At 47.3% G+C, this 72,089-nt stretch overlaps 1 long non-coding RNA gene across 1 annotated transcript; it reads right to left on the bottom strand.

The window, feature by feature from the left end:
* Positions 1–45,252: 45,252 nt before the first annotated feature.
* LOC137773974 (uncharacterized) lies at positions 45,253–67,894 on the bottom strand. The gene is made up of 4 exons (XR_011075765.1): positions 67,806–67,894; positions 61,836–61,890; positions 49,307–49,359; positions 45,253–45,485 (listed from the first exon to the last, which is right to left on the bottom strand). It is a non-coding gene; the product is annotated as an uncharacterized lncRNA (long non-coding RNA).
* Positions 67,895–72,089: the final 4,195 nt, after the last annotated feature.

The raw sequence follows: 72,089 nt of genomic DNA, 5'->3' as shown, positions 1-72,089 counted from the left end.
AGATCCCATCCTGCTAAAACGTGCAACTAAGCCATCCATCATCTGCTATGTTCCTGTGAATTGTCTTAACAAGTGCGAGTGTTCCAACAAAAGCTTTTCCTCAGGTTCTGCTGTGCTACATAAAGTCAGAGTGTGTGTGTATGTGTGTATGTGTGGGGGTCACGTGTGCATGTGTGTATTCTATAGTAAACTCTTTACTTAAAGGTGTCAGGAAAAGAGTGATAAATAAAGCACAGAGATGAGGCAGCAGAGACCGTAATTCAAAGAGCTTGGGAGCAATGAGATGGTTTTAGCTCCTTCATTCAACCAACCCATTTTACTGTGCTCCTCCCGTGTACCAGGGGTTGTGCTGGGTCCCAGGGGAGACACAGAGGTGGGGTAGGCACGATGCCACCCTCAGGAAATTCTCAGTCTAATTCACACACAAACGGTGGTGGTGCCGAGCAGCAGAGCCGTAACGCAGGGCGGGTGAAGCACTTTGGCGTCTCTCTGGATGACAGTTATTGACACGTGCCGTCTTCCAGGGGTCCCAGAACCCCCTGAGAAGGGACTTGTTGAACGAGTCTTTCTTTCCAGGGCAAAGGCTGTTAAGTCTCTGGTAGCAAAGGAATATGAAGCACGTAGAGGAAAAAAAAGGATGCATTTATGAAATGTAAGGAGAGGGGAAATATTACATCTACATAAGAAATACACAAAGATTTCTAATTTTTAGCTGTGAGATTTATAATGCAAACGTAAACACTGTCCTTGTGAACAAGAATAACTCATAAGGCACGCATGGGCCCCGATGCTTCCTTTCTCCACCGACGCACATTCTGCCATCCTAAGTGGGGACTCTCTTGGAAATACCATTTCACCTGAGTCCCTCCTTCTTGGCAATCTCCATCACAACCGCATCATGATGTCTGGAGGTGAACTGGGCAATCGAAGTGTCCACAGACCAGGTACTGGACTCTCGGTTAAGAAAATGAACCTGAATCAGATTCATCCCTGTGGTTCCGGAGTCCCTCTGTGCAGAGCGTGGCTGGTGGTCAGGGTGAACCGAGGCCCCCTCTGGGCTCACACTGAGCTACCTGCCCTCTTGGCCCCGGACTCCCATGCAGCTGCATGTTCAGAGCTCCCCCAGCCTCTTCTCTGATGGTTGAGTTTCTTGTCCGAGTCCCCCGCTAATCTGTGAAGTCCTTGGGCAGGGGCAATGGCTTTTATCTTTGTATTCCCAAAGCTTGGCACCTTCTAACTAGGAAGAGAAGCAGCTCACCTTACAGATATTTCTTCTTTTTTAGTCTAGCGTTTTATTTTACATGCTTGCACGCATACACACATCAAGATTGGCTCATTGCACAATGTTTTCTTAATGCATTCCTTTATTTTTTACTTCTATTTGAGTTAATATTATTTTTAACGCATGAATGTGTTTAAACCTCCCCATTCACCTTAATATTTGTGAAGACAATTTTAAATGCAAATATAAGGGCATTCAACTTCTATCAGAATCGCTGAAATTATACAATTCGTATTTTGTAGCTCATAGATGCATACGTATTCTTATCTAAATAGTGGAAACTCTAAATAAAACTAAGCAACCTGTGTTTTACCTCTTGACTTGTGCACATTTGACCAACGCTTTCTATCTTCGGCTTACTGATAGGTAAGGAAGAACCCAAGGAAAAGGACCTGTGGGTTACCCTATCTTCTCCTTTTCTTCTACGTCATCATTTTCAGCATAAGTGGTTGGCTAATTCAGGGAAAGGAGTGAGAAAGGATATGACAGGGCCCCTTGGCAATTGGTGTCTATTACAACACCACTGCCTTTCTGCATTTGAAGCCTGTTCTGATTCTACTGGGAAGCATGGTCCCCTCCCCACTTCCCTTACTTACCCTCTCCTTCCCTGGTTCGCTCAGTCGTGAATGTAACACACCTGCCTGTGCTCACTTTGAGTCTCCCTGGGCTCCCACGCGTTGTGGGTCCACTGGGATTCTGTGCTCACGAGCATCGTGAGTGCTACGTGTGAATGGAGCAGCAGGGAAGGGGGGGCACCATCCAACGCCTCTGTTCACGTGCACGCTCCACTGTCCCTTTGACTTCGCTCCCAAAACCCAACTTCAAAGATAAATAGTAAGAATTTCAAATAAATAAATAAATAAATAAATAAATAAAATAAAATAAGTTAAAAAAAAAAAAAGAATTTCAGGATGGCAACAGCTAAGCATTAAACCAAGCTGTAATGCTTTATTAACCTTCTGAACACAAGAGCCCTGGGCAACTTCAAGGTTGCATGCCCATGAAGCTGGCCCTGGTCACAATACTGAACGGTCACAACCAATTGCACTTCATTTCGAGCAACAACTGGATTGAAAGTAGCTAAAGGAGAAAGCCTCAACACTTCAAGACCATAGCAGTAAAGAACACCACTATTCTAAGTCAGATGCACTGAGAATATTACAGTGTGACTTTAAAAGCCATCAGACAGGACTCTGACGTTCTATGAGATTCAACAGACACTTAACTGTGCTCAGCACTACCCCAAAACCCTCCAGGATCGGGTGGAGGGGGTGTGGGGCGTGCTCCTTAAATGAACAGACACTGTCCCCGACCCCGAGAACACTAGTCCAGCTGGGGAGACAGAGAGCTGCAGAACCACATTGCCAGACACAGGTGGCCGCTGCTGTGATGGTAAAACTGAGCACTGTGGAAGCAAAAGTGAGAGAGTAATTGAATCTAACTGGGAGACAAAGGTTTATGAGCTATAGGTGACATTCGAACTGGTCCTTAGAGGTGAGTAAAATATTGATAAAGGATGGGAGAATGACACTGACTGAGCTCGGATTCCTCCAAGAAGTAGAGCCTAAGACAAGGGTCTGTGTGCAGGGAGTTTATTTTGGAAAGTGATCCCAGGAAACAAAAATGAAGAGACTGGGAAGAGGAAAAGCCAACCCAAAGGTGTATTACCGAGCTGACAAGTGCTTTGGACAGATGGGGCTCAGTCCCACCCGAACCCACCGAGGAGACACGTAGAATGCACCTCCACCCCAAGACCGTGGGAGAGGGATTGATCCCCACTTCCACTGGTCCAGGGCTGCCCCAGGACTATTCGTGAACTCTTCAGCATCTCCAGGTTTGCACATGCCCAAGGAGAGCCGGGCAGCCTCCCCCCAGTCATCCCACACTGAGGTGCAAGAGAAGCCCAGAGGCAGGGAAGATACACGTGGTACAGCTGACATGGGGTGCGGTCAGGCTACACCTGTGCCCTGCTGGTTGCCACAGCAACGCCTGGAACAAAAAGGTGTGGCAAGAGAAGAGTATCAGGGATGTTCTGCACATCATCCAGCCCCGTGTTTCTCAGACCTGAGCCTGCGTCAGACTCCCTAGAGGGCTTGTTAACGCAGATCGATGGGCTCCACCCCAGAGTTTCTGGTTCAGTAGATGGAGAGGAGGGGCTGGGAGTTAACATTTCTAGCATGGCCTCTGTATGGGCATTAAGGCTTCTAAAGACAGTTGTCCGTTCTGTACAGGGACACAAGACTGATCAAGCAGGAGAAAGAGCAGTTGCTAAAGCGAAAAAATAAATATATATATGTGTGTGTGTGTGTGTATATATACACACACACACACCCATATCTCCAGGAAGAGCAGAAACTGATTTCATCATAAGAATAAAATTGGCATATGCATTCTCTGTCAATCTACAGAGAATTGCTCATCTATTGATAATCTAAGGAGAATTTCAATAGCCAAATGTGAAGAAGAGGTTGGTGTCAGTCTGTTTGTGCCTTACCCCCACCTCAATCCAGATCTATTCTCTGCCCTTCGCTGTGCCTGGGAAGCTAATCTCTCTTGACTGGATCACCCAGATTGAGTCAGGCTGGGACCTGGGACCCTTTGCTGCAATGCCGCAGTGCTTGCACGTGGACACACATCTCCTCCAGCTACAAAACACAAAGAAACTATATGGGACTAAAAATAACCGTGGGCACGTGCAGCTGGGGCAAATTCTGGACCCAAAAGATACAAAAAGACAAAAAAACAAAAAAACAAAAAAACCAACTGCCATTTCTGAAGAGCCGGGAGCAAAAGCAGGTTACTGTGCATGCCCCGCTGCACGTAACACCGCCAAGGGGTGGGCAAAATAATTAAGCCACCCCTCCGGCCCCAGCCCTGGCCACACCCCTACCCTCACCCCATATAAGGAAGGAGCTCCTCCCCCCTTGGGGAGCGAGCGAGGGAACCTGTTACTTGTGGTCGCTCCCCCCTGCAGCCGGCACAGGAGCACCAACAAAGCCTTGCCTGAGTTTCTTGTGTGGCCTCTAGTCAGTTTCTGTTGATTGGGGAAGGCCAAGAACGCTGGTGGGTATCAAGATTGGCCCATCAAAGGCACCGTTAAGAAACCAAAAAGATGAGAGAAGAGAGGATGTTTAGCTCCGTGCTTCTCCAGGGCTGCTGTGTCCCCATGCGGCCACCCTCCTCTTGTACGTTTCTCACCAGGCTCATTGCCCCTCGGGCCTCAGGGTGGTCATGGTTCCTCACTGTTCCTGGTCCTGAAGCCTCACCACCCCCGGCTGCTCCCTTAACTCTGCCCAAAGTGCTTCATTAATATTCTTTTCAGCTCAGCCATCTTCTTGCTACCAGCATCCTAACAACGGTGTTTGGGGAAAAAATAAAAATTAAAGCCAGGTAAAGCTTCATAACTAGACCAGGATTTCTGAGCCTTCTGCCACGAAGAATAACCCTAATAACACTCAGGGGATACTGACAGTTTAAGACTTAAATGCAGGATACAATGAAATACAAAATGAAAAAAAATTAGACAAGCAACACATAAAGATAAACCAAGGCCTTGAAACGACTGCAACGATTAAAGATACACCAGAAAAGCAAGGAGAACTTGATAGAGACAGATTTTTCTTTCAAACCCTAAGGAATTTGCTAAAGGCAAGGGAGAGGCCCAAAAGTGCTCTGTAAAACTTGTCCCCATCTACATGCGCGCTAGGAACATGGACCCCTGGCAGGAGAAAAGAAAAGTGTGATTTAGTCTGTGGACATGAAAGCCTTCCAAAGCATCTTGGGAAACATGAGATAAGATCAGACCAGAAATTAAATAATCTGAGAACACACTGATAACGCAACGTGTTGCAATCAATTTAAAGTTCACGTCTTGCTTGATTTACGCACCCATAATAAAATCAATCAAAAGTTGGTGCTTCTTCAGTGTATTTTAACTCTGTCCCTTGGCATCCCCAGCCCCAGGCTCTGACTAGAGCTCTTGGTTCAGCATCTCAGAGGCCACGGGGTATTTCTGCTTCTGTCTTCAGCCACCCACCCTGTGCGTGTTGGGGGCGCCTGGAGGAGTCGCCATGCTCCCCAGCAAGGATGGCCAACTACTTCAGATCTCAAAGGGACATTCTAAGTGAGGTGCTTAAGCGAGACGGGGGGGTGTTGCACAGCGAGGGGGGATTTGGTTTGAGCCCTACAGCTCTTCTAAATGGCCCTCTGTTCTTTTTTTACTCTGTTTACACTGTGCCCTGTTGTTTTCCAGATTTCCAAGGTTAAATCCGGCACCCCTATTAAGGCTATTTGAGCCCTTCAGAATTTCTAGAGCTTCTCTGCTAATCCAATGTGTGTAGCGCTTTTCTTTTGGCTGGGCGTGGATATAGGGCGAAGCATGGCTTTTGTTCACTACTGCAGAATTTTTCCCCATGTGACCATCTAAGATGAGGTCTGTGCCTTTAAACTTCTTATCAGTGAGTTGTTCCCGTTTATTGGTTACAGCATTTTATCTCAGGTGAGAGGTTGTCATTATCATCACAAAGGTAGTTAATATTTATTGAACACTTACTATGTGCTGGATGACGTATACTTAAGCACTTAATCTTACAGTAATCTTGTGAGGTATCCGCATTTTTACAGATGAAGAAATTGAGCTCAAGGGAGATGAGGAGACTTAACTCCAAGATCATGGGGCTAGCAGGTGGCAGATCTGGGCTGTGAATCCGGCTAGCCCATTCTTTAGTCTAACCCAGTTGTTCTTGGCCCAGAGTGACGTTACCCTCTGCCCCCGAGGGACGTGTGGCAATATCTGGAGACACTTTCGTTTGTCACAGCCAAGGGAGTGCTACTGGCATCTAGTAAGTAGCGCCCAAGGATGCTTCTAAACACCCCACAATGCACAGGAGAGCTCCCGACAAAAAATTATCCAGCCCCAAATGTCAGTAGTGCCGACCTTGAGAGACCGTGCTCTAACCTCTGCACCATACTATATTCTAATCCTTTTCTGTTTTTATGTCTTTGTATTTGGCAGGATGTCTTTGTTGGAATAGGTCTTAATAGTGTCTCTTTCAGATGTATTCTTGATAAATTAGGGTAAGAAAGCTCTGCTTTTCCCCACCCATTTTCCTTCGTCTGTCTTCTCTCCCCTGAGTTGGGACGAAGGTCCGGTTAACTGCTTAGCAGAGCGTTCATTCTGCGGGAACAGTGTGTTGAAGTCGGATGTTCTGAGACAGGCTACCTGGTTCCGGGGTTGACTTGGTATGATGCACCCAGGCAGCTTTGCAGGTAATTTTTTTTTTGTCATAGGAAGTTGCAAGGAGATAAGAATTCTCTTACCATCTCCCTGCCTTTTCCTATACTTTGAAATATCATACCAATTCTACAGTAGCTTGAAAAAGTGCGGGGCAGAGCTAAAAAGTTATGCTTTCAACTTTTTTTTTTTTTTTTTTTAAGTCTCTGATGCCCAGAGGATCATTTATTTGGGGCAATGCAATGTTTCGCTCATATGCATTTGCCTTTGGGTACGAGCCAGTGAAAAGCGGCACCCAGGTCTCAGGATGTGGCTTTTCCTTCTCCCCAGAGCCACGGTCTTGTTTCTTCAAGGTTAATACATCCTGGAAAAGGAGAAAGGCTTCCTTCTCGTGCTGTTTATGAACTGAAGGGATGCTGGTAGATTAAGTAATTGTTTGAAAAGACACCCCCCCAAAAAATGAGACCCAGAAACAAGTTCGGAAACTTCTAGAAGGGCAGAGCAGAGGAAGGTCTGGAGAATAAAGGTCACAGCAGGGCTGCTGACGTGACGCAGGAGAAAGCCTGGTAGGACAGAGAACTGTGGGAACAGCTTATAGCTTCCCACGTGGCCTTAGGCTGGACGCGAACATCTGATAGTGACCATTTTTAAGCACTTGATGGGCAGAAACATCTTGAAACATGTCTGCGTCCCCCCGGCTGCTAAGTACAAATCCCGACTGGGAGAAGCCCTTGGAGACAGACACTGACGAGCAGTCCCGACATTCCAGGGACAACAGCCCCTGAGCGAGCGTTTCACCAGCACAACCTTCCAAAGCCCTGAAGCCCTTCCTGTTGAACTCAACTTTCCAGCAACAGAATGAGGGAGGGGACAGCATTTGAAGGGCCAACACTCTGAGCCCAAAGATGCAGCGCGGTCCAGACCTTGACGGTCTCCAGCTTTACTGTGCAAACCAGTCACCTGGGGACCTTGTCCAAAGGCTCATCTCGGTGGGTCTGGGGTGGAGCCTGAGACTCTGCATTTCTGATAGGCTCCCAGGCCAGGCCAGCCCCGCTGCTCCTCAGACGTCACCTTGAGAACCAAAGAGGTCACGGGAAGCGAAAAGGACCCCGAAGCGCTGTGAAGCCAGACAAGCCTTCTGAGACACAGAATCTGACCCCATCTCACTCCTGCCCCTTGCTGTCAGAGTGAGGTTCAAACACCCAGCCTGGCAATTCAAGACTGCGGGCAGCCTGGCGCCGGCTCGCCCGCACAGCTCTGGCTACACTCAGCTTCCCCCAGAACAGAGCCGTGTGCCGTCCACACCTCCACCTGCCACGTCCTCCCCACGCCACCCCACCCCCCCCCCCCCCCCGGCCTGCTGAATTCCTCCCTCTCTGAGGCCTTCCCCTGCGGGCAGTCGCTTCCCCTGGCCGCCTTTAAATACCCCTAATGTAGTACGTGGGGCCTGGTATTTTGATAGTTTACTGAAGTTTGTAAGTCCCCCACTAAGCTGTGAGTTCTCGGGAGCAGAAACTATATCTTCTTTATTTAGGTAACGCTGCTTCTAAACATAGCTACCTGGCACCTGGTGTATGTTTTTGCTTTGTTTTGTTTGTTTTAATTTTTATTCGTACAGTTGCTTTACAATGTTGTGTTCGTTTCTGCTGTACAGCAAAGTGAATCAGCTATACATATACATATATCCCCTCTTTTTTGGATTTCCTTCCCATTTAGGTCACCACAGAGCACTGAGTAGAGTTCCCTGTGCTATACAGTAGGTTCTCATCAGTTATCTGTTTTATACACAGTAGTGTATATATGTCAATCCCAATCTCCCAATTCATCCCATTCCTCTTTTCCCCCCTTGGTATTCTCTACATCTGTCTCTATTTCTGCTTTGCAAATAAGTTCATCTGTATCGTTTTTCTAGACGCCACATATAAGCGATATTATACGATATTTGTTTTTCTCTTTCTGACTTACTTCACTCTGTAATGACAGTCTCTAGGTCCATCCATGTCTCTGCAAATAGCACGATTTGTGAATTTGTTAAAAAATGTTAGTTAAACAAGTGAAGGAGTTAAGTGTCACACCCATGCCCGTCATTCTCCTCTTTTCTTCCCCTTCTTCAAAGGTCTCGAGGGCCTTAAATGTGTGAGGTTATACCTTTTAGGTGGTTTTAGAATAATGAGAATGAGAGCTAACTTTTATAGAGCACTCGCTATGTGTCAGACATTGTTCTCAGCACTTCTGTCTCGCTTAGTCTTCCTAACAGTCTCCGCGACCCTTTGAAGTTATCACTGCCGTCACTGTTCCCATTTTAAACATGAGCAAACTGCAGCACAGAGAAGTTAAGGAACTTGACCAAAGTCACACAGCTAGGAAGTGCTCGCACCAGGATTTAAACCCAGGCAGTGTGGTGTTAAAATCAAGGAGTCGTCTTTGGAGGACCCCAACATAAGACAGACAAACCACAACTCTGCCTGCCCTCCCTGCCGCTCTTCGGCCGTATCCAACTTACAAAACACACACCCTCAGCCGTGCTTGTCTCTACAGTGGACTCACACCGGAGCTGAGATACATCCGGCGTCTCTGTGCGGGGCCCACAGGCCTCCAGAGGGGTCGTGGCCAAAGCCAAGTACAAAGCCTGTCACACGGTCAACAGAGGGAGGGAAACACGAAGTTCAGTGACGTGCTGTCCCTGAGCGGAGGGGGCGTCCACCCTGGGGGTGCAGTCAACAGTTACAGCACATCTAGCCGTGAACTGGCGTGTGGATTTCACAAGGTGGATCTCTTGGCCACAGTTGGGTCTTGGTCTAGGTGTGGCACCGTGTTCGCCCATCACCAGGGGGTCAGTAAGAGCCAGCCCTTCACTGGACGCCACCCGCCCCCTCACCAGCGCCCTCTGGGAACTCTGAGCAGATGGGAGAGCTGAGGGCCGGAGGGGCCGACTTCCCAGCGTGCTAGCCCACGGTCCACTCTTCCAGCGACGCTCAGAGCTGCAAGGTGGATGAGGCTTCCCCCCGGGGTGGCGGAAGTTCTGTGGGCTTCGTGCTGTGATTCAGCTGCTCACTCTGCCCAGTCCTTCCTCCTCCCCCTTCCCTGGCCCTGATCGCTGATAAACATCTTGTTTCCAAAGTCCACCTCAGCATCTGGAGAACCCAGCCTGCCACACACTGGCCTCGGAATAGGACGGGTCCTTCCATTTTCTCCTCTCTAGTGATCCCTACACCTTAGGATCCTTCAACCTCCAACAACTACTGTTTGTGCCTAGAAAAGACCCCGCATTTCTACATGTCCCTGCTCTGGCTCATCGCCATCCTCTCTGCATAACACGGTCTCTCCCTCCTCTCCCCCCACGTCATCCACCTGGCCACCTTCTAACCAGCCTTTCCGGCTCAGCTCAAATGGCATGCCTCCCTCGGGCTCTCCTACACAGTCACTCTCCCAGGCAAAAATGTATTGTCCCCTCCATCTTTCACCCCACGTGCCTTCTGCACACACTATTATGATGCTAATTATACACTTATCATCTCACTGAGCTGTGAGACACTTGAGAGGAGATTCTGTTTTGTGTTCATTTTTTTAGCTCTAGCACTTGGGACACAGTAGGAGCACAATAAATGTTTACTCAGTTGAATACACTTGAATTTGTGATGCTCGTCTGATGGAATTTCTTACATGAATGACTGGTTCATTTAAAGCCCTCCTGACCCCCACTCCCACGACAAGGGGTCCACAACGGCACAGGTGTGACCCACACACGCAGACAGTGAGCTCAGCCTCTAGAGAGAGCTCCAGTCTTCACACACACACACACACACATACACTCACAAGGTACAAGAGGGTGTCCCCACACCCCAAGACCAAGCTGTGTCAGGGATCAGAGGGTCAGCCTCTGTGTGCCTGTGGCACCCCCTCTTCCTCGTCCACTCGTGATGGTGACCAGAGGCCACCCTCTCTCCCCTGTCTCAGATCACTTTCTTTTCCACATCATGGCTTGGCCAGGGGCTACTGCCACATAGCTATCTTCCTCTGGAACTTTCTGGAGGGGTACACTGGCTGGGCCACGGAGAATGTACATATGCCTTGATCCCTGACCTAATATCATCATGAGCACTCCACGTTCATGGCCACCCCTGTCAAGTCATGAGGAAACAAGGTCAGAAAGCATCAGGACAGACTTGGGAAACCCTAGGAGAGATGACTTCTAAAGACAGGTGGAGCTGCTTCTGGAATGTGGACGTAGGGGTGGGTGTAGGGGAGGGGGAAGGGCAGGGAAAGGTCAAAAGGAAGTTATAATAACTGGCTCATTCCCTGAAAAGGAGATTTAGAGGACATCTGCAATTAAATGTATCCATCTGGAGATTCATGAGGTACATTCCTGCAACCAGGATGGTGGTGATTCACTCAACAGATACTTCTTAAGTGCCTTACACTCAATAATACAAGTGCCTTATCATGCCAGGCACTGTTCTAGGCAGAGCTGACAAACCAGGAGCTGGAGGCCCCATCTTGGTCCAGTGTAGCATGCAATTAAACACTAGTTCAACAGCCAAAAATATATTTCGTTCTTTACTGTTGATTCTCATAGAAACACCAAAGAGGGAGTGTCCATTCATCACACACAACACAATTAAATCCCCCTTCCCACCTCCCCACTCAGCACTCTCACACAAAGCAGCCACCCCAGAGTCCTTCCTCCCCACTCCAAGCTCCCAATTCCCTCACAACCAGCTCACCCCTCCTTTACTGCAGAAGAAAGAGGCTGAGATGAGAGTTTAAGGAAAAAAATAAATAAATCATTACCCAAAGTTGTGCCCAAATCAGGAAGGGAGCCACTAGAATAAAGCCAGGGTCCAAAAACAGGGAGCCCCATCAGTTACCGTGTTTTTTTTAATTTAAAAAAAAAAAAAGGAAAAGATAAATGTGCAGGAAGCCACCGACTTCGCCCTGCATCACGGCAGTGAGCTGCCCGCCGGGCATCAGCCGACTCCAGATGGTGCTCGTCAAGGAGGATGGTGAGAGGAGCAGCAGTGTTTATTGTGAGAATGTAAGAGATCCTTTGTCACTGTTTATTGACCATTCCTGACACATCAAATGACCGGTGTGCACTTCATCATTTTGTTGGATGGATATTAGTGTAAAAAAATCACTCATCAAGTGCCAAAGAACTGCCTCTGCCTAAGGCATTCTGCAAAGACTTAAAGTTGATAATAAATTCAACCAGACACTTTTATCCCTTACAAACCCATGAGCTGGACTGTCTACACTTGCCAACTGACCCAAGTCTGGCAGGAAATGGAAGGACCTTTGCTCGAACCCTCACCACCAAGAAATATTTGCTTTGTAGCCACCTCCCCACCCATGATAATAAGGATGAATAATGTTTACTAAAAGACAACTACACACGAGGCACCATGTGTTAGCTCTTTTCCATGGATTTTCTCGGTCAGTAGTCACAGATCCATGAAGTAAGGTCTACAATCTTCGCCCTTTGGAGATGAGGAAGTCGAGGGTCAGCGGGATTCAGGGGCTTGCCCAAGGTCCCACTGTCAATACCAGGAGGAGCCACGTCACCAGCCCCAGAGTTGGTGCCCTCAGCTCCTGGGAGCTCAAGGTCCAGATCATTCTGCACCTCAGGAAAGAGAGGGGGGCATCCCCGCTTTCTGTGTGAAGCTCATTCACAGCTAAATAAGGCCGTGTCCACACAGCGAACTCTGCTGGTTCAGCCAAACAGCTGGTCGCTTTCACAGGGAAAGAATCTCACTAGTAATATACCAAAGGCACAAACTGACTGAGTTGATCCGGAAGCTTCCTAGCCAGTGACCATTAGAAATAGGATTCAAAATCCAAGATCTGCTATTTCTAGGTTATTCTCTGGCACACTGCCGCTCAGAACCTCTCATGAAAAGTTCAATCCTTGTGTATTTTACCAAATCCGAAATTGATTCAACCCCATTTCAAATGTTCATTTTTCATTTTTCTCCCCAACTTTCTGAATAAGTTAAATTTTAAACAAGTACAATTTAGCTTTCTTGTTGAACATTTAAGTAAAAGATGAACTATCTAATGGATGAGAGGTTATCCTAATATTATTGTGACAAAATCCATAAATCATGGCTATTATAATTTTTCTAAAAGTATACTTTGTTTCCAATATGTAACTCTTTCTATCTTTCAATTATTTGGGGCAGTTTTGCCAAGACAACTTCGTATGGAACATTCAGACAACTAGGTCTCATCCATGACAGGTCAACATTCACTTTGGAAATAAAAAACCTTTTTATTAATTTTTTAAAAATAATCTTCTTACAAAGGTCTTTTTTTTTTTTTTTAATATATATTTATTTATTTGGCTGCGCTGGGCCTTAGTTGCAGCATGCAGGATCTAGTTCCCTGACCAGGGATTGAACCTGGGCCCCCTGCATTCGGAGGGTGGAGTCTTAAGCACTGGACTGCCAGGGAAGGCCCAAAAAACCTTTTTAAAACACTGAAATCAGGTTGGGTGGGTACTTCTTCTCTTATTTATTCTAGAATAGTTTAAATAATTGAGGCATTAAAAACTCATCCAGAATCACACCAACCTAGCGAGTAGGTTCTTATTTTCCCTTCCAGATGCACACAGAACCTCACACATGTACAAACCTATCCTGTACGCTTTCAACACTGCTCATTAGAAATAGAATTGCCTTTGTACAAACTATCAACCAGGGTCTGTCCCTTCTCCATCCACCCACCCTCAGAGCTGGGTTTTTACTCGATATCCTTTCTCAGCATTAATTGAACTATGAATATTTACATATGTTTTTTACTTCCTCAAAATGCCTTTCCATCCGTTATCTCTTTTCATCCTTATAGTAACTCCGCGAGGCATTACTGTTTCCCTGAGTGCAGGAAACAGACTACATGTTGTGCTGTGGCAAACAGCTATGAATACAGCAAACTGTGTCTGTGAAGGGCCAGACAGCAGGCGTTTAAGGTTCTGCGGGCAGGCGGTCTCCGCTGCAGCTCCTCAGCCCTGCCCCTGCGGTGCAAAGGCGGCCTGCATAGGAATATGTGCATGTTCCCACGAGACTTTATTTACAGACTCTGATTGGAAGGCCTGTCATTTTCATAGCTCACAAAACATTCTTCTTCTTTTGACTCAACCATTAAAAATGTAAAAACCACTCTTAGCTTGTGGATGTACAGGTGGTGGGCCAGAATGACCCACCTGTGGGCCATAGCTGGCCAATCTTGTCCAGAGCAGAGGCTCTTGGAATTACGAAGGACCTTTAGAGAGTTATGAGTTCATTGCTCCTCCTCTCATGGGTGAAGGATCGGACGCGTCTCCAGGCGGTAGCCCACGTGACCTGCCAAGATGCGACCCCGGATATTCTAACTCTAGTTCAGTGCACTGTCCACCAAAAGGCACTGCTTCAAATAAAAGCAGATGAGGCCAATTCAAGAGATAACTGTAAAAACTGCTCAGCGTCACTCCCAAAGCCGAGAACGCCCAGTGCCGGCTGCGTGGCCTGCCGCTACCTCTGCAGACAGCGCCTGGCGCGCTTTCAGAGGGCTTGAGAAACAGAACTGGTTGAGCAGAAATCGTCCCAAGAAATAGCACAGTGACTTCTGCTCTGCCGCTGCCCTACCCTGCTACAGTTTAACTCCTCTTCTGCCTGCGTTGTGAAATCCGTAAAGTAAGGAAATCGACATTTGCCATTTTAACTTTTATGACAGTTTCACTTCTTATACCAACTTAACCAGTCCCCAGATAGAATGCCACCACCAGGCAAGGCAGACTTTTCTCCAGGTAATCTCTAACAGAGGGCTCGGTTGCATAACAGCCAGGACAAAGCAGTTTAGCTCTCTCCCTTCTTCTGTTTGCTTGAAATCCATGTTTCGTCACCTCTATTCATTTGTTTTCTACTGTTTCAATAAGAACAAAACCTCACTAGCTGGGGTGGCAGGGCAACTGCCCCAGAAGCAGCAGGTTGAGATCGGAGTCAGCCATTCCAAAAGCTAGAGCAGAGACCATCGTGCGTGGTGTGTGTGTGTGCGTGTGCGTGCGTGTGTGTGCGTGTGTGTCTGTGTGTGTGTGTGTGTGCGCGCGCGCGCACGTACAGAAACTAGAGACAGGTTTAAACTCTTCAGGCAAGGGGAGCAGAATGGGCCGGGAATAATGGAACAGAAAGCTACCTGAGCCCACGTGGGAAGAGGAAAGGACATTCTGCTTATTTGCTCTTCTCTGAAGCACTTCCTCCATCAGTCTCCTCCTGCTTCCTCCTGACCCTCTGGCTTGGCTGCTCTGAATCATCCAGTCTGGACAAAGGGCCCTAGGGGCCAAGCCCCGCCAGTCCCAGCCCCCCACTCTGTGGCTCCCTGCACTTTGCCCACCTCCACTGCCCGATCGCCGCAAGCAATGGTCAAGTGTGAGCAAGTGCATGACGGTCTGCCATCCCCACTGCCCCCCACCACTGGTCTCGGAGCCCCTGACACCAGGGCTGTGGTCACTTCATCCATCACTGAATGCCAGCACCCAGCAGAAGGCCTGACACGCAGCAGCAGAAACTCTGTTCAGAGTTGCTAAGTGAGTGAATAGCCCTGGTTCCAAAAAAGAAAAAGAAAAAAAAATCCACAAAAATATGAACCAATGCTTTTATTTATTTATTTATTTATTTTTGGCTGCGTTGGGTCTTTGTTGCTGTGCGCGGGCTTTCTCTAGTTGTGGCGAGCGGGGGCTACTCTTCGTTGCGGTGCGCGGGCTTCTCATTGAGGCGGCTTCTCTTGTTGCAGAGCACGGGCTCGAGGCGCACGGGCTTCAGTAGTTGTGGCTCGTGGGCTCTAGAGCGCAGGCTCAGTAGTTGTGGCGCACGGGCTTAGCTGCTCCGCGGCATGTGGGAATCTTCCCGGACCAGGGCTTGAACCTGTGTCCCCTGCCTTGGCAGGCGGATTCTTAACCACCGCGCCACCAGGGGAGTCCTGAACCAATGCTTTTAAATGAAGATTTAATGTCGGTCACATAAATACCTATTGCCCCGATGGGAAAGCTGGACTGAACCCAGAGTCCACTTTGATCTCCAGCAGGACAGAAACAGCAGGAGCTATGGACCCAAAAGAGCCCCTGACCTCCTAGGGGGAGGGGGTGTGGGAGGTGCTGGGGGTTATTTACATAGCGATGTGCTCAGCTGGCGAGAGCCCTCGGCTTTCCCAGGGTCCTAAGCCTTCTCGAAGAAGCGTCAGCAGGGAATGCTGCGACGTGCATCCAGTTCTTCAGCATCACCTTCGGTGAGACTTTCAGAAGTGTCCAAAGAGGCAAAGAAGTAGTACAATTAGAAAGTCAAAGCGTTGTCCCCACAGCATACCCTCTCTGTTCTGCAGCTTCTTCATCCAAAAAATGGGCAACGTTACCATCTTTCTCCTACCTTACCCCAACTTGAAACGTTAGCGGGCAATTTTTGCACGTTGCTTTATGCAGGCTTCTTTTTGGTACATATTACACTTTCAACATTTATTTAGCATCTACTATGTGGCAGGCACTGAGCTGAGTTCAGTGGAGAAAGCAGAGGAAGAACAGAATGACGCTTCTGAGAAGCTTGTGGTCAACAGGAGGAAATGGAGGAGGTTAAATGAATTAATTATGCCCATAATTCAGTGGAAAGGGTCAGCAAAGATGTAAATCACTGTCATGTATTATAAGTGGTACAGCAGGTTGGAACAAATGGGTATTAGGCACAAAAGCTTCGCTTTGGGTGGAGGTCAGAGAAGCTTCCACGTTGTAAGTTTTCAATTGGACCTTGAAGAATGAATAGAAATCCATGATAGATAGCAGTGTGGGGAAGAGGGGCAAGGAGGTGGAGGTGGGAACTTATGGACCAAGGGTACAAGTTAGGTAAGGACCAGGCCCAAAACACTATGATTCAGAGAACAGCAAGTATGCATGCAGTTAGAGGGAAGCCAGCAGAAAACGGAAGGGGATGTCATGCTAAAAATAAGACTGGTGATATGCCCCATGAGCAATGGTGAACCGTGGAAGCCAAGGATCCCAGGAAGGGAACCCACACTTGCGTTTAAGAAAGATGACTCGTGACTGAAAGAAGGAGCATGAAAGGACAGGACTGAGGGAAACCCAAGCTGACAGTCCAATGCCGACGCTGTGACTCCCATTCAAGTGCGCTTCCTGTGCACACGACCAGCGAGACCACGCCCCACAGGAGGTCACTGCAGGGTGGTGGGACCTCCCGAGGATGGAGAAGCCAGTTTTCGTGATGCAGGAACAGAGCGGAGGCGAGACTGTGAACACAGCGGGGTGGTAAGTGATGCATGTCCCAGACAGTGCCTTCTCATGGGAGGAAATAGGTCTTATTGACCCTCATGTCACCAGGGACTTGCAGAGGAGGTAGGTGAGCTTGTGGGAAGGATCATACTGGAAGCTTTCAGAAGATGAGCCAACACAGGCTTGAGGAAGAGCATGTGCAGTGGGTGTGGGTGGAGGTATCGCCCGCGGCATTGGTCCTCTCCGTGGGGTAGCCAAGATCTCCTCCCACATAGCAAGGCTTTGCAATTTTCGAAGCACGGTCTCACTCACACAGCTGGCTTCTGGAGCAGATGCTGATGTGGATGTCCCGCTGAAATGACTGATGGCCCGAGAGTGTGCGGGAAAGAGGAGCCATGCTGGAGTAAGGCAAAGTGACATCACAGCAGCTCAAGAAAGAAAGGGCCATTCATGGCCGACAGGTGTGTGACATTTGCAACTCAGAGGTTTGTTAACAACCTCTTAGCCCCAAAGCATTCCCACTTGCCCATCAAATAAAAACTAAAACCAAATGAATTCCACAAGCCTTATCAGAGCCACACACAGACCGTGGTTATTAAGATAATCAGGATTATATTTTACATTGAGTCCTATTTCTAAATTGAGAAAGATTTCCATATTACTGTTACACACACTATAGGCTCTACTGTTTTTCAAAACTGCTGTACAGGTTGTGAGTGTTAAAATAATAAACGCAGTAATGCAAATGCCAGGTCAGCAGACATTCATCCAGAAGCCAAGCACCAGTAAAGCACTTTGGTCAAAAGATTATAATGTAACTGAAGCCCTGTAATATATTATACTGAATATAAATTATTAATGTAATTTAATTTTAAGTGTTAGCTAAATGCTTACTAGAGTATTTGAAAAGCAAAACAATCTAATGGCATAAACTTGAGACGTGCAAAAGCAAGTTGGTAAAATATTGTAAAATATGGTAGGGAATAATTTGATCTTAGCTCCGGGCACACTAATACTTAATTGAAAATTGGTCTTCGGGGGTTTTTTCAGTTGTTTTATTCTACATCAAAAAAAAAAAAAAAAAAAACAACCCACAATTCTGCTACATGGTCAGGAACATTTTCTAGATTATTCATTTCTACTTGTCTTAATACCTCACTGTTTCTACAACCAATATTTTCCCTTCCATAAATACACTGCTGCTTCATTGCAAATACCCTCCTGTAATGGGGAATTTAGTATCATGAATTGGACTTGGTCCAAGATTTAGCCATACAATTATAATCAGAATCTTACTGGGTCAACTCATATGAATACTTTTACAATTTTTGATACACACTGACAAGTGACTTTTTCTAAAAGTTACACCCACTCGCCCTCCCACCTAAAATATAAGAGAATATCTCACTGCATTCATGCCAGCATGCAATACTATCATTTTTTAATCTTTGCTAATTTCAAAATAATATACATGCTAATTTTAAAGTGGCGTATGATTATAGTGTTCATGTGCATTTTTTCAATTCTGGGTGATGCTGAACATTTTCTAGGCATTCTGTCCCTCTTCTGTGATTTTTCTGTAGATGTCTTTCGTCCAATTTCTTTGGGAAGGTGGGAAGGGATGGCAGTGATTAAGTTTTCTTAACAATACACTTGAACTCCACTAGTGATTCAATCATTCTGGGAGTATTTATTGAACACCAATATGTGCTAGAAACTGGGAAAAATAGCAGAAAGAGTCCTCCCTCCCGTGGAGCTGACATTCTAGTGGTACTGGAGATATATCCATTATGTTAAGCTATCAAAATTTTGCTATCTGTTTTTTAGTAGCGTTGCTTACACCACGCAACGTGTCCCAAGCACAGAGCTTAGCTGCATGGCAGGGCACAGCATTGGTCCACGCGGGGCACATCCCCACAATACGTACACACTTACTTTCATTTTTTTAACCAGCTACCGGTCAAGACCACCCCCCCAGTGCTGCCTGAATCAGGTACTGACCTGCAACTACGCTCTGGAAGATTTTACACAAAGCTCCCACTCCGCCGAAGCAAACCACCAAGCAAGACCAGCCCTCAAACAGCGAAGCCTCAGAATCAGAGCAGGAGAGAGTCTATGCTTTAGTGATTTGGCAGAAACAAACAAAAAGAAAATCAGAAACTGGTTTTATTCCAAGGCAGCTGGGGGTGCAGAGCTTGACCATAAGAGGCCTTACGAGTCCAGTCACACCTGAGCACCCCAAAGAATTCCAGGCCTTCTTTTTCAGGCTGGCCAGGCCCCGGGCTCCCTGAGAAGTGTTCACTCTGACACAAGCACCAGGAGTCCTCTCGTTCCACAACCCCTGAGTGCACCTCGGACAAAACAAGGGGTGTGTGTGTGGTGTGTGGATGTGTGTGGTGTGTGTTTGGGATGTTTGTGTATGTGGTCCGGGATGTGTGTGGTGTGTGTGTGCATGTGTGTATGTGTGGTGTGTGGTGTGTGTGTGTTTGTGCATGTATGGTGTGTGGTGTGTGTGTGATGTGTGTGGTGTGTGCGTGGGGTGTGTGTGTGTGTGTGTGTGATGTCTGTGTGTGTGAATGTATGGTTTGTGGTGTGCTGTGGTGTGTTGTGTGCATGTGTGGATGTGTGGTGTGTGGATGTATGTGATGCGTGTTTGGGATGTTTGTGTATGTGGTCCGGGATGTGTGTGGTGTGTGTGTGCGTGTGTGTGTGTGGTGGGTATGGTGTGTGTGTATATGTGGTGTGTGGTGTGTGTTTGTGCATGTATGGTTTGTGGTGTGTGTGGTGTGTGTCTGATGTGTGTGGCGTGTGTGGTGTGTGTGTGGGGTGTGTGTGTGTGTGTGTGATGTCTGTGTGTGGGAATGTATGGTTTGTGGTGTGTGTGTGTGTGGTGTGTTGTGTGCGTGTGTGGATGTATGGTGTGTGGGATGTGTGTGGTGTGTGTGATGTGTGTATGTGTGGTGTGCGTGTGGTGTATGTATGGTGTGTGTGTGTGTGATGTCTGTGTGTGCATGTATGGTTTGTGGTGTGTATGTGTGGTGTGTTGTGTGCGTGTGTGGATGTATGGAGTGTATGGTGTGTGTGGTGTGTGTGGTGTGTGTGATGTGTGTATGTGTGGTGTGCGTGTGGTGTATGTATGGTGTGTGTGTGTGTGATGTCTGTGTGTGCATGTATGGTTTGTGGTGTGTGTGTGTGGTGTGTTGTGTGCGTGTGTGGATGTATGGAGTGTATGGTGTGTGTGGTGTGTGTGGTGTGTGTGATGTGTGTATGTGTGGTGTGTGTGTGGTGTATGTATGGTGTGTGTGGTGTGTGTGATGTGTGTATGTGTGGGGTGTGTGTGTGTGATGTCTGTGTGTGCATGTATGGTTTGTGGTGTGTGTGTGTGCTGTCTCTAACTCTGCTTCCTCCGTCAGTGACAAGCTCCTGCTAGCCCCAAGTTCACGCTTCCTGCCTCTAATGGGACTGTGTCCTACCTCCACCCAAGGCTCCTGGGACACCACTCACCTGCATCCTGTGTAGGGGAGGGGGCGCTTGATCTCCTGCCCCTGCTGCCTGCTCCCAACCCGAACAATCGGCCTACCCTTGCCTGCTTCACTGGCGCCCGTGTCCCCACGCCTCCCGCCGCCGGAGCCTGTGCACCGCGGGCCGTGCCTCTGATGCAGACCGCTCCTCCCCACCTCTCTCCTCAGCCTCCTTGTTCTCCCTGGAGAGCATCCTCGTCCTCCTGCCTTTTCTCACTCCCTATGATTCACTGCAACGGTGGGTGTGGCTGGCCTTCTCTTTAAATCCCAGCGCTGCTTCGAGGCCAGTAAGGGACCCTCTCTCCCATATGTCATCTGTGTTTGCTCAGGCGGCCATCACAAAGGACCCCAGACTGGGGGACTTAAACAACAGAAATGTATCCCCTCACAGTTCTGGAGGCTGGAAGTCCAAGATCAAGGTGTCAGCAGAGCTGGTTTCTCCTGAGGCCTCTCTCCTTGGCTGGTAGATGCCACCTTCTCCCTGTACCTTCACATGGCCGTCCTTCTGTGTGTATCTGTTCACATGGTCGTCCTTCTGTGTGTATCTGTGTCCTGATCTCTTCTTATAAGGACACAGGTCCTATTTGATTAGGGCCCACCTTCACAGCCTTGTTTAACTTAATTACCTCTTTAAAGACCCCACCTTCAAATACAGATACATTCTGAGGTCCTGGGGGGTGGGGCTTCAACATGCGAATTTCAGCCCATAACACCATCCATGAATATAACACTCATCAAGTTGTCTCTACATCACACCATTATGGCCACAACCCAGACCTCGCCCAGGTCTAACCCAGCACCCACTCCTCACCTCCAATCCCAGCCTCACTGAGGGCCGTCTCCCTCCAGACTCCGGATCTGCATTCTCACCAGGACTTTCAACCGCTCACCTCGTTTATACTTTTGGCAGCCCTTCAACCCCCTCCTGCCTACACTGCCTCCCTGCCCTCTCTAGAATCCACAGCCAATTATGTGTTCTGCCCTATTCAGAGCCCGCGTTCCCCGTCCCAGCATCAGTGTTCAGCCAGTAAGGATGGATCCAGGCACACTACTGTTTACAGCCAGCATCCATTCCAACCCGTTTGGATTTGTCAGTGCCTGTGACAAGCTTTCATTCTGCAAATGCCTGTCATTTCCTCCACCTACTATTTCTTCCCCCAGTTCTACCTCTTTCTCGGAGAACCTTCCCCCACCCACTCAGCCAGAGAGGAGAAGCCACCCTCTGACCTCCGGCCACAGGTGACTGGGCCAATGGCAGATACTGCCTTAAGAATTCCTCATAGAGGGGCTTCCCTGGTGGTGCAGTGATTGAGAGTCTGCCTGCCAATGCAGGGGACACGGGTTCGAGCCCTGGTCTGGGAAGATCCCACATGCCGCGGAGCAACTGGGCCCGTGAGCCACAATTGCTGAGCCTGTGCGTCTGGAGCCTGTGCTCCGCAACAAGAGAGGCCGCGATAGTGAGAGGCCCGCGCACCGCGATGAAGAGTGGCCCCCACTTGCCGCAACTAGAGAAAGCCCTCGCACAGAAACAAAGACCCAACACAGCCATAAATAAATAAATAAATAAATAAATAAATAAAAAAGAATTCCTCATAGAGTCGGACCTGTTGCAGAGTGCTGGGTACCTGAGCGGTAGGACTACAGTGGGTCAGAGCCCTCCTAGGCACCACGGCAACCCCCGTCCACATCAGGCCCATGTGATGGGAGAGAGGCCTTGCAAAGACTCAGTCGACAAGGAAAGGAATGAAGCAGACACGCCCCAGAGATGAGAGGGTGGAGGCCAGAGCGAGAGGAGCCGCGGATGACCCCCCCAGCTCCTATGACGTCAGCGTCCACTTCCACTGCCAGCTTCCGTGAGGGCGCCCCGACACCATCAAACAAATCCCTCTTTACTCAAGCTGGGTAGCTTTTTGTTTCTTGCCACCAAACCATCCTTGACTACGGCACCTTTGAACACTGCTGGCAGATCGTCCCCACTGCCCACTTTTTCATTCTTTTTCTTTTCCCGGAATCTGTTTGCCTGTTTCTATTGAAACAGTCACACCACACACACACAGCCTGATTTTTCACTTGAACAAATGCTGCCTGGCCTGGTCCCAAGAGAACAAGCGGCAACCCCATGACTTAAATCGCACAACAGGTGAGCCGGGCCGTGCCAGCACTGACACCAACCTGCCTCTGACCTGCTGGAGTTATTTGCCTGCTAGAGTTTCCTGACCACAATCCCGACTGCCTGGGTTACTGTGCGGAATATCCAGACGTTTGCAGCATCTGTGGCCCCACAGCAGTGGGAAGCGTTCAGCGGCAAGGGCAGAGCTGCGTGTAGGAACAGGGGTTGGGGGTAAAATGTGTTCAAGTGAACATTCTTCATATCAAACCACTTAGCACTTCAGCAATGCGATTAATGGTTGCCATGGCAACCGATAAATAAGCCCAGGAGCCTCGGGAAGACTGCAGCCTTCTCGAAACTCCTCAGAACAAGGGGACCCTCTAAAATGCCAAGATCTGCCACAGGCCAAAGTTCCCCCTTCGGCTTTGGCCAAAAATAAACCTTCTCTTGCACATTTTATGATTTTTGGTGAAACCTTCTCTCCTGAGGAAAATCCACTTTTTTCTCTTGGTGTTTTTCTGATTCTACACTATTCTCCTGTTCCTAAGGATAGGAAGTTCCTACAACATTTCTGGCATTTTTCTGTCAAATGTTGCAGTCTGGGGGGGTATGGCTCTGTTTCATTTATTTCTGTTCCTTCGGTCTTTCTCTCCTTCTTGGCCCTCGCTCTCCTCCAGCCCTCACTCTCTTCCAGATGACACACTAGGCATCACATGGTTTGCAGATTTGAATGCATCCTTCTGGGAGCACCTCCAAATGAAAGCGACGCACTCTGGCAAGCATTCAGCTCTAACCAATGGCAGGTCCTTTTCCCCTGTGGGCAACACACAGCTCTGAGAACCACGGGTCACGAGACGAGGTGACTCCACGGCATGTCTCTCCCCACAGCCTGTTCTTCAAGAGACCCCTCTTTGAAATAAAGACTGGCCGTCCACATGAGAAAGGGTACAGACGTGTTCTTTTTGTTCATTAGCTTCTTTTGCTTTGTTTTTCGGTTGATTCACAGAAGTGGTAGTGACTGCACGTATAGACATAACTTCTACAGCACTCGTTCCATTAATGTGAATAAGAAATAAAGCGATAGGGCTTCCCTGGTGGCGCAGTGGTTGAGAATCTGCCTGCCAACGCAGGGGACACAGGTTCGAGCCCTGGTCTGGGAAGATCCCACATGCCGCAGAACAGCTGGGCCCGTGAGCCACAATTACTGAGCCTGCGCGTCTGGAGCCTGTGCTCCGCAGCAAGAGAGGCCGCGATAGTGAGAGGCCCGCGCACCGCGATGAAGAGTGGCCCCCGCTTGCCACAACTAGAGAAAGCCCTCGCACAGAAACAAAGACCCAACACAGCCGTAAAAAAATTAATTAATTAATTAATTTTTTTAAAAAAAGAAATAAAGCGATAATTACGGGAACATGCTAGAATTACACCTGTCCTGCTTGATTTCAACTTGATCACAACAGGCACTGGCACCAAGGAAGGAAGAGAAAAAGCTGAGTGGGGGGTCACAGGCACACTTGGCTTAAGGGGCCCACTGCCTGGGCACCATCTTGCTCCTCTCCTTACCATTGGCGGCCACGGGCTGGGCTGTGATTCACATTCCTGATGTATCAATACATGGATTTTATGTTCCATCCTGTACGCTGTAGAGGCTTTCCTCTATGATATTTAGAATTGATTTTGTCAGTTTTGATTACATAGTTCATAGTTTTAAGTTTCCAATAACAAAATATACGTGTGAAATACCTTTATTATTGAAAATCCTGCAAGAAAAATAATTTAATTATGGTGAGAGTGAAAGTTTCTGGCTTTTGTTTTAACCATCAAAGCAATACTTTTTTTATTTAGTTTTTGATAACTGGAGGTTTCTTAGAAATGCAACTATGTTCTTATTAGAAAATAGAGCGTACCATGAAATCTTAGTCAACCAGAAGGCCATTTTCTGGTAGAGCAAGCATTAGCTGTACCATGAGCACAGAGGCCTGGGCTATGGGTCAGGATACCTGACAGTCAGTCAGGGCACCACTGCCTGATGGAAATATTCCTTGCAGAGACTCTGGTCCTGTTGTCCGAACTCTCTGTACCTCAGGTCACCAGCTGCCTTCTCTTTGGTGCAGCACCAGGATCAGCCCACCAGGAGGAAGGGCGCTGAGCGAATGACTGGTTCGGATGTTCAAACCATGTTACTTCAGTGAGAAGTCATTAATAATTTCACCAACATAGAAGGATGTTCCCCATATTTTGTTAACTAAAATATCAGTTTGGGGAATTCTCTGGTGGTCCAGTGGTTAGGATTCGGCGCTCTCACTGCTGAGGCCCCGGTTTTGATCCCTGGTCGGGGAACTAAGATCCCGCAAACCACACGGCGCAGCCAAAAAAACAAAAAAAAAAAACAAAAAAAAAACTGTTTTAAATTATCAGTTTGGAAAACAGTGAAAACACAGTTTTGTAAAGTGTACAGCCCAGGATTGGGTTAGGCAAGAGGGTTGGGTGACAAAGGTAGATGTAAGGAGAAAGTACAAGGAGACGGCTGCAATGACCCAGAGATGAAAGTGGCTTGGACCAGCACACTGAAGAGAGCGGTAAGTACACAAATTAGTTGAATTTTGATTCGTTGGATTACAGGTCATTGAGATTTTAATATAGATTACATTAAAAACCTTATTTGGGCTCAAGTACAGCTCTCATTCACGTGCTTGGAACTGGATTTTAACCATTGTTAAATAGGAGGGACTGGCCAATTTGTTGTATCGGTCAGGACAGGCTGGGTTATATACGTAACAAACAACACTGTCACCTCTGCTGATTAAATAGCAAGCTTATTTCCCTCTCACTCTACTGCCCAACACAGATCGGCTCAGCATAGCCTCTTGAATCCAGGCTGACGGAGGCTCCGTGCAACACATGCTTCCACAGTCACTACCATGGCAAGGAGGAAACTTGGTGAATTTAATCACTTCTGCTCACATGTAACTGGCAAAGCAATACTTGTTTCATTAATCAGTTTGGTTAGCAGGAGTCATTCCCCTAGATAACATTTAACTGATACAATCCATTTTCAGAACTTAAGAATTTGATGACTCCATTAAGAGAATGTCCACAGAAAGGTTCAGACAGTCATCTGTTCCTTTATTTATTCCACATATGTAGATGATAGATAGATAGATGTATATATATGTATACATATACATAGGTGTACCTGTAAAAAACATAGACGATTGAGTTAAATTTTCACGGAGCCTGGATGGACACTGAAGGAGCGTTTCCTGAGTAAATACTTCACAGAGCCAGAGTTGAGCAAAAAGAAGCATAGCTTTGAAACCAGATTGTCTTGCCTGTTACTTTCTCTAGAGACTTGCCAACATGAGTTCTCACCCTCTCAGCCGCAGGGTCCTCATATGTGAAGTGGATACAAAAGCTACCACGTGGCTCTTGTAAAATAAAGTACCTAAGAACATAATAGGTAGTCAGCAAATGGTAGCTGCTTCATCTTGTTTGCTAAAGAAAAGTTTTGTGATTATTTGCCTTCTATAAAAGGGCATAGATAAACATCCTTACTGAGACTTCCCTGGCAGTCCAGTGGTTAAGACTTCACTTTCCAATGCAGGGGTTGCAGGTTCGATCCCTGTTCAGTGAGCTAAGAGCCCACATGCCTTGGGGCCAAAAAACCAAAACGTAAAACAGAAGCAATATTGTAACAAATTCAATAAAGACTTTAAAAATGGTCCCCATCAAAAAAATCTTTAAAAAAAAAATCCCTACTAATCGACATTTCTGATTAAATAGTGATTAATCAACATTTTGTTTAAAATGTATGTTTGCATTCAAGACACCTTCTCTGATTTTCTTATACTAGGACAACTCTGGCTATGTTCTCCCAGAAAAACTGATTCTGTTGAAATGTTGGAGATAGCAGTTCTACTTTCATCAACAAAGCCTTGGAATCATGAACGAATTTTGACTTCAAGAACTATTTATTTATACACTGAAATGCTTCACTTTGGAAACCAGTGTTGAATCTTAAGATCAGTCAGCAATGTGCTGATATTCTACTTTAAACTAAGGTGTTAAAAGACTGTGCGTCGCGTTATACCTGAAACTAATATTTTTATTCCATTTCGGTTAGTAGTTTTGTACGTGTTAACACCCATTCGTTCTTTCGTGCAAGCTGAGCCTTCCATCCCTTATCACCGCTCCCCCTCAATTTGGTGAGCAATGTGTTTCAATTGCCCATTGCAGTTTCAACCAGTCCTCTGCCTTGTGGCTGGTAAGTACTGAGATATGATACCCACCTGCAGTAAAACGGACCCCTTGATTCTCCCTTGATGATACGCAAGGAGCAGGTCCAAATGAAAATATTTTCTGCTCTAAGTCTCTTATAGTGTGCTTGCTTCAGTTCCTGGAAATGCAAATCTAAATCTAGAATGAGCATCTATCTATCTCAGTCAAGGCCCATGGGTATCCACCTGGAGCCATGGATAACAGGCCACTACAGGCCTCCGTAAGTAGACCATGGCTGATTTTAGTCTCTGATGTTTTTGTTGACAAGCAGAACAAGCTTGTCACATTTTTAGTTTATGAGAGAGATAGCAGAAAACATGTCTTTTCTGCCCTCAAGTAGTAGAATTATGACTATGTTTTTATTTCTATCCAAAAATTCTTACTACATTAAATAGGAAATGTAACATAGTCATTGAAACAAACTGGAAATTTCTATGGCCGTAACATTTGTGAGTTCAAGTTTCAGCTGAGCACACAGAAGGAGTGAACGTACACTGGCAACATCTAAATTACACCTGATAAAATGGCCAGAGAGAGAAAGGTAACATAAGATGACTTACTTATCCTACCTAATTCACTGTTTCACGTCAAGCCCTCACTATTCCCAGTCAGCCAAATGCAGCCATTCTGTTCACCCTGAATTTTTGATACTGGCTGCCAGTGTCATCTGGTTGTTAGTAAAGTTTTCTTTGGCTGGTCAGAAATTTAGCAGGTGTGAAAGAGAGTCCTGTTCCCTTTGCACTCTTGTCGGTCATCTGGGCGGAGCTAAGAACCATTCGAAAGATAAAAAGCACCTGCACTCACTTAGCTGAGCAGTGCCCTGTGTCTATACCCCCGATTAAATCTGTGGGCTTGTCAGGGATGGGAGAAGGGTGCTTGGGTCAGCTGCTCTCTTAAAGAATGAAAGAAATGCCCTGGCTCACTGTGGTGTGGCAGGATCCCCTCTAGCAAGGGTGAGGCTCATGACCTCCTCGACAGGCCCTCGGCTTCTCTGTCCCCAGGCTGCGTCCACGTGAACCTGGGCTCATCGCTGTTCTTTCTCTAAAACTAAATGTTGGAATCTCTGTGCTGGCACATACATCGAAGTGTCCCACTACCTACCCCCTCACTACACAGACATCATATAATGAAAAAGAGTGAACTATCTGGGGGACCAGTGGCGCTCTGTAGGATTCCATCATGAAAAGAGATCTGAGCCTTTAATTCATCATCTCCAAACCGCGGTGAGTCATACCCACCCGGCCTACCACTTACAGGTGGGGTAAGGATCCAATCTCATGAGAACAGAGCAAATATGAACAGGTTTGGGAAAGTGTCAGACCTTGCCCAAATGTTAGCCAGGATTACTTAGGCCTGAGACATGCAGTCAGCTTCAGATGACTTTTTAGCCAAATTTACTACAAACATAGAAAAGATCTACTTGGGGGTGTGATAATGCTTTTTTTTTTTAAAGATTTTTTTTTTGATGTGGACCATTTTTTAAAGTTTTTATTGAATTTGTTACAATATTGCTTCTGGGGTTTTTTTTGTGTTTTGCTTTCTTGGCCACAAGGGATGTGGGATCCTAACTCCCCAAGCAGGAATCGAACCCGCACCCCCTGCATTAGAAGGTGAACTCTTAACCTCTGGACCGCCAGGGAAGTCCCTGTGATAACGCCTTGATAAAGCAAAGTTACAGGATTACAGGATGGGGGCCTCAAGTTTCCTCCACTCGGGATCAGCCCGTGCAAAGCTGTGAAAGCTCACAGGGCAGTGCAGCGGGGGCCCTGCCCACTCTTCCCTTCCTCCCCACCGCACTCCGCCCCCTCCCAGCACGCGTAGGGGTACCATCAGGACCACGGCCTCTCCCCATCCTCTGCTTGGTCGGTAACCTCTTTCAACACTGAGACCTAAGTGGGGAGCCTGGGTCTCATCACACAGGCCTCTGACAGGTGGTCCACAATTGAGGGGGACAGCCAGCAGAGAGAAGAAAGGGGTTCATAAGCTCCCCCAAAATCACCAAGGCCGAGCTGGGGAAGATTCCCTGTATCTCCTTCCATCCACAGTCCCCAGATGGCCCTATGGGGACATCCCTGTCCCTAGAGCAGTCTGGATTCCTCATGAACCGTCCACCCACGAGTCAAGCGTGTCTGATACGTGGGCAGCTGCAGGGAGCACATGGCCTGGACAGCGTCCCCTCTCGTCCGTCCTGTGTTTAACCCCCAGCACGCAGAAGAAGCCAAAGCCATGGCCTCCGGGCCACGAGGAAGATCAACGCCTCTCAGCCCCACTGCTCCTCAGCCAAGAGGGGCACGGACTCTCGTTAATACAGACGTTCTCTCCTCCACCGCATTTTGTTTTCTTGGGGCGTGTAAGATAGCATTCAGACCCCTTTGCCCCACTGTAAAGTGCAAATGACTCACCACTAGCCAAGAACTGGTGTTAATTAACGTTGATCCCGGATGAAGTTATAGACCGAAATTTCTGAAACATCGGCCCTAAGAAGGAATGAAGCTTTACCCAGAGAAGATGACATATAAAATGGGTCCCTGCCCAGAAGAGCTTACACACTAATATGTATACAGGCAGGAGCAAAACATGTTTTTCCCATACGGCATGTTGCTGAGATCTTGCTCTTAATGGCATACATCTTTGTAAATCCTCCAGACTGAAAGATGAATTGAGGCAAGCGAGCGTGTATAGCAGGAGGCATTTCCGGCTGCCTGTGGATAATGTGACGAGCCCGGAGACTCAGACGGGAGTGACCGCGTGGGGGGACCCCCAGGAGAGGCAGGTGTTGCTGCTGCTGAAGAAGGCCTGTCCCCTCTGGGTGCCACCAGGCGGCCCGGCCCGCGGTTCACCTCCTGGCGTCTCCCCTTCCCAAGAAGAGCATGCTGGTGCCAAGCAGCACCGTGACGAGCCCGGGCCTGAGTCAGCTCTGTGTTCCCAGCACCTAATGCCAACCCAGGCACACGCAGTCCACGGGCGATAAATACGCACTGCATGAACAGATAAATTAAGTAATGCACCTGCAGAAAACAGCCCTCCCCAAGGAGCTTCCGTTCCAGGACAAACATGAGATGGCTCCTCGGTCACTTTTATAAATGAGTGTCTTAACTGTGTCACACTCCCAAAATGTGATCACTGAGTTACAGTTTGTTCAAGCTGAAAAGAATCTTAGATACTGACTAGTGTGACCATTTCCTCTTCCCCAGGAGAAATGTGATCGATTCCACCAAGTGGGGAATATCTCAATTACTTGCCAAAATAAAACCTCAGTAACCCGAAGGCAAATAATCTCCCCAGGGTAGCATAAGGACAACAAAAATCTGGCTAGACCTGTTGATGGTCTTCATTAAGAGGTTTTCTCCAGGTGTTTACATTGTAAATTCTACAAGGTCAGGGAGTATATTCATTGGTGAGAAAGAGATCAGCTTAGTTTGGTTTTGTTTGTTTGGTTGGTTTTTTGTTGGTTTTTTTTATTTTTTAGGTTATAAAGATATATACCTAGCACCAAGCAATTCTTTTAAATTCTTTTAAACTTAACATTTACTGAATAGCTGTTACCTGTCAGGTGCTCCAATAGGTGCCCTAGAGGGATTCAAAGGTGAATTCAGTATCCCTGCCCTCAGAGGCTCTTGATTTCATGAGAGGTCAGACAAATATGTGCAAATGATCCTGGTACAGCCCGATGCAGGGTAGACCGCGGCACCCACTACAGTGGAGGAACAAGGGTCAGAGAGAAAAGGAACTGGACGACTGGGCCCAACAGGTGGAGAGGAAGGAGTGACCCGGCCTTGAACGGTGGATGGAGATTCAACAGGCAGACGGAAGACAGCAAGCGTATTTCACATGAAGGAATCAGCGTGGGCTAAAGCAAGGGATGGAAGGCAATACTTTTTATCTTGCACCAAGGGTGTGCTGGGCACTTTAAAAGTAGAATCATTTGGAACTCACAGCAACCCAATGAATTAGGTGCTTCCGTTTTCCGGAGAAGGAAACCGAACCTTGGAAACATTAATAACGTGCCGAGTGAGAGTCAAGATTACATAACACACGTGGGGCAAAGCCAGGCTATAAACCCCCGAGGGGCGACTCCAGCGTCATGCTTTAGCCACCGCAAGAGGCTGCCTCTCTGGGGGAGGGCACATTTCAGGGACAGTGTGGCTGGTTCACGGGACCAGGGAGGAAAGTGGAACCAGACTGGAGAATGAGGAAGATGAGAGAGGAAGCAGGGGGAGAGGAGGAAGACGGAGTAAGGGCTCTGTTTCTGCTTGTTTTTTAAGGTGGGGGAAATCAGAGTAAGTCTCAGGGCTCAGGGGAAGGGGGGACTGAAGATGAGGGGCAGCAACAACAGAGCAAGATCACAAGGCGAGGGGATACGGCAGAGTGACGGGCAAAGGCAGAGGCTCAACCTTGGGAAGAAAAGGAACATTTCTTGCCCAAAACAGGATGAGAGGAGAGGAGGATGAGAAAAAGAAAGAAGGAAGGAAGGAAGGAAGGAAGGAAGGAAGGAGGGAAGGGAGGGAGGGAGGAAGGAAGGAAGGAAGGAAGGGTGGAAGAGAGGGAGGGAGAAAAGGAGGTAGGCTGGAAGGGTCTCAGCAGTGCCGAGGGCTGGGTTTCTCAACCAGTCCAGTGAAGAGGTCTGTTTCGGGACAGGAGGCGAGCAGGGTCAGCTAGGGCTTGAGGAGAGTGGAAAAGATTTGGAGCAGCTGTCGTGGGAATCTGATAGGGAGCTAAAAATGGAGTTAAAGGAAGATGGCCATGGGCGTGGGGAGAGTCCGACGGCAGGAGCGGGCAGTGGGTCCGATTACTTTGGGAGCCCCGAGTCTCTTCAACAGAACTCAGCAGAGTGGGATCAGGAGAAGATGAGAGGGTCATCTGGGAAGACACAGAGGAAGGTCAAGAGGGAAAGGGAATCGGACACTTTTGAGAACTTTGCCAAAACGGCTTACCAGGGAACCCAAACACAACAGGGAGGGAGGGATCAGATGCAACCAGGATGGGTCCAAGATGCCCTAAGACAGGGAGGGCTCCAGGGGCCACAATGAAGGCAAAGAAGAGGTTTAGTGGGAACGCGTGAACGGGACAATGGAAGGACATGTGGTCGGGGCTGTGGAGGGCAATTCAGAGATGAAGATCTCAAAGGTGGCGCCCCCTGAGGGACCATAAGGTCCAGGGTGTGGCAGACGAGAGAGATGCAGGAGGTGAGGGAGAAGCCGACAGAGGATGGGAGGGGAGGAGGGCGGGGAGGAGGGCAGGGGTGGGGCACAAGGAGGACCAGGAGCCACCTGCTGACATCATCCGCCAAACGCGCAGCATGGAAAGAGGCTGAGCACGGGCTGGCCTGAGACGAGAAAGCAAGAGGAGCTGGCTTATTAACAGGGACATTCAGCTTCATTTCAGTGAAACAGCATCACGACCAGCGCTGTTCCCCACCCACCCCACCCCTAGAAAGAAAAAGCAAGTAAAACAGGCTTCGTAGAGTTCTCCCCGAGAAGCTGAGATCCAGGAAAGTGCGCGGTGAGAAGGGAAGGAGGCTGAGGAAGGGTATAAAGCATCGTGGGTGGCAAATTGCCGAGGCTGAGAGCCTCAGGTTTAGAAAGTGTCTACTTCTTTGACCTTCTGCCTTAAACAAAGCCAACCCACCCATCTATCCTGTGTCCAGAGTGCAAGAAAAAGGGCCTCGGGGCATCCCACCCCTATTCACAGCAGAAGCTCCAGACCCACCCCCATGGCTGGCTTCTCCAGGCCTTCAGGGCCACATCCCGCCCAGCCCAAGTTCATCCTTTTGACCTGGAAACAGGTTTGACTCCACCTGGTTTGACCCTGGTCCTCTCCTGAACACAACTTTAGACTCACTATGGCAAGCACCTCCAGCCCTGCCATCCTTGCCTGCTTCAAGAGAACATTTAATAAAGGCTAACGTTTGGTGGTGCTTAGTTCCTGCATGGCACGGGCTGGAGAAGCCCATGGAAGTCATCCCATTCCGTTGTGATTCCTCTCACAACATGTCCACCCAAAAATGCCCCACTGCTGCGTGAACACCCCAGAGCCTGGAAACTTGCTCTGCATGACAGTCCGCTTTGCTGCTGAACGGCTCTATTGGAAACTTGCCATTCCCAAATCTTTCTTTCCTTCACAGCCACTAAAACAAGCCACATTCCTTTCCCATCGGATAGGAATCCGAAGACAGCCATCACATCTCAACGGAGCCACTTTCTTCCAGGAGAAATAGCACCAATTCTGTACACTTCTTCTCATAAGACACCAGCTCAGCTCCCTTCACCGTCCTGCCTGTTGCACCTGCCTGTGTGCTCCCCACATAACCGGTGGCAATGCTGCGAGACGTCTGCCGGTGGGCCAGGCAGCCCCCGAGCCCTTGCTGCACATTAACTCGCTGATTCCTCACTTCAGCGCTGTGTGCTATTGTTGGCACCGCTGTTGTTCCCTTTGTACACCTGAGAACACTGAGGCAGGGAGCGGTAAACAACTTGCCCAGTGCTATGACCAACAACAGAGCCAGGAGTCAAGTCCGGGCAACTGGATGTGCTCCTACCCCCCGTGCCAGCGGCTCTCAAACTTGGCAGCCGTTGGAATCACCCTGGGAAGTTCTAAAAACTACCGAGCCCAGGATCAACCCCAGAGACTGATTTTACTGGGCGGTGGTGATCTGGGCATCCCAACGTTTCAAAGGTGTCTGGTGATGGCAGCGTGCAGGCAAGGCTGACGCCGACTCGGCCGTGAGACGACGGCAGCCCCGGCAGTCTGGCCGGTGCCGGCTGGGCTGGATTAGAGGGGAGCGATGGAAATTTCCAAGCTTCCCTGGAGGAGGAGAACTCAGGACAGTCCCAGACGTGGGTGACGAGAGCCAGCCTTGCAAGAAGGCTAAGTAAACAGTCACTCAGCTGGTGTGAGTTTAGAGGCACCGGGAGGCCCTCATTCTCAAAAAAAAAAAAAAAAAAAGATAAGAGCAAGAAGACACCAAAGCCTCTCTGGACCGGACACTTGGCCTCAAGGGCTTCCTCTGGGAAGGACTCGTACGGATGACAAAGCCCACCTTGGGCCCAGAGCCACCGTCTCCTCAAAGGAGCTGCGTCCTTCCTTCCTGACCTCCCCTCAAAGCCAGAGATGGATGGAGCACTTACCCTCCTCTTCACTGACTTGTGAATTCACTCAAGAAAGCACTGGGGCTGCTGGCTCCACCGGCCAAGAAAAGCCTGGACACCTTCTCCAGCCCCGCCTCCAAAGGGCCCTCAGGACACTTCCCATCCATCAGACGTCCGCAGTGGGCTCTCCCACTGTGCCCCTCTTTCCCTCCCCTGGTATTGTCTGTGGCCCCTAAACTCAGGTTCGTTCTTTTTCTTTTTTTTTTTTTTTTTTGGCTGCACCACGCTGCTTGCAGGATCTCAGTTTCCCGACCAGGGGTCGAACGTGCACCCTCGGCAGTGAAAGTGCAGAGTCCTAACCACTGGACTGCCAAGGAATTCCCAGGTTATTTCTTTTTAAAGCATGAGCGTGTTTCATCGGTTAAAGACTGGCCATTGGATGTTCCCCGGTTGTTACTGGAAACTTCCACATCCCTCAGTTCCTTGAACTTGCTCCTGCCGGACTGCACCACAGTGCCAGGGCACAGGACAGCCGACCCTGAGCTGCCCGCCGGGGAACGGTGGCCCTTTTCCTCCATCTTGCCTCCCCCTCCTCCCTGCACACCCCAGACGGCAGGGGCAGGGCGACCCGAGGGGGAACAAGAGGGAGACTCCCCTCACCCCCAAGCCCATTCATATTTAATGCAAACATCTGAATGCAAATTAACTCCACTTTTGTTTTACTCCCTTTCCTCCCTGTCCCTCTCTAATGTAAACCGCCTTTCATCCAAGACAGGTGCTTCCTTCAGCTAGAAACATGGAGAGAGGCACAAAGACGGCACTGCATGCAACTGGAGCAGATCCTACAGCTCCAAACTCCGTATTTTTAGGATATTTCCAAATGGGAGTGTGTCTCAGGGGAATTTATTCTCTGCGGAGGTCACAGAGACTCGTGGGAGTCTCAACCTGGGAGAGGAATTTTGCAAACAAGGATAGAATATTAGTAGCCTGGACGCCCCTAAAAATAATCTGTTCCCAAACCTGTAAATCCTCTTTTTCTACAGCTGAGAAAAAGTGGATGGTTTGGCAGACAGCTCTGTTCCCATCTCTCCACAGTCTATGACCCTGTGGCTGTTTCCTGGTCCGTTGTCGCCAAGACTGAGATTATTTGGGTTTAAAGAAACGGAGGAGTGGGGAAAAAGGAGAGCAAGAAAGGCAAATATTGATATAAATATATCTATTTGTTTGGGATGGCAAAAGAATAGGCAGGTGCTTGAGAAATAAGAAAATTGGACAGCTGTGGGATATTTATTAATGAGCTATTTACATTTCTGGTAAGAACGTAGGGCTAGTGTAGAGTTCATTCACTATAAGGGGTATAGCCAATAGAGATACTGGCTAGGGCCATATTTTTGCAGAGAACAGAGTAATGACAAAGAAGCAGTCCCAGGCAAGTGTCTGTTTACTGTTGATTGCATTTCATTTTCTGCCTCTCTGTGTGTGTGCACATGCACACACACACAAATTCAAGAGCTGTGAGCATTCTCTTGTGTGAATGGTGTGTTTGTGTATAAACAATGTCAGGAACTGGGGCCAGAGAACAAATCTGTTGACACAGTTCTTCCTAAATCCTCACAAAACATCTGCGAGGACAAAGACACCGTAATTCTTTAAGAAGTGCTTTTGAAACAAAAACACTAATTCAAAAAGATACATGCACCCTTATGTTTGCTGCAGCATTTACAATAGCCAAGATATGGAAACAACCTAAGTGCCCATCAACAGCTGAATGGATAAAGAAGGTGTGGCATATATCTACAGTGGAATACTACCCAGCCATTAAAAAGATGAAATCGTGCCATTTGCAGCAACATGGATGAACCTTCAGAGTATTATGCTAAGTGAAACAAGTCAGATGGAGAAAGACAAACACTGTATGATTTCACTATATGCGGAATCTAAAAAACTAATAAACAAACAAACAGAACCCCAAAACTAGTGAAGAACCATACAAAAACAAACAAATAGAAACAGAAAACAGAGTAGTGGTTACAGGAGGAGGAGGAGGGGGGAGGGCAGAATGGGTAAAGGGGATCAACTGTATGGTGATGGACAGAAACTAAATATTTGGTGGTGAGTACGCTGTAGTGTATACGGAAGTAGAAAGATAAAGTTGTACACATGAAACTTATATACTGTCGCAAATCAACATTACCTCAAGTTTTAAAAATGCTTTCTAGATTTACGAGGGATAAATATCTTCCAGAACAAAGACATAAAAACACCCAAACCAGCTAACTGGTATACCCAAGGTCACACAACAAGTCAGGGATGCAGCCATGGAGAGAAACCCTTCACTGCCAACTCCTCACCCCAGCGTGTATACTCGGTGTGTTCACCCACTCAGAGGAGGTGTGATAACCCACTGAGGTGAGTCTGGGATCACAGTAGGGGACGTTACTCTCCAGCAGTCCATCAGGACATTTCAACAGCAGTTATCAGGCAAGGAGAAGAAAACGGAGCAAAGAGGGATAAGGGAAAACGGAGCAAAATAGGGCAGAATTACACGGGTTGTTCTCATTGTTGGATCTAGAAGTTAATTTTTAAACTCCCAGCTGGAAAGTAGACTCAGTAACAAAGGCTACTTATGCAAATAGAAACTTAATTTGCATTCTTGACACTTTTCAATGGGAAGTGAGGGAGAGAGAATAAAACCCAAAACACCTTGATCTATAACCACAACAGAAATGTTTTCTTTGCAGACATGTGCAAAATAAGGGCATTTCAGTGGAAATGAAATGATGCCTGAAAGAAAGTTAAGTAATGACATCAACGAGCATGGATGATACTTCCCTCCACCGGAGGTTCATTCTACAGCAAGACTTGGCTAAAATGGTACCCGAATCAGGCTTTGGGAGTCATGGAAACAAACAGCGAATACTAACCGTTTATAAGGGCCTTTTTTCGCTATGGTTTAGTGGAATCAACTAGGTCACTATGTTATTTGGAATCTAAATGAGCAAAGCCATGTATCACCTCCATAAGGTCATTGTGAAGAATTCATGAAGTTGTAAGGACTCGGAGAATTTTAAGTCTCTCACACGAAGATAATGTGAGAAATACAAGATGATAATCATAAAAATAACTGTGGCTAGGAAGAGAAAGGGTGGCAATTGTACGCACTGTGAAAAATCCCCAACCTGATCATATTTATGTCAGGAACACTAAATATCATTTTGGGGATATTTACTCTAAAAAGTAAAATTCAGCCAGTACTTTCTGGCTGATGGAGAGGCCCAGAGCATACTGGGATTCTCAACTGGAGGGCACACACTCTATCAGAGGCCTATCTGAATCTGGAGATGGGGTGACAAAGGATGTGTAATTTGTATATTTATCAACAGAGAATACACGTTTTAGAAGGTTAAAAAGCAAAGCAGCGAACAGTCCCACCGATTTAAAGCCCTGCTACTCACTCAGTGGTCAGCAGCAGCAGAAGCAGCCTTTCCTGGGACCCTGTCTGAAATGGGGAATCTCAGGTCCCACCCAGACCTAAAGAATCAGAATCTGCATTTTTCAAGATCCTCAGGAGACTAATATGCACATGAAAGTCTGAGAAAGTTTCAAGTCCCTTTGCTGTGTGTCAGCCCACAAACGCACCACACACCCACCACAGGGTATTGGAAAAGGAGCTTCAGTGCCAACAAGAATACTGGGGGCTGGATGAACAGTTGACAAAAGCCAAGTGGCTTTGCCATCTAGCCTCCTAAAATAAGCTGTCAGCCCCATTTCTTATTTTGTGCATGGTCCTAACTCTTCTTGCTACTTTGCACTAACTTTGGGATAAATTCTATCACAAGTTGGCTATTTTCTCTTAAATTACGGGATAGGACATTTGGCCAGTATTTCTTAACTATTATGAACATATGTGCCTCTAAGCTCTTCCTGTATAGGACACATCTACACTTTTTGAGAAATTTATACTCAGCAGGCTTTGCTTTTGCCATTTGTTATCTGTGCCCCATGGGCGTGTGTTAACAGAGCCACTGACAGTCCTTTCAGAGCTGGATAACCACACATCCCAGCTGGATGTACTCCTTCCCTATTTGGGGCTTTTCTAATCCTCACTACTATAAACAGGTGTTGTGGATATTTCTGTGCACAGGACTAATTTTCCCCTTTTGGGTTATTTCCTGGGGTTCTACTCCCCCAAAAAGATAAGGCACGGTTCCTGACTTTGAGGGTCTTTATGAGCTGTGGCGTGCAAGGGTGGCAACATCGAGGGCCCGAAAGGTGGGCAGGTGCTGGGCAGAGGTACCCCAATGTGCTGGATTCAGACTCCAAGCACACTGTCCCCTCCTCTCCGCCCTGCTCTCAGCTCGGTTGCTGGTCCTTATGAACTGTATCCAAGGTTCCCTTGCCTCCTGGCTTCCTCGAGGGCTGACCAGTGCAGGGCTCCAGGAGGAGGTGGGGGAATGGGAGGGGAGGAGGGGGACTCCGTCCCTGGCAGGCCACAGGCTGTCAGTTTATGTGCTCCCCAACCAAAGCTCCCGTCAGGAGTCCTCTCTGGGCTCCGGGAACCCCTTCTTTGTCTCGGCCCTTCGGGCTTAGAGCTGGCCATGGCTTCCCTGAGGCTAGCCCACGTGCTCCCCCTTCTCCTGGTGGCCTTCCGTCACCCTGCCTACACCTCTGTAAACAGTCTGTCATTAAGTTCTCCTCAATCACCTATTTAGACGACACCTTCTGTTTGCTGCCGGGAGCCTGAGTGATGCGCCAGAGGCTGGGGGACAAGAGACAGGCGAGTCTAACCAATGGGGAACGGGGCACGGCAGTCTTGCCAGAAGGTGTCTGCTAAGCTGCAACCCATTAGGCAAGGACACGTTAGCCAGGCACAGGGGGCAGGGGAAGGAGGGAACATCAGGTACAAAACAGAGAGTGAGGAACATTCAAGAGCCTCAAGAACATTCAAGAGCATTCAAGAACCTCCTAGAGATTCAGGATGGCCGAGGCGTGGGAAGACCAATGGCTGGAGAGAAAGGACAGTTGTGGTCTCAAATGCTGCTGTAAATCAGGGCATGTCTACAAGAGGAATTTCATGTAGCTTTTTTGTTTGTTTGTTGTTGTTTTTTAATAATGTTTTAAAATTTATTTATTTTTGGCAGCGTTGGGTCTTCATTGCTGCACGCGGGCTTTCTCTAGTTGCGGCGAGCGGGGGCTACTCTTCGCTGCGGTGCGCAAGCTTCTCATTGCGGTGGCTTCTCTTGTTGCAGAGCACAGGCTCTAGGCGCATGGGCTTCAGGAGTTGTGACTCACGGACTCTAGAGCACAGGCTCAGTAGTTGTGGTGCATGGGCTTAGTTGCTCCATGGCATGTGGGATCTTCCTGGACCAGGGATCGAACCCGTGTCCCCTGCACTGGCAGGCAGATTCTTAACCACTGCACCGCCAGGGAAGTCCCTCATGCAGTTTTTAAAAGCCATGATCACAAAGACATTTGAATAACTTAATAGATTCACTCAACAAATAAGCTCCTTCTGTATATGCCAGGTACTGAGGATAAAGCTTGAACACAAATTCCCTGATCACATACCTCAATGGCACTAGAAAATGCTTGTGATGAAGAAGCAAAGTAATTGCTTATCTATATAGATGCTATATGATTGCAAATCATAGAGAAAAAACTGGAAGAAAATACACTACCAGGTCAGTTGAAGTTACCTTTAAGGGATGAGAATTATTAGCTATTCTTATTTTTTCCTTATACTTTTCTATATTTTTCAAACTAGATTTTTTTGTCAATGTTTGGTTCTTATTTTTTAAAAAAGGATTATTTAAATATTTTGGCTTAAGATAATCCTTCCTTTGCAAAGGATGAAAGCATCCAATAGTAATTGGGGAAGGCTGTTGTGTATCTTGTTCAATTTCACCCAGCATTTTATTCACAGAATGCTGTCAAACTCTGTCTTCAAGACAACCAAAAAGAAGACAAGAAAGCAAGCTCTTGGGCCTTTAACAAGGAGCCCTAAGCCACAGGGATCGCACTGGACCACCCACACCTTCTACCTCATTCACCTGCGCTGGCCCATGACCTCAGCAGCAAGTCACATCCAGACACGGGTTATCTCTCCACAGGTTCCTTGAGTTTTCTACCCAACGCTCAGGGAGGGATCTTACTGACTTCCACTCTCAACCCCAGCCTTGCCTCCCAGGCTCACGTTGACATTTTGATTGATGACAGCTGGTAATCAGCACTCCTCACCCTGCCCTTGCTTCCCGGACTCTACTTGAGGGCTCCCCCAGCTCCTTCAGGAGTGACACACTCACCTCCACCCCTTATTGTCTTGCTGTGTCCTGCCCCACGTCTCTAAGCTGACACCCTCCAGGGCCTCCAGAGGATACACCAGGTTACCCAGGTTTGATACCCATTGCCAACAGTAACATTTTTATTATCAGCAGATAGCAACAATTTTTAAAGTTTTTAGGGGGAGAAGTTTATTTGGAAAAGAGAAAATAATATTAATATTGAAGAAAAACTGTCATTTGATAAAATCCAGGAGCCAATTCTAATTTTTTTAAATACGGTAGAAACCTATATATCAAAAAACGAACAACAAACATTATACTAAACAATGAAATACTAAAGCTAAACCATTAAAATCTGGACTATGATACAGGTGCCTCCCTCACCAAAATGATTCAATCTACTTTTACAAGTTCTCACTAATACAATAAGACGTGAAAATTAACTAAGGAGTACAAACAGTAGAAGATATAGATATGGATATAGATATATATGACTGTACACCTAGAAAACCAAGAGACTCTATTTTAAAAACCTATTATAAATATTTAGAGAATTTGATGAGGTAGCTACATGTAATAAATGTACAAAATTCAAAAGTTCTTATTTATGCTAGCAATAACTAGTTTTAAGAGGAAATGGAGGGAATTCCCTGGTGGTCCAGTGGTTAGGACTCGATGCTTTCACTACAGGGGCCTGGTTTCTATCCCTGGTTGGGGAACTAAGATCCCACAAGCCACACGGTGCGGCAAAAAATTAATTAATTAAAAGGAAATGGAGTTGCAGGATACAAGGTTAATATACAAAAGTCAATAGCTTTCCTTTGTTTTCTTATTGGCCACACTGCAGGGCTTGCAGGATCTTAGTTCCCTGACCAGGGATCAAACCCACACCCACTGCAGTGGAAGCGTGGAGTCTTAACCACTGGACTGCCAGGGAATTCCCAGTAGTTTTCCTATATACCAGCAATGAACAAGTGGAATTTGACATTAAAAATGTAATGCCATTTACATTAGCACCCCCCAAAAATGATATACTTAGGTAAATCAAACGAAATAGGTACAAGATCTATATAGGGAAAACTACAAAACTCTGATGAAAAATATCAAAATAGAACTAAATAAATGGAAAGATATTCCAACTTCATGGATAAGAAGAATCAATATTGCTAAGATGTCAGTTCTTCCCAACTTGATCTATAGATTCAGTGCAACCCCAGGCAAAATCCCAGCAAGCTATTTTGTGGATAACAACAAACTGATTCTAAAGTTTATATAGAGAGGCAAAAGACCCAGAATAGCCAACACAGTAATGAAGAAGAACAAAGTTGGAGGGCTGACACTACCTGACTTCAAGACTTACTACAAAGCTACAGTAATCAAGACAGTGTAGCACTGACCGAAGAATTGACAAATGGAACAAAGGGACAGTACAGAGAGCCCAGAAATAGACCCACATAAATATAGTCAAGTGATCTTTGACAAAGGAGCAAAGGCAATACAATGGAGCAAAGATAGTCTTTTCAACAAATGGTGCTGGAACAACTGGACATCCACATGCAAAAAAATGAATGTAGACATAGACATTATACCCCTCACAAAAATTAACTCAAAATGGATCCCAGACTTAAATGTAAAATACAAAACTATGAAATTCCTAAAAGATAACATAGGAGAAAACCTAGATGGTCTTGGGTGTGGCAATGATTTTTTTAGATACAATGTCAAAGGCACACCCATGAAAGAAGGAATTGATAAGCTGAACTTCGTTAAAATTAAAGTCTTTTGCTCTGCAAAAACAATGTCAGGAGAATGAGAAGAAAAGCCATAGACCGGGAGAAAAAATTTGCAAAAGACACATCTGATGAAGGACTGTTTCTAAAAATAAACAAAGAATTCTTACAACTCAACAATAAGAAAACAAACAACCTGATTTTAAAAGGGGCCACCTCACCAAGAGAAATATACAGATAAGCATATGAAATAAGCACATGAAAAAGTGCTCCACATAATGCCATCAGGGAAATACAAATTAAAACAACATTGAGATACCACTACACACCTACTAGAATAGTCAAAATCCAGAACACTGACACCACCAAATGCTAATGAGGACGTGGAGCAACAGGAACGCTCCTTCAGGCTGGTGGGAATGCAAAACGATACAGTGACTTTGGAGGACAGTTTGGCAGTTTCTTACAAACTTAAACATACTCTTACCACACGATCCAGCAATCACACTCCTTGGTGTTACCCAAAGGAGATGAAAACTTATGTACACACAAACGGCTATACAAGGATGTTTCTATCACCTTTATTCATAACTGCCAAAACTTGGAAGCAACCAAGATGTCCTTTGGTGTGTGAATGGACAAACTGTGATACATTCAGACAATGGAATATTATTCAGCACTAAAAAGAAATGAGCTATCAAGCCATGAAAAGATATTGAGGCAACTTAAATGCATATTGCTAAGTGAAAGAAAATCTGAAAAGGCTACATACTGCATGCTTCTAACTATACAACATTCTGGAAAAGGCAGAACTATGGAGACAATAAAAAGATTAGTAGTCGCCGAATAAGTGGAGCACAGATTTTTAGGGCAGTGAAAATACTCTCTATGATACCGTAATGACTGACACTTGTCATTATGTCACCAGCAAAGCCCACTAACAATTCCCAGGAAATAAAAATAGACTCTAGGTAATAAAATAAAGTCTAACCTTTTCTTTTCCTTTGTGCTTAGTGTAGCTTCACTTGCTCACAGGGGGCCGTGTGCAGGGTCTCACACCCTTCAGACCAGAGTTCCCGACGCACAATGGCGGCACCAGCACCTCAGCTCGGGCTGCAGAGGACACCGCGATTCAAGACGGCAGCCGTGGGCTGTGTGCACAGAAGCTGCACACAACCCGCAATCCGACGATGCCGGCCGCACTGCGATCTGGAGCCTGAGCAGCGGTTGCGCCTGCGCCTGCGCCTGCGCCTGCGCCTACCGGCAAACCCCGGCCCCGCCCCCTGACGGCTCCACGTAAAGTAGCCCCGCCCACGGCCTGGCGGGAGCGCGTGTGCTCTAGAGCCGGAGCTCACGCTTCCGCGTCCTCTGATCAGAGAGTAACGCTCTCCTTTGCTCTGAACCAAACTCGCTCTTGTCCTGTTGGCGGGAGCGCGGTACCAGGCAGGAGGCCCCTCGTTGGGGCCCAATTGGAAAGGGTAACAGTTGTAAATTTGTCTAAACCCATAGAACGTACAACACCAGGCACAGTGCACCGTAACGTAGAGAATGGGCTTTGGGTGAGTGTGAAGTGTCAGTGTTTATTCATTGTTAACAAATGTACCACTCGGTTGGGGGGTGTTGACAGTGGAGGACGTCATGCGTGTGTGGGGCAGGGAACATCCGGTAAATGTCTGTACCTGCCACTGAACGTTGCTGTGAACCTAGAACTGCCCTAAAAATATTGTCTTAACAAAAAAAGGAAAAATAGTCTTATTCATAACGGAGGAGAAAACAAAATATCTTTGAATAAATAGATACAAGAAACATAAAACTTTAAGTAAGCTATAGAATTTTATTAAATGACATAACACAAAATGATCCTGGATGGGAAAACAATGAAATACTATGTATCCTCCAAAGATAATATAATGGTTTTTTAAGAGTTCCAACCAGAACACCAAGAAAATGTTTACATGCTGGATAAATAATCTTAATATTTCTATGGAAGAATAAATGTATGAAAATTGCCAAAAACGTTTTGAAAACAAAAATGGTGAGAGAGCTTGCCCTTCCATATATTAAAACTAATTTTTTAACCATTATAAACTCTATAGATTGGGCACAGGAACAGACAAATGGGTGAGTGACAGAGAATAGAGAGCCTGGAAGTAGATCCAAGGGTATACAGGAATCCACAATGTGATACAGAAAGCACATCAATTCAAAGGGGGGGAGGATGAATTATTTCATAAATAATGTTGGCATAACTGGAAAGCATCTGGAAAAAAATTTAATTAAATGCCCTGTTCCCCATACCATATTAAAAAATAAATTCCAGGAAAGACTGAGTTTTACTGTCAAAAATAAGCAACAAAATTTTAGAAGACAATATTGGGGAAAAAATATTTGCTTGAAATAGAGAAGGTCTTAAGCTAAACAAAAATCTCAGAAGCCAAAAAAGAAAGATTGAGAGATTTAACTACATGAAAACTTCGCTATGGTGTCAGGGTATTGGCATGACAAAATACACCACCAAGTCAAAAGGTAAACAACAGAATGGAAGAAAATACTTGTATCATTATGACAGCCTTAGGGTTAATATCCCTAATACTTTTTTAATCCTATAAATTAATAGAGGAGAAACAACCCAAAAAATATACAAAAAATAATATATAGACAGGCAATTCACACAAGAGGAAATGCAAATGACCAATAAGTTTATGGGGAAAATGCTCAAACTCGCTAGTGATTAGAGGGTCAGAAATTAAAACAACGAGATATGATTGGACAAAAAGTTGACAGCATCCAATCTTTGTGAGAAGGTGGAGAAATGGTCGCTGTCAGACATTGCTGGTGACGGTGTGATTTGCTCTATATTTTGCAAATTAAACCGTTTCGGTACAAATTAGCAATCCCACTTCATCTTTTCTATAGAAGTAAAAGCTTTAGTACTCATTTACATGGGATTTCAGTTGCAGTATTATTTATAATAGTAAAAAACTAGACACAATTGGAAAGTCTATCCATAGGACTGAATAAATTATAGCAAAGTTTTGTGTATAATATTATGCAACTCAAATGATTTAGGCCTCGATATATTGATCTGGGAAGATAGCCATGCTACGTTGTTAAGTGAAAAACAGATTGCAAAATAATGGGTATAGTATGACTCCACTTCTTTAATATAAAACAATATGACATATGATTTGCATTTCTGTACAATAGGAAATCAAAAGAATCACATCCAATTCTGCGAAGATGGAGGAGAAACTGGAAGAAAGGAGGGGAGAGGATTAAATGGGTTTTTTTATGCCGTTCTTTATTGTTTAAAATTGTTTCAATCAACATGTGGTACTTTTATTAAAAAAAAAAAAAATCATAAAAGGCCAAGAGACTTGTGTACCAGGTAGGAAAAGGTCTGCCTGTTTTTTTATATCCACGATGAAAGAAGCAGTGCCAGGCAGAGGGAAGATCCAGCCCCAGCTGCCCGGGGGGGGGGGAGGGGGAAATGAAGGCCTGTGGGCTGCTTCCAAGCTTCCGATTTAGAGGACGTCCAAGCTTGCCGTCCTGCAAAGTATCACAGGCAGTGTCCTGTGGCGTCCCATAGCCAGGCCACCAGTCCTAATACACCAAGGCAGAGACCTGTGACCAGCACCCGAGATCCTGTTCTTCCTCCAGGGTCACTGTCTTCACTCACAAGGTCACACTGTGGTCCCCATGCCTTTGGCCTCCAGGTCTACCTTCACCGGGAGAAAAGAAAAATTAAATCTTCAGCTCTTATAAACGACTCCAATAAACTCAAACTCGTGTTATGAAATTCCTTTTAAGAAATAAATAATTGAAATGTTGACACTCAAATCTGCGTGTTGGTGAATGGCCTTGACTTCCGTTTCTGAGGAATCGCAGGTTAACCTGCTACAAACGTGGCTCCTCGTAAATTAAGAAGGGAGGTCAGAACTCACAACTGCGCTGGCTTTTTTAAAAACTTCTTTTGGGGGGGGGTGTTGCAATTTACCTCATCCATGTGATTATTCACTTGTTAAAGGGAAATTTGAGACTCACGCAAAGAGAGGAACCTTTTATGGAGACTTCCATCTGGGGAACAGATTTATGAGGCTTTTTGGGACCCAGAATAACTTTACTGGGATGAAGCACAAGGCAGGGCCACCCCTCCCCCCGCCCCGCCCCGCCCCCCAAACTGAGCGCGTGGGGCTCGGAAAACCAAACGCAGAAAGATACCCGGATGGAAGGGTTCAGGGGGCATTAAGGTTGAGACCTGAATAAAGCCAACCTTTTTAGAGAGAGTTAAATAGAACTGAGCTATTCTTTAAGCGCTGATCTTTTTCTTTCTTTTTTTTTTTTTTAATGACCTCAACCATGCGGCTGCTCTGGGCTTTAGAAGCTCAATTTGAAATCCAGGGAAGGAAGTGACAGAGCGATGTGGCAGGGCAGCTGCCAGTCTCAAGCGAACATGTGCAGGATGTCACAAAGGCACGGGAGCGCCAGGAGCCCAGCATCGTGCCCGAGTGGGTCATTCCCCTGCAAATCACACGTTGGCGAGTAAACAGAAACTCAACCGCTTGACGTGAGCTGTAATGGAATTAAAAGTGGGCGATTTCATAGCAAATGGAAGCAAAGTAGGAAGCAAAGTAGCTTTGCCACAAGCAAAGTAGGAAGCAAAGTAGCTTTGCCACAAGTTTATTGTCAGAGACATCTTTCCAATCATTTTTTGTTTGGCTTCACAATACAATATTGAAAAGGGGACCCCAAAGTGCTCTGCTGGGAGACTGGAAAGCATACGAACCCTCAGTGCTAAAGATGACACAGCACAGGAAAACAAGCAGACAAAACTGAAGGCAGGGGCTCGAACAGAAACAACAGGAGCCTAGGAATTCCCTGGTGGTCCAGTGGTTAGGACTCCTCGTTCTCACTGCCGAGGGCCTGGGTTCAATCCCTGGTTGGGGAGCTAGAATCCCAGAGGCCGCATGGTGCATCCAAAAAACAAAACAAACAAACAAAAAAAGAAAAACAAAGAAATGACAGGAGCCTGATCCATAAGCTGGAAGTGATGAGAGCTGAACTATTCACAGTAGCCAGAAAGCAGAAACAACCTGAGTGTCCACCCACTGATGAATCAATAGACCAAATGGGATGTATTCATACAGTGGAATATGATTCAGCCTGAAAAAAGGAAGGAAATTCTGACACACACTACACCATGGATGAACCTTAAGGACATTATGCTCAGTGAAATAAGCCATCACAAAAGGACAAACAAACACTACCTTATTCCACCGATATGAGGTCCCTAGAGGTAATCAAATCCATAGAGACAGAAAGTAGAAGGGTGGTTGCCAGGGGCTGGGAGGATAGAGGAATGGGGAGTTAGTGTTTAATGGGGACAGAGGTTCAGTTTGGGAAGACAAAAAAGTTTTGGAGATGGATGGTAGTGATGATTGCACAACAAAGTGAATGTACTTAGTACCACTGAACTGTATACTTAAAAAAGGTTAAAATGGTAAATTTTATGTTATATATATTTTAGCAGAATAGAAAATTAAGCAGGCAAGGCTACATTTTTCATCAATTCAACAAGCACTCTTTGTACATCTACTCCACGCTAAGGACGTGTGCAAACAAAGCCACACATTGAGAATACAGGATTAATAATCCAATTCAGGTTTGGCTCACGTACTGCCAAACGTCTCACTGAAATTGAAAGTAAGTCCACTCAATTCTTTAAACATTTCCACCCCAAAGTTCAGACTCCTAAAAATTACATGTTCCCAAAATCTGACTTGCTTCTGTGCCAGTTTAATTTCCCAACTCTCCTCCTGTTTGCTTGTGGCCAGAAATATGTTTGCAAACTATCGATTCAAATGTTTTCAGGGTAGCGAGCTCACTCTGTATCAGATATAACCTTGACCCCAAGCTCCTTCCAAAGACCCCGAACTATGGCTCCTTTGAAGCTCCCACTTCAGTCTGAGGGACTGGCCTGGTGAAGACAGCCTTCCTTTGGGTGGGAGACAGGGAACGTAAAGACTCCTCGAGGGTGACGCACTAGGCAACAGTAAGTTAAAAATAACTCCAGTTCTCTTTAAGTTTCAGTTCATTAAACAGTATATGGCAGTGAGTGCTGGTGGGGAAATCTAGACAGGCGTGCATTTCAATCCCGACTCTGCCGTGAAATTCATTATGTGATCTTGGGCAACAGCAAGTTTCTGAACCTTGTACTCTCAGACTGCCAGTGGGGGAAATAATTGTAATCTCAGAGGGCAGAGTTCTCAACAGGAGGGGCCTGGAGAGGGAGAGAGAGTCCTGCTGCGGGTGGAAGGACAGATCACAGTTGATACCATGACCAGTAATTAAAACACACTCTATATTCAAAGAGGATCATTATAATCACAGCTTTGGGAGGATTCAATAAGGACAGATGCTGAAGGCATCTGGAAGAATACCTAATAAGCAGCCAATATTATTAATATCAGCTCCCTTCAGGCCTCTAAACAAAATGCTTTTGCAAAAGTCCCTTCTGGTCAGGGTCCACAATTCTTTTCTGCATCCCTTCAAATCTTCCCTTCAAAACGACATACAATGTACATAAAATATGGGGCTTAGCCTTCATCACGCAGGTTTTCACTCGTAGGTGGTATTTCTTGAGCATCTTCTGTGTGCAGGGGACCTGGGTCTGGCTGAGGCGGCGGAAACCACACCAGGAACAGACGACTTGCTTCACAGGAGGTGGGTAGCCCCAGGCGTGCAGATGCAGCCCAGGCAGTGGAAGTCTGCTTACTCGCTAAGGGCAGAAATGACCACAGATCTCGGGGCAGGAAGGCCTTGGGAGCTTGTTCACTGACTCTCTTGTAGCCATAACTCATATTTCCTTTGCAGTCTTGCGTGGCTCACAAGCAAACCAGAGTGGCAAAGTTAGCCCAAGTCACTAGGGCAGACCCTAACCATCGTTCTTGCCTCCTTTTAAATCCAGGACTCAGCTCAGGCCCTAAGGAGAGGCAACTTAGCATAATGGCAACAAGCACAATCATAAACGTTACCAAGACGTGGATTTAAATATTGGCTGTGTCACTTGACACTGGGGTGACCTCAGTTAAGAACTTAACCTCTCTGGGGCTCCATTTCCTCATCTATAAAATAGAAAGGAAAAAAATATTTACAGTTCGTGAAGATTAACCAGGTCAGAGCACGTAACACAAGGCTTAGCACGTAGTAACTGCTCAATAAATAATCATGAATTAGATCACACAGGAGCAAGACCCAAGACCCAACATTCATTAGCTTTTGCTATGTGATAGGTACTGTACTAAAAGTCTTACATACAGAACTACTATCTCAAGCTTCACCGTAATTTTATCAGGTAAATATTATCTTTTCATAGATGAAAAAAACAAGGCTTGGAAAAATAAAACACCCTGAGTAAGACCACAGAGCCAGGATTCAAAGCTCACCTATAGTACTCAAAACCTCTCTTGCATCTCACCTCCCCGGAGGTGTGGTGATTAACCCTCACCAACCAAATGAGTGTGTCATGATAATGCCCACTCACCTCCCTCGAAAAGTATGAGGGTCCACTGGTGCCACAGATCTGGAAGACACAATCTGTGTGAAGAGATAGACAACGCAAAGTGAAGCCATTATGAAAAGGCATGGATCCTGCTTAGAGAACCATAGTCTAACAGGAAAAACAGGCAGGACACACAGAACTAACCCAGTGCAGGATAATCAGAGCAGGGCCAATGCAGGACAAAAGGACTTTGTTTTTCTTTTTCCTTTCCTTTTCTTTTCTCTGGGGGTGGATTAGGTGTTTATAGCCCAGACAGAGGGCCACGTCGGTCATCACCCTCAAAGGGACTTTAAAAGAATACACTTGCTCTGACTTTATTTTTTTTAATGTACCGTTTCTTTTTTTAAATATTTATATATTTATTTATTAATTATATTTATTTTGTCTGCACCAAGTCTTAGTTGTGGCACACGGGATCTTCGTTGCAGCATGCAGGATCTTTAGTTGCAGCATGCAGACTCTTTGTTGCAGCATGTGGGATCTAATTCCCCAACCAGAGATCGAACCTGGGCCCCCTGCACTGGGAGCACGGAGTCTTACCCGCTGGACCACTAGGGAAGTCCCACATTTGCTCTGACTTTAGTTCACTTTGGCTCGAGAAGCTTTATGAGAAATAGCTATAACATACACATATACCCTATTCACTGTGTATTTGCTTCAAATTATGTTTCATTCAGACAATTGTGCATCCTGAATGAGTTGCTATATACCTGTGGGACAGCAGGGTAGTCAACAGGACTGGCTTTGAAGGCCCCTCCTACTCCTGGAAGGAGGAGATGAGGCGGCCCTTTGAACGGCAGACCTGGCAAAGACAGAACCCGGGGCCTCGAAGCCAAATGGCATCAGAGTGAGGAGGGTCCCCAAAGCCCATGGGTCCAACCCCTACCTCCACCCCAAGCCAATGCTTGCAGCCCCTGAGCAGGAGAGGGTCAGCGACCCTTTAGCCCCTGTGGAACGTTCTCAGGGGACTCACCACCCACTGCCGCCCCCTCCTAAGACCACTATCCTGTGCCTCTGACCATGACACCTAGTTTAACCCGTTGGGTAGGAATCTGCTTAGAAATATGTTCACAATATTACTCAGCCATCAAAAAGAATGAAATAATGCCATTTGCAGCAACATGGATGGACCTAGAGATTGTCAAACTAAGCTAAGTCAAAAAGAGAAGACAAATACCATATGATATCACTTATATGTGGAATCTAAAATATGATACAAATCAACATATCTACGAACCAAAAAGAGACTCACAGACATAGAGAACAGACTTGTGGTTGCCAATGGGGAGGGCGTTGGGGGAGGGATGGGGTGGGAGTTTGGGATTAGCAGGTGTAAACTATTATATATAGAATGGATAAACAACAAGGTCCTAGTGTGTAGCACAGGGAACTATATTCAATATCCTGTGATAAACCATAATGGGAAAGAATGTGAAAAAGAATGCATATATATATATATGTATGTATAACTGAATCACTTTGCTGTACAGAAGAAATTAACACAACCTTGTAAATCAACTATACTTCAATAAAATTTTTAAAAAATAAAAAATAAATGAAATTTTAAAAATATGTTGGGAATTCCCTGGCGATCCAGTGGTTAGAACTCAGTGCTTTCACTGCTGGGGGTCCAGGTGCGAACCCTGGTCAGGGAGCTAAGATCCTGCAAGCCTCGTGGTTTGGCCAAAAAAAAAGGGAAAAAAATGTTCACAGATTAGGTGCTTTTGCTAGCACTTAGGAGTTTACAAATGAGAACAGAACTCTCTTCATTTGAGAACAGGTCCCGACAGCGTGTGTTACGTGTAAAGTCTCCCCTTTTCCACGTAGACATGGTGTTTTCGTGGTTTCCTGCATGTGGGCCCATCTGCGCTTGTCCACTGTGGCCTTGGTCAGTCCATCACTGACCCAAGCCGTCCTATTCCCACTGCTGTGCTCGTGAGCCCAGTCCGGCTTTAGTGTCCAGAACCAGGACCGACCCCAGGCAGGAGGGGTTTATGGACTGTTAACCCAGCCCTCTGATACTTATCATCATCTTCCTTGACCTCATCCAACTCTGTCCACTATTTCACCCACCTGTGGTCTCGGGGGTTTCTCCAGACACCACACCCCTGCCCAATATTTCAGTTCGAGAAAATGAAATCTTCTCTCATTCCCCTTGTCTGGAAATCCTGGAATTTCTGGAAATCTGCCTAGTGTCCCAGTTCTTCTCAAATCCCCCTAGAACAGGCTCTGCTTTGCTTTTGCAAGGTATGGGGCGTGCTGCTCTGAGGGCCTGCCCCGCCCACGGGCAGCTCCGGCACCTGCTCTGCGTCATCTCGCCCTGCCACCTTGGCCTCGGCTTACCGGACCAGGTGTCAGGCCTTACCCCAAAGTAGCCACCTAGAGACCAGCCTGAGAAGGCACTGTGACCCCATCCCCAGGCCCATCCTCAAACTAGGTCTTTATTGTTTAGGATCTCTGAATATAACACACATCGAGAGGATCAACAGGGAGTAGATGGTAACAGGAAATAGAGAGCCTGCAGAAAGCAGGAGTCACGAGACTGCAGAGAGAAGAGAGTTTGAAGCAGCAGGAGAGCAGCGGGGAGAGAGCGGAAGTACCACAATGGGGGGAAGTCACCATTTCTGAGCGGAGAACAGCTGGTCGCTAGGGTAACACTCAACCTTGAACAACCTTCCCGTTCCCCAAGAGGCCTACGGAAGCATCTCCCACCTCCCCCAAAACCCCGTCTCTGGGTGTCCCTCCACCAAACCCCCATCACCTGCAGCAACCGGCCTCAGTCTCCACTCTCCATCACCTGAAATAACCAAACTAACTCAGCAAGCATCCCTCCCAGGGACCGGGGTCCATCCCTGAGCCACGACTGGGCCTCGCTTCCCGCTGTGTCCACTGAGTCACGCCCAGGCCTGTGCTCAGAATACAGCAGCCTGTGGCCCTCACCAGCTCCCAGGACTACCACAGGCCCCAGAGCAGGAAGACCTGAGTTCTTGCTGTCTTAGCCTCTTCCGGCAAGTGACAGAAACTTCCCTGTGGTTATTTCCTCATCCATGAGCTGAGAGTGACCATACCTGCTCCACACACTGGCAGGGATGCCAGGAGCATCCAGTGAGGTGATGGGAGGGCATGTTGGTTGGAAGACCAGCCACACCTGCCAGAGGAGGTAGCATCACCTGGGTGATGAATGACCATCCCGCCGTCAGCGCCCCTGGTCCTCCCCCCAGCCCCACCTTCTGGGGCTCCCATCCTGCCCCTCAGACCCACAAGGCATGCCATCTGCGGCTGTTCCCTTTGACGGTAACTCCTGCTCCATCAGGGCAAACGCCCAAACCTTGTTTCTCAATGCCTCCCTCCTTTTCTTCACCTTTGCAGAAGCCGAACTCTCCTCTGAGAAGTCTGATTTCCCCCGGGTCACCACCATTACTCCTGGAGAGCCAGGAGTTTCCTCCACGCCCAATGGATGCCACAGGAGGGCATGAGGACGTGGCATGAAACTTGGCCAATGTATACCACGTTGAGTGGTATAAATCCAGCAAACCGTCAACTCTGCCCTCTTTTAAACTTTCCCAGCCTGGACTTCATCACTAAAAGGCACTTGGTTCAACAGCCCACTCTGGCTCTGACTGACCTCATTGTCCTTCGGGCATCTGTGGCCAGCGGTTCTCAGAGTGGAGTCCCCAGACCAGCAGCAGCATCTGGGGACTTGTTACAGACGCACATTCTCAGGGCCTCCCAGGCCTCCTGAGTCAGAAACTCCCCGGCTGGGGCCCAGCTCTGTGTTTAACAAGCCCTCCAGGTGATTCTGATACAGGTTCAAGTTTAATGACACCTGTCCTAGGTTATAAGCCTTCTCATCACCCGGACTGCACGAGTCCACCCATGTGCTTTCTTGGTTTCCATTCAGGGCACGGATGCAGACATCCCCTTAATGGAACGGAAGGTTCTGATCCACTGCTGACTCATAAAGGCCGACAAGTTTGCTCTGACCCCTGCTCAGCCTCTCTCCACTGTCTGATTCCCATAACAGCAGCTCCATTTTGGGGGGTGCCGCACCGTGCAGCTTGAGGGATCTTAGTCCCTGACCAGGGATCGAACCCACGCCCTCGGCAGCGAAAGTGCAGGATCCTAACCACTGGGCCGCCAGGGAAGTCCCTTGATTCCCACAACAGCATCTCCAGAGGTTCTTCTTTCTCCCTAAGCTCCCATCCCTACTCACTCTCCCTTTCAATAACAATGTCCTCTCGTGTCCTGGTGAAGGCTGCTGGGGTGCAGAACAAGGGGCTCCACACCTGTAGTCGGAAGACCTCAGCTCCCCACTTCCTGTGTGTGATCTGAGGAGATGGGTTAAATGGACAGCGGATGTAAGGCATCTGCTCACCAGACATTGCTGCCCGGGGCCACCCTCCGCTCCTCTTCCTGCCCTTCTCTGATCTCCTTTCCTCACCTGTATAATCAGGATGGTAAGACCTATGTCTTATAGGCCATAGCGTTAAGTCATATGCAAAACAAGAGGGTCAACGCAAAACCCTCTGTCAACTTCAAGCCTTGCTAACCAAAGTGGGGTCCAGCAGCAGTGGTACCCCATGGGAGTGTGTGGGAAATGCAGAGTCTCAGGGCCCACCCAGCCCTACCGAATCAGAATCTGCATTTCAGCAAGACCCCCCAGGGGATTCGTCTTCACTTAGAGACTGAGAAGTGTGATTGAAAGAACTAGGAAAATATACGATAAACATATTCCTATCCTCAAGTCCCCATCAGCCATCTTCTCCTCCCCGCCTCCAGGAGAAGGACCACCCCCTTTTCCAAAGTCTAAAGCAGTCATTCCTAACCAGCTGGCACATTAGAATCATCTGGGCCAAACCCCAGGCCAATTACATTAGACTCTTTTGGAAAAGAGCCCAAATCAGTGTATTTTAAATTCCCCAGGTGACTCTAATGGGGGCCCAGGGGAGACACACCCTTCCCGCCAACCACACTGAGGCTCCGTGACGTGGATTCTATCATCTCACGGGGAAATTTGCTGTCACACCATGAGCCTTATCTCTCTCTCCAGAGCTGTGCCTCGTGCCTTTCTGCTCACTCCCTGCCCTCACTTTATCCACTGAGCCCCCCTTCACGTCCCCACCCCCTAGCTTACTTTTCCCTTGGGATCCTATCATTGTGCCCTGTGGCTCTCCCTTGACCAGAGTCCAGTAAATATTCACGGGCGTGGATTTTTAGCTTTGCACACGCACAACGCCGTCTTCTGGATGCGAAATCTCCCCTTGATCTTGTCCTCCTTCCAACCATCACCCTGCCCTGCTTTCCTCCCGAGCCAATCACGAACCAGTGGTCCCCACCGCCAGCCTCTGCATCCTCAGCAGGGGGACACCTGCCCACACTAAGCCAGATAACCTCTCCCACCACCTCTGCGGCCGTCACCACAGCCTTCAGACTCTCGGCTCAAGCTGGAGGACTCTGGAAAATGTGGTTTGTTGTTACGGGTTCATTGCTAGTGGGTAAACAAGGGAGGATTCTTCAAGGGACCTCCAGTTTCCATGAAACAATAGGAGCCCAAAGAAAGAAGAAAGGTTTGGTTAGGTCCCACCTGGGAAACGCCTGCCCTGGACTGAGGCTCTAAAGGGCTCTTTTTCCTTCTGTGGCAAATGAGCTGGAAGGGAGTTCCACCTGGACCCAAAGCAGAAGCCAGACAGGACCAGAAGAACACACATACCGGCAGACCTCGGAGATACCAGGGGCTGGGTTTCCACACCACATAACAAAGCAAGGATCCCAACAAAGCAAGTCACACGAGTGTTTTCGTTTCCCAGTGCATGTAAGTTATGTCTGTGCTCTACTGTAGTCTATTAAGTGCCCAATAGCATTAGGTCTAGAAAAACAATGTACATACCTTAATTTAATATACTTTTTTGCTTTAAAAAAAAAAAAAAGCTAAGCAACATCTGACAACACAGGGTTGCCACAAAGCTTCAATTTGTTTAAAACGCAATAGCTGTAAAGCGCGGTAAAACCCAGTATGCCTGTACTTCTTAAGGAAACACGGAGAAAAGTCCTATGGGCTACACTCTGTAGCTGAACAAAGGAACCGGAAACTTGTTGTTCTAGGAGTCATCAGGACACTGGTAAAGCTGTGTGACAATCGCCTCCCTGCCCTGTACACTCACACACACACACCTGTCGCCTGCAGGTGCTGCTAAGTTCTGGAAGCCAGTCTTGAAGATAAGCCATTGCTCACGACTTAACCTTCAGTCACTCACTCACCAAGTACGTGATCTATGCCTTCTCCGTGCGAGGCGAGAGGGACACACAAGGTCATTAGAGAAACACACAAAGTCATGACACAGCCCCTGACCCGAGGACTCCAAAGTCTAGCGGGGAAGAACAAAACATAAACAGATCACAAAGTGACGCCAGTGGTTAAAAAAAAAAGTAAGTAACCAGTGCTATGGGACATAGGGTAGAGACCCACCCCAGGGGGCCAGGAGATGAGATGAGGTTTATGGTCCTGAGGCCACCAGAGCTCCAAGGACGAAAGCAGGGACTCACAGGGACTCCCGCTGATCCCTTTCATCTTTTTTTTCCACTCCCCACACGTTAATTTACTGAAATGAGGAAATCAAACACCACTGTTTTTAAGATTTTTTGTCAGAACTCTGAAATGGTTGCACTGTTCCCACCGGAGACTGTAAGAACATCTATTTCCACAAACCCTAAAACACCTCGGGGTACTCTCACGGAGACACCGAGAACGCCACGCTGATAGGTGAAAACAGAATCTCCTGGCTGTGTTGATCTCTTCCATTACTTGTATAATTAAACACATTTCCAAGTTCAATGGCAGGAATCCATCTTTAACTTGCTTCTTCCTTCTTCACCCCCTCCCCCAGCCATGTTGTTTTTCCTTTGATGGTGTCTCTTTGCTTTGTCCCTGTCTCTGCATCTCCGATGTCCCTAAGCCCACGTCACCACTCCCCTATTTCCCTGGCCTCACTTGTCTCCCTGGCCCCAGTCTTCCCCTCCTCCAGCCCACCCCCTGCATCACGTTTATCTTGCTGAAGCATCACTCTCATCAGATTACACCCCCCATAAGAAGCTCAGAGATTCCCAGTTGCACAACACTTGAGTCCTCTGCTCACTTTCCAGACTCTCCATGGGGCCCCTCCCTGCCCTCCTCATGTCCATCCACCCCTGGTCTCAGCCCGGCCCTCTTCCCACTCCTGCTGCCCCAGCCAACACCGTGCTTCTCGAAGGCATCACACTTCTGACCCCTCCATGAACCTTTTCCTGGTTGCTGGACAGGAAATCGACAACTTGTCTTTCTAAGTTGCAATGTAGTTCACCATCTGTGACTAAGAATCCAGTTTCCTATAGAAACACGTGACACGTTGATAGGCTGCCTCACCGAAACAGCCGAAACTCAAAACAGAGCTGAACCACAGTGCCGATGGTCCTGCCCCGAATTCAGGGCTCTGGGAGGTGTGTGGTACTTCTAGAAATGGCACATCCCATCAGAGAGACCGCAGCTCTGTAAAATCCCTCCTCTACCAGCACTGCTCTGTGACCTTGGGATGGTTAGCTCACTCTCTGAGCTTTGGTTTCCTTGGTGTCACAAGTTGGGGTTTCCAGGATGTAGATGCTGAGATGGAGTTTGGTTTGCAGGGTATTTATTAAGAATGGACACCTGCAGAAAGGGAAATGGAGCAGTCAAGTTTGGGCAGAGAGAGATGCTGAACTTCAACAAAGCCTCAGCCCGCCCCGTGGGGACATCGGGAGCATATGTGGTCCATCAGAGCCGTCCCTTGGTGGCCAGGCTTTTGTACTCCTGCTGGGATCCATTATCACTGTGGACGGCCCAGGGTACACATGACATTGAACTAGAAGCTGACGGCTGGAGGCTCTCTGCTGACTGCATTCCCCACTGCTGGAGCTACCAGCCTTTCCTTGGAGGACCTGGGCAGCGCATCTTCGTGCCCACCACACTTGGTTGTAGAAGGAGGATGATAATGATAGGCCCTACCTTATGTTGTTGTGACATTGAAATAAGCTCCGCATTCAGTACACAGCATACCTGGTACGGAGTGGGCCCTCAGTACACGTTTGCTGTGATTGCCATTGGCATCCTGGGTAGAGTAAGACTGGAGGAAGAGTTGCCCCCTTTCTTTAATTCATCTGGTGCATACGTATGGACCACACCACGTGTCAGGCACTGTTCTTTGACCGGAAGTGCTGGTCTGAGGATACGTGCAGTCCATCGGTGGCCAGGGCAGTGCTCATCAAGGAGAGAACATTTGAGCCAAGACTCGAAGGAGACGAGAAGCAAGTGGTGCAGCCATGCAACAGCCCTGCGGAGGGAGAGCGCCTAGAATGTTCGAGGCCAAGGGCGAGGGCAGAAACAGAATGAGCAAGAGGAGAGCGGTAGGTGAGGTCAGAGAGGGAACGAGACCACTTCCCAGGTGGGGTTTTGTGCCAAAACAAATCACGCTCGGATGTGGTCAGATCTCACCGCCAACCGGAGGTTCAGAAATGTAGGTGACATAGCAAAATGATAAACAACACCCTCGGCATTAGTCAGCACGATGAAGACTGTGGGAAACTCCACAGGAAAAATGACCTGGTTTCTTCAAAAACAAGCAAAAATTGAAAAATGGCAAGGGAAAAAAGGTAAAGGGGAACCTATAGATTAAAAAAGACAAGCATATCGGGACTTCCCTGGCAGCCCAGTGGTTAAGACCACACGTTTCCACTGCAGTGGGTGCAGGTTTGATCCCTGGTCGGGGAGCTAAGATCCCGCGTGCCCCACGGCGCGGCCAAATAGAAAAAGACAAACATGTCAACCGACCCCACAACATAAACCTTATTTGGATCCCGATTCAATCAAGCGAGCTGTCTTACCATCAGCAGCAGCAGCGTCCCTATCTTATAATTGAGAAAACATTAAGCGCTGAGTAGAAATTTACTGATAATAAGGAATTACTCAGGAATGGTGGCCACATGATTTAGGAAAGGGAGATGATGCGTCTGGAATCTGCTGTGAATTCAGGGCGGCCCCCAATCCCAGAGCTGCAGACAAGTATTCAGATAATAACTGTGTTTCGCTTTCCCAAATTCCTGTCCAATATGAGCAGGGAAGAGTGGCCCCAGGCCATCCCGGTCAATACAGCCAACAGGCCCAGGAACATTCCTGCTTGCCCATCTCACCTCTCTTCCTTGGAATGCTGTATGAGGACCAAGAAAACTCATCCACCTCAAATTGCAGCCATGTGCAGGGCATGACACGTTGCCGTCAGTCCCTACCTTTTTCCCCCAGCTCTGAGGAAACTCTTCGTCATCCTGCTCACATCCTGAACTGGGAAGTCCCAGCTTTGGCCTCTAACTTGACTTGAAGGCTGACTCTTTTTCTTTCCTTAAAAGAAGATTCACACTCCGTCCATCTCCACTGCAAGCCAAATGTACTGCATATCAGAAAGCGCACCCCTCGATCACATGCAGTATTTTCTTAAATGTCATAGGAAGGCGGTTTCTGAATTAGATGATTTCTACTGACACTTTACCGTGGATTCTGGAAGGATTGGAAAACGAAAATGCACAGCCACTGGAAACTTCATATGTGGGCAGCGGGTCTATTAGCACCCCCTCCCCCTTTTTAAAAATGAGAATACCTTTTCATCATCAACATACAATGCCCCTTTCCCCCACAAAACCTACTCATTTCATCCACTTGAAATATCTAAGAAACTGTGCTTTAGCTTTATGCCTGGAAACAGGGATCTTGCGGGCCATTCCCATGTGACTAATAAAGCTTACACTCCCCGCCAACAGACAGATTTGCATGTGCTTTCTGTTAAATTAACGAAGATTTGCTTAGAAGACACGATACCCAGAAGAGAATAACCCATGATAGTCTTCATAAACACTGTTTCATGAAGAGACAAAAAACAGGAAAAAAAGATACTTGAATGAGAAACAATTTTCAGACGTGCCACTATCCAGCTATGACACATCTTTTGCCTCTTGAGATACTAATTTTCTCATCTGTAAAATAAGGCATTTGGACAACATAATCTCCACCATCGCTTTCTGCTCCAAAATGCTGTGATCTCTCTAACTGACTGCATTCTTTCTCACTCACCTTTCATCATTTATTTCCAGGGCAGTTAACAGGAATTGAGTGTATGTTGAAAACAAAACAATGTAATAAATGATTGCAAAGCAATACATAGTAAAGATTAAACAAGTCAATTTGAAAAATACAAAGGATAGGGCTTCCCTGATGGCGCAGTGGTTAAGAATCCTCCTGCCAGTGCAGGGAACACGGGTTTGATCCCTGGTCCAGGAAGATCCCACATGCCATGGAGGAACTAAGCCCTTGCACCATAACTACTGAGCCCACGTGCCACAACTACTGAACCCGCGCACCTAGAGCCCGTGCTCTGCAACAAGAGAAGCCACCGCAATGAGAAGCCCGCACACCACGACGAAGAGTAGCCCCCGCTCGCCGCAACTAGAGAAAGCCCGCGCGCAGCAACAAAGACCCAATGCAGCCAAAAATTAATTAATTAATTAATTAATTTAAAAATAAATAAATAATACAAAGGATAAATATATGCATTTCAGAAAAGAAACACAAATAGCTGATAAATACATGAAAAGATGCTCAACCTCACTAGTAATCAGGAACATTAAAATTGCAATGAGATGCCATTTTTCCTCCATCAAGCTGGTAAAAATATAAAAGATCGATAATAAGTGTTGGCAGGGAGGTGGAGAAATGGCAGTAGACCTGGATTTATAAATGCATACTTCTGATATTCACATACGTTACATCATTGTGTGTAACAAAAAAAAAACTGGATGCAAACCAAGTGTCTTTTACGGGGAAATGGCTAAATATAGTACAGCCATGCTCTGGAATACCATGCAGCCACTAGAAAGAAAGAGGCAGATTTATATAAATTGATAGTAAATTATATTCAAGATACATTGTCAAGGGAAAAAAGCAAGTGACCAAGCAGCATGTAGAATATGGTCCTGTTTCTATAAACCTCTTCTTTCTCCTGTCTCTCTCTCTATATATATGAGTTGTGTGTCTGCGTATAAATATGTTTATATATGCACGTGTACAAACATGTATGTGAGTACGTGGCTAGATAAAGACCGGGCCACCTCGGAAGAGGGGAGTGGGCTGCAGGAGGCCTGCAGAGACAAAGTGGCCACACATGGTTGCATGGACCGAGCACAGGGACATTCATACAGCAGACGTCATGGATTTGCATATTTATTGTTATACAATTTTCTGGCAGCCAGCAGGAGTGCCTTTTTCTTTCTTTCTTTTTCTTTTTTTTTTTTTAAGAAATGTCTTTTATTGTCATCTACAGTACTTCTTTCCCCCTGAGAGACAACCCTATTGCCTCCTTTAACTTTTATTTATATATTTATTTATTTATTTATTTATTTATTTATTGCCACTTCGCACTGCTTGCAGGATCTTAGTTCCCCAACCAGGGATCGAACCTGGGCCCCGGCAGTGAAAGCGCCAAGTCTTAACCACTGGACCATCAGGGAATTCCCAGGAATGCCTTTTTCTAAATTCACACAAGTATACCGCCTAGGCTAGTAGCAGTCCTATGAGGGGGGACTTTCATCTTTTTTCTGTATACCTATGCATTATTTTTACCACAAGCATGCATCACTCTTACAATTAAAATAATTGGAAAATCTGAACATTGACCTTGACTTCAACTGGCTAACAATCTAATAGAAAACTGAAAAAGAGAGGGACCAAAATCAGACTCTAGTCTTCTAGCCCGATCACTCTCAGGTATCTATTGCTTTCTGAAAATCCTCTCTTCTAATTCTGGCAAATCGTGTGATTTTTAAAATCACAAAAATCAAACAGCTCCATCTTAAAACATCACATATTCCCTCAGTTTTCCAAAATCTCCCAACATCTCCAGACACCCTTTTCATAATGCCTCAAACTCTGCCACTACCCTCCCCACCCACTCTCCCCACTGAGGGGTCTCCCACCCACAGTCAGCCATTTTCCTTGAAAGGACTCTGGTCCAGGGACACACAGGGTCAGGCACCAGCCAACCTGAATAAGTACTCTTCTTAAAGTTTCGGCGGTCCCACCTGAGGGCCCCCCATTCTAATGAGATGCTTTCATATTTCATTCATGAATTCTCCCTCAGCCCATTCCATTCATTGCCTTATTGATTCGACACAAATACTGACCACCACCTGCTCTGAGCCAGACCCTCAGCTGGCTGACTCACTCACATCCTCACCCTCAAATCTCCCACAAGGCAGTGATGCTGCAATTCAGCCCTGGGGCTGCAGAAGCCCAGAGGAGTGACATCCTGTTTGGAAGATGCAGAGGGCTTCCAAGAGGAAAGGCCACTAGGACTGAATGCTGAAGGACAGAGGAAGGCAGGAGAGGGGACTCTTGGCAGGCGTGGTAAAGTTACACCACAGCCAGAGCAATAGAAGTTGGGGAAGAGAGTTGGAAACTGACCGCACGTGAAGGAGTCTGGAGAGGATGCGACAGGTCCTGGGGAGCCATCGAGCCACTGAAGGAGATTAAGAGGAAAAAACACAATCAGCTCCGGTTTTTGGAAATATAGTCACGGTAGTGGTTTGAAGGCTGCCCTAGAGGAAGCAGAATTAACGTCGAGAAGTCCAGCTAGGAGGCTGGTGCTCTAGTCTGGGCCCTTGGCCTTTCAATATTGGCTCAGACAGGAAATGATGCTCGAAGATGAGCCAACCTCATACACTCCGAAATAAACTGCATGATATTGAACTTGCAACGCTCTTCCATTTGAAGCCAAGTTTGGATTTTAAGAGAATACAGAAACGTACCAAATGTTACTTTCTACTTGAATTTTGTAACTTACATTTTTCCGTTTTAAATTAATTTCATTTTACTTTATGTTATTTAAGCCTAAATTCAAACTGAATGAAAACTATATCCAATAATGTGGATGTTCACTATTATTCCTGGAGTTTACCTTCAATGAAATCTTTCTGTCTCAGAAGATGTTGGAATATCACTCTGCTTTCTTTACTTTTTTTTTTAAGACCAGATTCTTTTTTTATAATTTTTTTAAATTAATTAATTTATTTATTTATTTTTGGCTGCATTGGGTCTTTGTTGCTGCACGCAGGCTTTCTTTAGTTACAGTGAGCGAGGGGGGCTACTCTTCGTTGCCGTGCGCGGGCTTCTCATTGCGGTGGCTTCTCTTGTGGTGGAGCACGGGCTCTAGGCGCGCGGACTTCAGTAGTTGTGGAGCGTGGGCTCAGTGGGCTCAGTAGTTGTGGCTCGCGGGCTCTAGAGCGCAGGCACAGTAGTTGTCGTGACGGGCTTAGTTGCTCCGCGGCACGTGGGATGTTCCCGGACCAGGGCTCAAACCCGTGTCCCCTGCACTGGCAGGCGGGTTCTTAACCACTGCACCACCAGGGAAGCCCTCTTTACATTTTAAGGTAACTAATCTGTAACTATACTTATATTTAACCTAGATTATACCTACCCTTGCTCTGCTGTTGCACAGGTAGTCACAGATGACTGGTGGCTATTGAGTACATGAAATACAGATGGTCAAAACTGTGAAGTGCTGTAACTGTGAAACACACACTGGGTCTCTAACATTTTGCATGAAAAAAGAATATAAATTATCTCATTAATAATTTTATACTTATTACATGTTAAGATGATAATGTTTTATATATACAGTTAGTTTAAAAAACTGTCATTAAAAAACAAAAAAACACACCATAGATAACTGATATATATATATATATTTTTTAAAGGCTCTGGTTGTTTTTTTTTTGTCTGTTTGTTTTGTTTTTTAATTTATTTATTTTTTACTTTTGGCTGCACTGGGTCTCTGTTGTTGCACCCGGGCTTTTCTCTAGTTGAGGCAAGCGGGGGCTACTCTTTGCTGCGGTGCACTGGCTTCTCATTGCGGTGGCCTCCCTTGCTGTGGAGCTCCGGCTCTAGAGCACAGGCTCAGTAGTCGTGGCACACGGACTTAGTTGCTCCGTGGCATGTAGGATCTTCCCAGACCAGGGCTCGAACCCATATCCCCTGCATTGGCAGGCGGATTCTTAACCACTGCGCCACCAGGGAAGCCCGATAACTGACATTGAATAAACTCTAATTTTCATCCATCGGGTGGAAAAAAAAGAGAATACAGAAATTTAACTCTGGTTCCAATTACATTTCCTTAAGACATTTACAGAAAACAGGAGTTGGCGTGAATATGTTTCCTCCGAAGACTGATCAAAGGCACTTAGCTTCCCTTTAGGAATCTGCAGTTTGGACTTCAGGGTTTTTGAAAAAAAAAAAAAAAAAAGGTGAGTTTATTTTCTCAGCCACAAACTGTAATTTGCATTTGGCATCAGCCTCTTAGAATTAGTAATTTCCCTCTTTCTTGCACCAAGCACATAGCTCACACTTTAACATAGAAGTTCTTTTCTCCACCTTCCATACCATTCTTCAAAATGGTAGAGAGAAATGGGAAGGAAATCAGGCATGAAAAAAAGAGAAACCCCATGAAAAGGATCTCTCATGTCCGGAGTTGAGAGTTTCTTTCATGTCTGCTAAACAAACCTGGGAGCCAGCCTGAGAAATAGAACATCCTGAACAGCTAGGAAATTCTGCATGCGTCCCCTCCAGGTAACGCCAGTCTGATCCTCAGTATTTCTTAGGGTCAAAAAAGCCCAAATGGAAGGGAGAAAATCCAGGTCAGCTGTATCAGGAGGAAGCCTGGCCAGAAAACAAGTCCATCAGGACAGAGGGAGTTATTCAATCTTCAAGTTTGAACAAGACCCGAGTTCTTCAAAGGGGGCGCAGCCTGGTGCAGAGAGCGGCGGGGTGCGCCGGGGAATCTCAATCACTACAAGAAGGACCACTTCTGAAAGGAAAATAAGGGATTCAAAGAGTTTTTGAGACGGTACACATTTCTCACACAAAACACAAACTTTTACCTAAAAATCTGCTGCTTTTCCAAGTACATTGAGAATTAACTGGAAAAGTTGTGTTTGGCCCATTCTCTTTCTGTTGGGGATGTTTTAATAACCTAAAGTTTCTGAACATACTATTCTCTCTATAAATAAAAAAGAAGAAAGTCTATATAAAAGCAAGTAGAAAGTATTTTTATAGAAATAAACTAGATACAGATTCTGGGCTGAACGGTTAACCATTAAGTACACACACACACACACACACACACACACACACACACACACAGCATATACAGTGACCATTGCCATACCAACTAAACGTCTTTAACAATCCACGTCCTGGACGTTTGAACTTTTCCTCCAGAAGCCCAGTGTTATCGCAAACACCATCCCATTTCTATACACAGCATTCCCCGACTTTCACAGAGGCTGAGACTATCCCCATTTTGTAACTATAAAGAAGTCAGGTGCCTAAAGGCTAACTGACTTGCCCCAAGTCACAGAGTCATCAGCCAGGACCTACATGCCAGGCAGGCAGGCAGACAGCAGAGCTCACAGGAAACCAGCTATGCCTCGCCAGGCACTAAAATTATATTTTAGTATTTCAACAACCATTTTGGACACGATCTTTCCCCCAAAACCACACTGTAATAGAGTTGTCACTTGTGTCCCAAGAAGGCTCTTTGATGGTGCAGAGTTCAACAAACCTCTTCCTTCATCCAAACTGGTTTGCCCAGCCCTCCCTACTCAACAGGTGAGAAGAGATGAAATCTGGGAACCAGGACCTGCAAACAGAGCCAACTCAAAACAGAGTCGTCACTACCACTGCAAGTTTCCCCAACCTGGGTATTTGACTAATTCCCATTCAGGACATAAGTCAGAGCCTTTACACTTAGGGTAAATAGCAACCAGCCAGTTAGGACAACCAGCCCTAAGACACTTTCTCAATGTGCCCTAACGCTGACCCCTCCTTATAATGCCCTTCAGGGTCAAGTCTCAGTTCTTGACCCCAACTGTCCTGAACTGATGCCAGTCAGGGAATGTGCCTCCTAGCTCTGGGCCTACGCAGATGCACACTCCTGCTCTCCACCCCACTCACCCCCATGCTATCTGCCACTTCTTCCAGGAAGCCTTCCTGATCTCCCTAGGCCATATGTTTCCATAGTACCCTGTCCCACTCCTAGCATAGAATTTCAGGCAGCACCCCACAGGGTAACAACCTGTCCATCTGTCCTCATCCCCGACCTACACCATAAACTCCATGAGAGCAAGGGCTCGTCTGACTTTGCCTTTTACACCCCAGCAAACACCAGAGTGCCTAGTTGTGAATAAATAACTGAATGAAGGTTTGCAGTCGACAATCATGCATGGCTAACCGTTAGGGCAGGCATGCTGCTAGACCCTGAGGATAGAAAGGTGAAGTTCTATCTTCTGCCCTCAGGTCAATTCTGATCTATTAATCCATGATGCTTTCTATCTTTATTTTACAAAAACACAACTACACAATGGGTAACTGGTAGGAAGGGGCCCAGGGAGCCCTAGAGCTGGTTACAACCAGAACAAAGATCTCCTTCCCACTGGTATCAGTGATGTTCCTGAAATGTTGAGACTCAGATCTGCTTTCAATTGCTGCTTCGTGAGAACTAACAAATAGATGAAAATATTCTAGGCCACAAGGTAGCATCATGCCTTGAGGCCAGCCGGATGGCCAACTCCCCAGAACAATGAGATTCCAAATGTTCATCTGAACAGGGACAAAAGAAGAGGGAGGGCTTCCCTGGTGGCGCAGTGTTGAGAATCTGCCTGCCAATGCAGGGGACACGGGTTCGAGCCCTGGTCTGGGAGGATCCCACATGCCGCGGAGCAACTGGGCCCGTGAGCCACAATTACTGAGCCTGCGCGTCTGGAGCCTGTGCTCTGCAACAAGAGAGGCCGCGATAGTGAGAGGCCCGCGCACCGTGATGAAGAGTGGCCCCCGCTTGCCACAACTAGAGAAAGCCCTCGCACAGAAACGAAGACCAAACACAGCCATAAATTAATTAATTAATTAATTAATTTTTTAAAAAAAAAGTAAAGGGAGATATGAGAGAGACTCTGTTTTCCTTTCCTTGCAGCTGTCCATTCCAAAAAGAACTGCAAATAACATACAACCTCCACCCTTACCCCCTACCCCCTCTACCCACCCACCCCACCACCGGCCAACTGAAAGGGAACAATCCTGACATCCTTGACCCTTCCTGAGCTGTTTCTAAACTAGCCCCCGCTCCACCGCTTTAAACGGAGACCCTAGTCAGTGGTTCTCAAAGTGTGGTCCAGGGACCAGCAGCGTCACTGTCACCTGAGAACTTGTTAGAAAGGCAAATTATCCGGCCCCTCCCTGGACACACTGAGCCAGAAACACTGGGGTAGGGCCGGGCCACCTGTGTTTTAAGGGGCGCTCCACGTGAGCCTGATACACGCTCAAATTTGAGAACCACTGCCTAGTTCTCTATCTTCAGGGCGCTGACCGCTTGCAGAGTTCTCTTGTTTATTTACTTGCACGCCTAATTTATTTATTGTCCTCTCTCACTGGAATGAACACTGCATGACAACTGGGAACTTGCCGGTCTTGCTCAGGGCTCTGCATCTTCTGTGGTTTAGAACAGGCTGTCACATCGTGGTGCTCGGCAAATATTTGTCGAGCAAACAAACAAATCTTCCTCTTTTTTGCTTGTTTTCCCCCAATTTCCCCGGAGCTGGCCATGAACAGTCCCGAAAGGAGTTAAGCCACCCTCGTGAGTCATCTGGCCAAGCCCGGTTATCTGTCGGTGGGTGATAAGCCTCCAAGGACAGGAGCTGTGACACTACACGGCCGCACTTCATCAACCCTTTTGCCCAAATCCCCAGGACTGCAGTACTGGCTCACAACTGTCAGAATTCACTTTTCCAAACGTCAGAGGCCTGATGATTTCCCATAATCTAGACATCTCAGGCCCACCAGTGTGTGCAGGACCGCTTAGGAAAGCCCCTCCACAGGAGAATCAACCCTGTGCAGCTCCTGCAGCATTTGTGGTGAGTGGGTGCAGCCCGGCACAGCACCCCCTGCGCGGCGCTCCCACCTCTGTTTACACAGCCACCCTCCCCTCTCACACCACCCAGGGAAGGGAAACCAGCCACCCGTTACCGTGCTGAAAATCCCGTCTACAAGTTTCATGGCAGAATTGTTGAGAAGTTCCCCTATCAGGTCCAAGTGGCAGGAAAGCCACATCTTGGGGGAAGAGGCAAGGGAAACAGTCATTCATAAAAAGAAAGATAATAGCTGCTACCTACCCTGTGCTGTACTATTATACATACTGTGAAGTTGGTTTTCCTCATCGGAGGCTCAGAAAAGAGCCCTCCCAAGGCCATCAACCATGGACCTTGACCTCTAACCCAGCTCTGACCCCAAAGCCCTTCTTAACCTCTGAAAAATCACAAACACACTGTGACCCTCGGGTCCCTCCCTAACATGGGCCAAGCCAGAGGCAGCGTTTCACTTAAATACCTGGGCAGCAGGGAAAGAGAAAACGAATTTCAGGAGGGATAAGCTGGACCGTTTGAAGGGCCCTGGTTAAGGGCACTCCGGGCTTCCGGGTTCTTCCCACCCGCCCACCCTGGGATGCCACGCCCCCTCCCTGGGTTTGCCTTGGGCCTGCCTGGACGGTTAATATTAACCCCAGGGGATGAGCACCCTTGTGGGTTCGCGGGGCCTCCAAGGGCGGGCGGACGCTGACTCACTGCCTCTGTGGCAGCCACGTGTCTCCACAGCTCCCGGCGGGCCGGCGGGCTCCTGCACTGAGCCGAGGGGGCCCCTTCACCGGGGCGAGGAAGGGGAAACGCGGCTGGTTTTGCGTCTCCATCAGAGGGCGAAGGGAACAAGAAGGAAGTTCCCAGAAGCTTAGCCCAAAGCATCCCTTGATCGGCTCCCCGCGGCCGGCCCCCTCTGCCTTCTGCATCTCCAAAGGTTTATCCACTTTCCCCCAATCGTGCCAGCTCCCACGCGAGGGAGGGTGGGGCTGTGGAAGGACGATTTGTAAAAAGCTCGCTGGCGCAAACAAGAAAGGGTTAAAGGCCCCTTAGCCCCTCCGCGTGGCTCCTGCGGGTTCCAGAAGCCAAGATCCAGTCTCCACTTCTCTGTCCTGCCCCCATCCTCAGTCCAGGTCCTCCCTGCCCCGAAGACAGGAGCCCGAGGCTGGCTTCACCCCAAGCGCCTCAGCAAATCTCTGAGCCAGGATGGAGAAGCTGGGCATGGGGCACCTTTCTTTCTGTCCGCATGTGCCTCCCACCAAAAATCGAATTAAGTAAAAGGAAAAAGCTACGTGCGCTTGAGGTTATGGAGACTGACAGCTTTATAAACTTGGCACACACATGGAAATAACAGGAGAGCGCGTAGGACCTACAGATTTTAAATTACAGTATTCTGAATGGAAGCGCTCACGCCCAGAGGAAGTTTGCCCTCCTGCTTCTCCAGATGCCTTTAAACCCCAAAATATCATGGCCGGGTTGAGACAGCTTTGGGGACGCTGGGAAGAATACACCCACCCTCTCCGCTCTGATGCCTCCACCCCAAGGAGGTTTGAAACCTCAGTACGTTCCAAGAAAGCCACTCTCCCCCCGGCTGGGCTGTTGGTAGTGCGGAGTGGCATGTGGCAGAGGTAAGGGGAGGGAGGAGGGGCCGGCACGCAGATAGAGCTAACCCAGCCCCGGCGCAGCTCTGAAACAGAGGCCTGGGCTCCGGAGGCTGGAAGTCCCGCTCTTTCTGTCGCGCTGAAACACGCCTGGGTGCTGCATGCTTGTGGGTACAGGCTGCTCCCGCCTTCTGAGCAGAGGAGGGCCCTTCACCGGGGCGAAGAAGGGGAAACGCGGCTGGTTTTGTGTCTCCATCAGAGGGCGAAGGGAGCAAGAAGCAAAATCAGCCAGGGCCCAGCACCCGGGTAAAAACTGAGGAGCGCAGACTCAGAACACGTGGACAGATTGGAAGGGGAGGTAAAAGGTGTGACCAGCCTGGGCAACGCAGCAGCTCCCTCCGGCGCCCGGGAAAGCCTTGAGGACGGAAGCCTCGCTCCCTCTGGACCACATTCGCCTCTCCAGGGAGCCCCCGCTTCCCGCTGCGTCTCACCCAGCCCGCGGGGGGCTGACACCCCTCCCCAGGCTGCAGGTCGGAGCACGGGGCTGACGCCAGTTCCACAGTCGGGTGAGCTGCACGGGGACCTGGGTCCTGTCCCTCCTGCCGTGACCCCAGTTGCAACAGTGGGTTAAAGTTCAGAAGCAGCCCGGTGAACACATCCACGGTGATAAGCCGCACCTTTGCTGGCAGATAAGCCCAGCAGGAGAGAAAACACTGGACAGCACCTCCGAGCTGTCCCTCCAGCTGGCCTCACTACGGAAGGCCTCGGACCAGACTTTCTGGTGCTGACAACCAACTACAGCAGGATTAACGGAATTTTAATATTTTTTCCAAAATAAACAATGAGTCCAGTGCTTTATTTTTCAACACGCTGCTTAAACATCCAGCTTGTTTTTTTTCACTGACGTATAGTTGATTTACAATGTTGTGTTAATTACTGCTGTACAGCAAAGTGATTCAGTTACATATATATATATATGTATATATATATATATATATATATATATACACATTCTTTTTTTTATATTCTTTTCCATTATGGTTTATCACAGGATATTGAATATAGTTCTCTGTGCTAGACAGTAGGACCTTGTTGTTTATCCATTTCCAGCTTATTTTTATTTGTTTGGTTTTTATTCAATTTATTTAAACAACAACCCCCCAAAAAAGTGTTCACCCATTCCTTATTTTTAGTAAAATAGACCACAAGTCCGCCAAGCGGTGTTTTCAGAGATAAGGCCACGGAGGTTCTCCTTTCAGGCTGCTCATGGCATCAGGGTTAGGGGTCACCACACAGACCCAAGGAATGTTGGTTCAGTGAGTCAGCCCCGAGCCCCAGGTGCTGACAGGAAGGACATGGGTGTCAGGCTCTTCTGAGGGGACCTGAACTTTGTCCTCTAGTCAAAATGTTCACCTGGGCCCAGAATTTTCAACTCAGCATCCCACAGCCCTCAGAGGGGACCTGAACTTTGTCCTCTAGTCAAAATGTTCACCTGGACCCAGAATTTTCAACTCAGCATCCCACAGCCCTCAGAGGGGGAGTTATTACTGGGCTTAACTGATTTAGAGAAAGTGGGGAGAGATACAAAAATGGAGTCCCAGGGGCTTCCCTGGTGACGCGGTGGTTGAGAGTCTGCCTGCCAATGCAGGGCACATGAGTTTGAGCCCTGGTCTGGGAAGATCCCACATGCCGCGGAGCAACTGGGCCCGTGAGCCACAGCTACTGAGCCTGCGCGTCTGGAGCCTGTGCTTCGCAACAAGAGAGGCCGCGATAGTGCGAGGCCCGCGCACCGCGATGAAGAGTGGCCCCCACTTGCCGCAACTAGAGAAAGCCCTCGCACAGAAACGAAGACCCAACGCAGCCATAAATAAATAAATAAAAATTTTTTAAAAAAATGGAGTCCCAGCCTTAACGAGCTTACAGAGGAGTTACACAGAAAAGTTAACAGAAATACAGAGTGGTCCGACCCAAAAGGTCTGCAGAATTGCCATTGTTTAGGTGGAACACGTGTGGGTTAGACTTTAAAAGAAGGGAATAGTTAGGAGAAAATCCCAGTGGCCTGTGGGTCTGGAAAGGGAGCATGGGAGACAGGACTTGACAGCAGGATTCCATAGTAATGGAAAACAGCTGCTGTTCTCTGATCCATCCACCCTCCTCATGCTTTCTCTTTCCACACACACCCCTGGGCAATCTCACCCTCAGCTTCCACTACCGACACTCACAAATCTTTCTCTTCAGCCCAGCCTTTTTCCCTCAACTCCAGATTCCAGGGGTCTGTGAGGGGACCTCCCCGCTGTCCTGACGAGTGACTCTCACTCACCATCTTTGTCTTCCCTTCCTACCTGCTCTGGCTCTTCTCAGTCTCCCAGCTCTGTGCACCTGCCCAGGGAGATGTCCAAGCCAGACAATCCAGGCTCACCTGCGACTGTGCCTTCCCCTCCGGGGCCTCCATCCCAGCCTGGCCAATTATACCTTCTGATGGGCTCACAAGCCAGCCCCGCGTCCCCTCCCCCAGGGACACTGTGTCTTTGTTTCAGGCCCTCATTATTTCTGTTGCCTTCTACCTGGTCTCCCAGACTCTAGTCTTGGTGCCTCTGATGTTTCCTAGCGGGTGGTCTTCCACTGGACCCTCCTGGCCGGCTCCCCCTGAGGCCACGTGAAGCCCTCTCTCCAGAGCATGGCCAGAAACAAAGAGCCCTGGGCTTTCCCGAAGCACCTACCTTTTCTGTGCAGCTTTTTGAAGTGATGATTTTTAAAGCTTAGCGCGTACTTAGCAAGACTAATTCATGACAATGGGAAGCTTCCAGGCAGTGCATATTGCTAATGGCACCCATCAGTAGGCCACCCAGAACGGCTTAGTTGGTTGTGTGGCGCTGTTCCCTGTTGCCTGCCCTGCACCTCGGTGGTTAGTTTGCACTCTTCATGTGGGATGGTCAAGACCTGGCCCATTTACCTTCCAGTCTCCAGATGTACTGAGCTCCACCCGGTTTTGAACCACCTGAGGGTGTCCTACTGGGCGGGGCCCTCTCCAAGCTTGGGCATGGAAGGCCCTTTTCCTCTCTGATTTCCCTGGGGACTCAGTGATTCTCAACCAGGGGCAATTTTGTCCCCCAGCAGACATCTGTCTACATCTGGAAGCATCTTTATTACTATAACCTGGA

This window comes from Eschrichtius robustus, chromosome 12 (genome assembly GCF_028021215.1).
Source record: "Eschrichtius robustus isolate mEscRob2 chromosome 12, mEscRob2.pri, whole genome shotgun sequence".
In the NCBI taxonomy this organism is placed as follows: domain Eukaryota; kingdom Metazoa; phylum Chordata; class Mammalia; order Artiodactyla; family Eschrichtiidae; genus Eschrichtius; species Eschrichtius robustus.
Note: the sequence above shows the minus strand (reverse complement) of the source record. Positions and strands in the feature narration are given on the sequence as shown.